Source organism: Hevea brasiliensis, chromosome 12 (genome assembly GCF_030052815.1).
Source record: "Hevea brasiliensis isolate MT/VB/25A 57/8 chromosome 12, ASM3005281v1, whole genome shotgun sequence".
NCBI classification, from domain to species: domain Eukaryota; kingdom Viridiplantae; phylum Streptophyta; class Magnoliopsida; order Malpighiales; family Euphorbiaceae; genus Hevea; species Hevea brasiliensis.
Genome location: NC_079504.1, coordinates 68,337,048 through 68,409,136, shown reverse-complemented (window position 1 = coordinate 68,409,136; position 72,089 = coordinate 68,337,048). Strand labels below are relative to the sequence as shown.

Below are 72,089 nucleotides of genomic sequence, written 5' to 3'. Positions count from 1 at the left end.
ACTATTTACATTAATACCAAAATATATTACATAAGTCTCAATTATACATGAGAAAATAAAAGTTATTTACAAAATACCCAAAATGAAACCTAGTGTCCTACCAATGCACTGAAGTCAGTGAGGTGACACGGATACTATGCAGAGCTGTAGATGGTCTCACTCAATCTGTGGTCTACTGGGCTCTCTGTCGGTCCTCCAGAACCTATGCGTAGCAAAAAGCAACGTGCTAAGCAATAATGCTTAGTGGTGCCAATAATAAAATAAAAAGAAATAACAGGAAATAAATATGCAATGAATGTATTGATGTCTCATGCAGACAAATTTTCAATAATTATTTATAGTCTTATTTATTTTATACTTGTTATATTCATTATTTCATTAAATTTATCCACTTTCATTTTTAGTTGCCCAAGTAACCTATACTGGATGACTGGACTGGATAAACGGGTAAACTGGCACTGGGTATCAAGTACCTCGGGCCGTCACACCATCGGTCATGTATGTATCTCCCGGTGTACAACAGAACAGCTAATAAGCTGTAATAAATATTAGGCACAAGGCCAAGTATCATCACAATGTCAGAATGGCTAAAAGCCATAAAATCACAGAATGGCATAATGTCATGTGCAGTACTGCTAACTGAACCCTATTGGCATGCCAACCTATCCAAACCAATCTTACTAGGTGTACTAGGGCATGTTACACTTTTAGATTTACAATTCTTGAAATTGAAGTTTAAGTGTTACTATTCATTTCATTAGTCAACTAAAATGTTGACTTTAGCATAGACAATAGGTACATTGGTTCTAATATTCCCAACATACCACATTTTACATTCTAAAGTTGTTGGTATTGGTTGCCAATACCATTTATAAGTTTAGTGTTAGTTATTCACAATTTTTAGATTTCAAGCATTAAGTTTACTGTTCCATTGGTCATTTGTATAGTAGGAATTTGGCAAAGTTGTCTTTATGAAATTTGTTCCTTATTGTTTCTAGTTACATTTTTTTTTTTTTGGAATCACTCCATTTGGAGTTTTGTAGCTCAAGTTATGGCCTAAACACCATAACTGGCCGGATGGCAAACTTTCCAGATTTTCTGGACATAACCAAATCTACAGTGTTTTGTACACTGAATGCAGGTCAGTTTTTCAACATTTTATGATCAAACTTTGGGTTTGGTTTCTTCATGAAAGTTGTAGGTCTATGTCTCAGCTTTCTTCTGGTAAAATTTCAGGTCAATTGGATCTTTCTACACTGAGTTATGAACAAATGAATAAATACTGTTCATTTGGTCATTTTGCCCAGGCAGAATGCAGGTCACCCGGATTAGGGCAATTCTTAGGTCAACTTGGTTTAGTTTTCTGGGCAGGGTTTCTTCACCAAAGTTGTGCCATTATATGTCTAGTTTCATATCCAATTGGCTTTGCACCAATTGAACCTCTACAACTCCATTTATAGCTGCCCAAACCTACTGGACTCACACCCTGTCTTGTAGGTCACCAAGGGCAACACTCCTAATTTCAACTCCAACATCCTTACTCACTTCAATTCCTTCTCACACACATTCAAATAGTCACTAATTGACCATTACAAAGTTAACATACCATTACATGATCAAACCCTAATGTTGTTCAAGTGTCTACATTTTTCAAGTTCTTTCATGCATTCCACTTGCATTTAATTTACACAAACCTATTTAATCACTCATCTCATACCAAGGACAACTCATAACCACTTTGCTATCAAGCAAAATCACCAAACCCTAACCAACCCTAGCTGCCGAAATTTTTAGGGTGCACACACACACACACATTTTTATTTTGTTTTCTTATACTTCCTACTGATTTCATGCTATTAAACATGAACTAAACCAAAAGTAGTAAGAGTTGGACACTAACCACTTGGAGCAGAATTTCTCCCTTCACAAAACTTCCTCTTTCCTTCCTCTTCTTGCTACCTAGTAGTGATTTAAGGTGTGAGGATCAAGTTTAGTATAGGGCTTGAGTGATTTTATGGTGAGGTTTGGTGTGGAGTGAAGCTTTAGTGGAGCTTCAATGGTGGAATGGGTGGAAGGGAGTGTTTCGGCTGGTTGATTAGGGAGAAGATGGCTGATGACTTTTATTTATTTTTATCTCTTTTTATTTGTTTTAAGTGAGCTTGGTTAATTGTAATTGGTGGTAATGGTTTAATGACATCATGGTGATGTCATAATTGGCCTTTTATCTCATTTTCTCTTCTTTTCTTCTCTACTCATTTTCAATTTACTTTTTAGAAATATTTATTCACATTTTATGTCATAATAATTATTTACTCAACTGGACAAGTCGGCCAAAAATCATCTCTGAAGACGAAATGATCAAAATGCCCTCCGTTTGGCTTAACAGACCAAAATTGTCTGTATCGATTGAAAATTTTTTCTAAGCATTTTCTTGGCATTCTAATGCCTTAAAAACCTCAATGACCCTTCTCTGAAGTCCCAAAAATTATTTTATAAATTTTTCTCCCTGGTCTAGGGCTCCTAGTTGCGAGAACCACAACTTCCCACTAGGTTACCCATTGCTAGGGCACCGGCTCATTTAACTTGGTTGTATTTTATTTATGAAATTTTTTCTAAATTTTTGTTATTAATAGTTGAGTTAATTATGGTTCCTCACTTTAGTTTAAATATTTTTCTAGACGTTCTAGCTGTCCGGACCGACACTGGTCACCAAAACAGTAGGGTGTTACATAATAAATTAGATAAGGAATTAGAAAGGAAAAATAGATGATATAATTGATAAATTGTGAATTATATAAATGATATTCATGAATATATGCATTAGATGAAAATGAGTCTAGATATTATACTTTCACTAGGAAATAAAGTTTAGAATGTTACAACAAATATATATAATGGAATATATAATGAAATAATTATTATAAATTGTGATCATATAAATGACATAATAAATGAATCATGTTAATGTACGAATGAGACATTAGTTCTCATTATTGTAGAAAGGAAAAGTACTTTGAGTGCAATGATTTATGAGAACCATTGTTGTGAATTGTGATCGACACAAAGAATATAATGAATAAATATATGAATTATGATGAAGGTAAAATTTATGTAGAAATGTACTTTAAAAATTTATACTTCTGTTAGGAATAAAATTGAAATGTTATAAATTATAATTGAAATTTGTCATGAAATAATAAAGTCATAAAACACAATATATTAACATTTAATGGTACTAATGTGCCCATGTATTGCCTAAACACATGTGTCAGATTGGATAGATTGGTATGTCAACAGCGTATTGTTTTAACAGTACTGTATAAGGCTTTATGCCTGTATTCATGGCTTTATACCCGTATTCATGGCTTTTTGCCCACACTCATAGCTTTATGCCTACACTCATGGCTTTTATGCCCGATTATATGTTATCATGGCTTTTTAACCATACTGACTACATACGTGGTTGACGTTCTGCATACCATGGTATAACAGCATGAGGCACCGTGGTGCCCAGTGCTAATGACCCGTTATCTAGTTTGGTCAGCTTGTCATAGGTTACCTAGGCAGTGTAAATTATTGAAATTATTTAAGAACATTGGTATTGAATGAAATGAGGAAAAAGATTAGCAAGGGAAACATAACTGAATCAAGTAGTACAAATGAAATTTTTAGAATTGTAAGAACCGAAAATACAATACTCCTAGAATTAATCTGTATATCGAATATTATTACTGTATAAACTCAACACTTCTAAAGAGGGACAAAATAAAATATAAGATAGTTGATATTAGAAAAATCATACCAAATTTAATTGATACCCGATGATCTAAATTATACTTTAGAATGATACTTTAGTCTTTCTTATTTGTATATATTATTTTTGTGACACCCCTTACCCGTGTACAGTATATCCGAGTAAGCAATGTCACACGGTGTACCGGCACACTCTATTTTACCTTAATTAATTTTTATCATGGTTTTGAATATAACTTGTGAAATATTATTTATTTAAGTCATTTATTGAAATTATAATTTATTTGGGGTTCCGAAAATTTTATAGAAAATCCGGCAGAGTACTGGCTAAAAATGGAGAAAACAGTTCTTCGGAACCTGTGAAAAACACTTCCAAAATCATTTCCAAATAATCCCAACTCCATTTATCAACAAAGTCTCATAATGATTTCATCAACCTTTCCATTACTCAAACATTCATTTCTCATGATGCTCATATACAAGCAATAAATAAATGCTCAATTTTTACATCCATAACCACAATTTTTACTATTTACATGAACATCAAAATACATTACATAAGTTCAAATACATATGAGAAAATAAAAATTTTTTACAAGATATCAAAATGAAACCTAGTGTCCTACCAATGCACTGTAGAAGGTGAGGTGACACGGACACTATGCAGAGCTGCAGGAGGTCTCACCCAATCTGCAGTCTACTGGGCTCTCAATCAGTATCTCCAGAACCTACGCATGGCAAAAGCAACGCGCTAAGCAATAATGCTTAGTGGTGCAATAATAAAATAAAAGAAAATAGTAGAAATTAAATATGTATTGAATGTATATGTCTTATTCGTTTTGTATTTGTTATATTCATTTATTTCGTTAACTTTGTCCACTTTCATTCATTTGGTTGCCCAAGTAACCTATACTGGACGACTGGACTGGATAAACGGGTAAACTGGCACTGGGTATCTAGTACCTCGGGCCGTCACACCATCAGTCACATGTGCATCTCCCGGTGTGCAACAGAACAGCTAATAAACTGTAATGACAATGGGCACAAGGCCAAATATCAACACAAGGTCAGAATGGCTAAAAGCCATGAAATCACAGAATGGCATAGTGCCATGTGCGATCGCTAACTGAACCCTATTGGCATGCCAAACTATCCAAACCAATCTTGTTAGGTATACTAGGGCATTTGATACTTTTGAATTCTTCAATTTTTGAATTTCAAGTTTTGGTGTCACTATTCACTTCATTAGTCAACAAAAATGTTGACTTTTGGATAGAAAATAGGTGCATTGGTTTTAACACTCCCAATGTACCACATTTTGCATTTAAAACTTGTTGGAATTAATCACCAATACCATTTCTAAGCTTAGCACCAAGGGAGCAGAATTTTCAGTTTTTGTACCTCAACTTTACTGTTCTATTAGTGACTGTTACAGTGGGAATTTGAGGAAATGGTAAACATGAAAGTTGTTCCTTATTTTGTCTAGTTGAATTTCTTTTTTTGAATCACTCCATTTGGAGTTTTGTAGCTCCAGATATGGTCCAAAAACCACAGCTGGCCGGATTGCAAAACTGCAGAATTGACCATATCTACAGTGCAGTGAACAGTGACTGCCACTGCCTTGTTGGATAGGTTCTGGTCATAATTTGGGGTAGGTTTCTTCATGAAAGTTGTTTGTATATATCTTATCTTGTTTTTGTAAAAATTTCAGGTCAATTGGACCATTCTACAGTGAGTTATGGCCAAATGAACAGTTACTGTTCATTTGGTCATTCTGCAGAATCTGATTGCAGGGTATCCGGATTGGGGCCAATTTTTGGTCCACTTGCTTTGGTCTTTTGGGCATGGTTTCTTCAGAAAAATTGTGCCATTATATGTCTAGTTTCATGTCCAATTGGCCAAACACCAATTGAACCTACACAGCCAAAGTTATGGCTGTCTAAGTGGGCTGGAATCACAGCCACCCTGCTGCACTCACTAGGCAGCATACCCATTTCAGTTTGTAACACTCTAGTTCACTTCAAATTATGGTCAACTTACCTCAAATGGTCACTAATTGACCATTAGAATGTTCACTCATCATTTCATAAGCCAAGTCCAAATTTCACTCCCAAACCCTAGCTCATATTCAAGGTTTACACAAATTACCTTAGTTAACTAACTAATTCATTATCCTTATGTTTATATACTTTAAACATGATTTCTAGTTCACTCCAAGTCCATCAAAAACACTCAAGCTTGTTCCTTCCTTAGGGCTGCCGAATTCCATGGGGTATATACACATAAATTTCATTCATTTGATTCACAAATTCTTACTTATTTTAAGTCTTTAACATGGAATAAAAGAGGTATAAGTGTAAATAGGCACTAACCTCTTGTAGGGCAGAATTTTCCCAAGCTTGACTTCACTTTCTTTCCTTTTTTTAGCTGCCTAGAGCTTCCTTAGAGTGTATGGATAAATTTTAGTGAAGGTGACTTAGGGTTTTGGGGTGAGGTTTGAGAGATTTGCAAGCTTGAATGGAGAAGAAAAATGGAGGGTTTTTCCTTGGCTATGGTGCGGCTGGAATGGGGAAGGAGATGGCTATTTGCTTTTTAATTTCTTTGGTCTTTTTTTGTCTCTTTTATTAATTAATTAAATGGTTGTTTACATGTGATTGGTGGAAACTTCAAATGACATCATAATGATGTCATAAATTGCATTATATTGTATTTTTCTTTTCTTTTCTTTTCTACTAACTTTAAATTAATTTTTCATCAACATTAATTCATATTTTATGTCATAATAATTATTTACTCAACTGGACAAGTCGGCCAAAAATCGTCTCTGAAAGCGAAATGACCAAAATGCCCTCCGTTTGGCTTAACGGGTCAAAATTGTCTGTACCGATTGAAAAATTTTTCTAAATATTTTCTTGGCATTCTAATGCCATAGGAACCTCAATGACCATTCTCTGGAGTCCCAAAAATTATTTTATGAATTTTTCCCCGGGTCTAGGGCTCCTAGTTGCGAGAACCGCAACTTCCCTCTGGTTACCCATCGCTTGGGCACCGGCTCATTTGACTTGGTTGTATTTTATTTCTAAAATTTTTCCTAAATTTTTCTTATTAATATTTGAGTTAATTATGGTTCCTTACTTTAGTTTAAATATTTTTCCGAACATTCTAGCTGTCCGGACCGACACTGGTCACCGGAACAGTAGAATGTACGGAATTGCTACCTGGAGGGTGTTACAACTCTTCCCCTCTAATTTAAATTTCGTCCTCGAAATTTACCTGATGCAAAAAGTTGAGGGAACTGTTGCCTCATCGTCTCTTCACTTTCCCAAGTTGCCTCCTCGGTGTTGTGGTGCCTCCAAAGCACTTTCACCAGTGGAATCTGTTTATTTCTCAACTCTTTTATTTCCCGAGCCAGGATCTGTAAAGGTTCTTCTTCATATGTCAAATCCGGTTGTATTTCAATTTCTTCCCTGGAGATGACATGTGAAGGATCTGAGCGGTATCTTCTTAGTATAGACACGTGGAACACATTGTGGATCTTGTCCAGCTCTGGTTGTAAAGCTAGCCTATAGGCCACTGGACCCACACGTTCCATGACTTCATATGGGCCAATGAACCTAGGGCTCAACTTACCTTTTCTTCTAAACCTCAATACCTTTTTCCACAGTGACACCTTGAGGAACACCTTGTCGCCAACCACATATTCTATTTCTTTTCTCTTCAGGTCGGCATAAGATTTCTGTCTGTCTGAGGCAACCTTCAGATTGGCTTTGATTAGTTTCACTTTCTCCTCGATCAGATCACCAAGTCCGCCCCACCGTTTGTCTTCGCCTAATTCAGTCCAAAGACACTGGAGTTCTACATTTTCTCCCATACAGTGCTTCATACGGGGCCATTTGGATGCTAGCTTGGTAGCTATTGTTGTATGCAAATTCTGCCAGTAGGAGGTATCTATCCCAACTTCCCTCAAACTCAATGACACAACCCCTCAGCATATCCTCAAGGACCTGATATATATATCATGTTATTATTATCATTTTAGTTCAATATTTGTATCAATTCCATTGGTTTCAATTGTTTACCTGGATTACTCTTTCTGATTGCCCATCCGTTTGAGGATGGAAAGCTGTGCTAAAATGGAGTTGTGTACCCAAGGACTCATGCAACTTCTTCCAAAATCTCGATGTAAACCTTGGGTCTCGATCAGATATGATGGAAAGTGGAATTCCATGTAGTCTAACTATCTCACTGATATACAATTCTGCTAACTTCTCCAGTGAGTAGTCAGTCCTAACTGGCAGAAAGTGTGCTGACTTTGTCAATCTATCTACTATCACCCATACTGCATCATGTTTCTTCTGGGTGAGAGGTAGACCACTTACAAAATCCATGGTAACCCGATCCCATTTCCATTCAGGTATGCGTATAGGCTGTAGCAAACCTGATGGAACTTGATGTTCTGCCTTGACTTGCTGACATGTCAAGCATTTAGTCACATAGTCAGCTATGTCCCTCTTCATACCAGGCCACTAATACTGAAGCTTCAGATCATGATACATCTTTGTACTTCCTGGGTGCATAGCATATACACTAGTGTGTGCCTCTTTTAGAATACTGGCCTTCAATTCCCCATCATCTAGTACACACAGTCTTCCTTTGTAATACAGACACCCATCTGCTTTCACCCCATAGTCAGTTGCTTTTCCTTCTGAGATTTTGCTCATAATAGCCATTAGCTTCTCATCTACCTTCTGCCCATCTAAAATCTGCTGTAACAGGTTTGGCCTCACTTGCAACTCAGCCAAAATAGCTCCATCTCGAACCAAAGATAGACGGGCATTCAATGATCTCAAAGTTGTCATGGATTTTCTGCTCAAAGCATCAGTAACTACATTTGCCTTCCCAGGATGGTAGTCAATTACACAATCATAATCCTTCAGGAACTCAATCCATCGCCTCTGTCTAAGGTTGAGCTCCTTCTGAGTTGGCAAGTATTTCAGACTCTTATGGTCTGTGTAAATATAGCACTTTTCACCATACAAGTAATGCCTCCATATCTTCAGTGCGAAGATAATTGCTGCAAGCTCTAGATCATGGGTAGGGTAATTCTGTTCATGTGGCCTTAGCTGTCTAGAAGCATAAGCGACCACCTTCCCCTCTTGCATCAATACACACCCCAACCCATTGTGAGAGGCATCACTGTAAACCACAAAGTCCTTTCCTGACACTGGCTGTGTTAATACTGGTGCCTCTATCAACATAGCCTTCAACTTCTCAAAACTGGTCTGACACTTGTCATTCCAGTCAAATCTGACATTCTTGTGTAACAACTTGGTCATTGGAGCAACTATTAAGGAAAATCCCTTCACAAATCTCCTGTAATACCCAGCTAGCCCCAAGAAGCTTCTGACCTCAGTTGTATTTCTGGGAGGCTTCCATTCCATCATCGCTTCTATTTTCTTGTGATCCACCTAATCCCATCAGTGACACTATGTGTCCAAGGAATGCAATCTCATTCAACCAAGTCACACTTGGACAACTTAGCATACGACTTCTTTTCTCTCAGGGTTTGCAGAACAATCCTCAAATGTTCATCATGTTCTTCCCTGGTCTTGGAATACACCAAAATATCATCAATAAAGACCACTACGAACCGATCTAAGTGTGGATGGAAGATACGGTTCATAAGGTCCATGAATGCCGCTGGTGCATTTGTTAGGCCAAAGGGCATCACTAGAAACTCATAATGCCCATATCGGGTCCTGAATGCAGTCTTTGGCACATCTGCATCCTTCACCCTCAACTGATGATACCCTGATCTGAGATCAATCTTAGAAAATACTCCTGCTCCCTTCAACTGATCAAACAGATCATCAATTCTAGGCAACGGATATTTGTTCTTCACAGTCACTTTATTCAATCACAGAATCAATGCAAAGCCTCAAAGTCCCATCCTTCTTCTTTACAAACGACCTGGAGCTCCCCATGGTGACACATCAGCGTATGAACCCCTTATCAAGCAACTCTTGCAATCGAAGTTTTTAACTCCCTCAATTCGATGGGTGCCATCCTATAAGGAGCAATGGAAATGGGTGCTTTGTGCAGTTGTCTCAATAGCAAATTCAACTTCCCTTTCTAGTGGCAAACTGTAATTCTTCAGAAATACCTGCAGGAAGTCTCTTCTGTGGGTATATCACTCGATTTTGGCTTAGCTCGCCTAGTATCCACCACATGTGCTAGGTAGGCTTCACAGCCTTTTCTCATCATTCTTCTTGCAACTGTGGCTGAGATAACATTGGACAGGAAATTTGTCCTTTCCCCCACAACTGTGATCTCATTACCCTCAGAAGTTTTCAAAGAAATTCTCTTCAATTTGCAATCAACTATTGCCTGATGACGTGACAACCAGTCCATTCCCAAAATCACGTCAAACTCATGGAAAGGCAACTCAATCAGGTCTGCCAAGAATTCATACCCCTGAATCCTTAACTGTCAACCCTTGTACACTTTGTTCACTACTACACTGTGGCCCAATGGATTAGTGACCAGAATGTCTTGGTCACTCTCCCCTACTAGTATCCCCCTTTCTACGGGTAAGTTGATGCAGATGTGTGACACCCCTTGCCCGACTACAGTGTAGCCGAGCAAGTTATGCCACTCAGTGTGCCGGAGCACTCTATTTTATCTTAATTCATTTTTATCGTACTTTTGAATATAACTTGTGAAATATAATTTATTTATTGAAATTGTAATTTATTTGAGGTTCCGAAAATTTTAAAGAAAATCAGGCGGAGTACCGGCTAAAAATGGAGAAAACAGTTCTTCGGAACCTGTGAAAAACACTTCTAATAATCATATTCATCCATTCACAAACTCCAATATCAAAATCTCAATATTTTTCAACCATTCGTTTCTCAATCATTCATCACATTTGATAGTCATGTAACAGTCACAGATCAATATTCACTTTTCCATTTACAAACACAATTTTGCATTATTTACATGAAAATCAAAATACATTACATAAGTTTCATTTACACAAAGGAAAAATAAAAATCAATTACAAAATACCAAAATGAAGCCTAGTGTCCTACCAATGCATCAGACGGTGAGGTGACACGGACACTATGCGTAATCGTGAACTGCCTTACCGAATCTGTGGTCTACTGGGCCCTCTGTCCAAATCTTCAGTACCTACGCGTTGCAAAAGCGACGCGCTAAGCATAAAGCTTAGTGGTGCCAATAATACAAGAAAATATAATATGCAAATAAAAATAATAATTTCCTTGCTATTGTGTTCATAAGAAATGAGTAATTACTAACTTATTGTTTAGTCGAGGGCTAATCATGTTTTATGATATTAACTTCTTCATGCATTTCGTTAATTATTTTTTTTTTCATGATCTTGAGCTTCTTTGTATTTTTGTAATCATTCCTGATACTTAATTTTCGTATTTTCTTTAACAATCAGTTCACAGTTATACTTTTCCATTCATTTGGTTGCCCAAGTAACCTATACTGGATGACTGGACTGGATAACGGGTCGTTGGCACTGGGCACCGTGGTGCCTCGGGCCGTCATACCATGGGACGCAGAACGTCAACCACGTATGCAGTCAATATAGCTAAAAGCTATGATATCACATAATCGGGCATAAAAGCCATGAATACGGGCATAAAAGCCATGGATACGGGCATAAAGCCATGAATACGGGCACAAAGCCTTTCCTTTCGCAGTACTGCTAAAACAATACCCTATTGGCATGCCAATCTATCCAAACCAATCTTGTTAGGTATACTAGGGCACATAATATCATTAAATGTTCATAAGTTTTATTATTTCATTTTATGTTCCAATTATCGTTCATAGTATTTTAATTTTATTTATAGTAGAAGCATAAATCTTCAAATCTCATTTTTATATAATTTATGCATTCATCATACCATTCACGTTAATTGAAATTTACATCAATCGATTTTCATGTACCATTTGTACATCGAAATATTTCCATTTCTCTCATGATGAGAGCAATTAACCCATTTACACATCCATGTGATTCATCTAATCGTTACAATATTTATATGAATTAGTATTCACATTATTACCTCTCATGTACCAATTTTTGTACAAGGTATTATAATCCTATTTGAAACAAAGACGTAAATCCTAATGATAACTTTATCTCATTTATACTCTAAACAATCCATTTGTGTTAATTACATTTTATATTTCAAGTTGTATTACTTATGTAATATGTGTCATTTTGTTTACTATTCACCTTACTAGTCAACCAAAATGTTGACTTTTTCATACAAAATAAATTTATTGAACCTAAGTTCTCAAAGATACCACATTTTGCATTTAAAATTTGTTGGAATAAGTCACAAATACCATTTCCAAACTTAAAACCAAGAGGGCAGAATTTTCAGTTTTTGTGACCCAAATTTACTGTTCCATTAAGCCCTGTTGTATTGGGAATTTGAGGAAATGGTAAACATGAAAGTTTTTCCTTATTTTGTCTAGTTGAATTTCCTTTTTTGAATCACTCCATTTGGAGTTTTGTAGCTCCAGATATGGTCCAAAAACCACAACTGGCCGGATTTCCATTCTGTAGAAATTACCATATCTGCAGTAACATGAACAGTGACTGCCACTGCCATTTGGGTTAGGTTATGGTCATAATTTGGGGTAGGTTTCTTCATGAAAGTTGTTTTTCTATGTCTTAACTTATTGCTGTAAAAATTTCAGGTCAATTGACCTTATCTACAGTGAGTTATGGCCAAATGAACAGTTACTGTTCATTTAGTCATTTCTGCAGGTGCTGTTGCAGGGTATCCGGATTGGGGCCAACTTTTGGTCCACTTGCTTTGGTCTTTTGGGCATGGTTTCTTCAGCAAAAATGTGCCATTATAAGCCTAGTTTCATGTCCAATTGGCCAAACACCAATTGGACCAACACAGCCAAGGATATGGCAGTCCAAGTGGACTAAAATTTCAGTCACCCTGCTGCACTCACAAGGCAGCATACTCATTCACTTTGCCATGCTACATTTCAGTCCAAATTATGGTCAAATTACCTAAAATGGTCACTAATTGACCATTAACATGTTCTCTAACAATTTCCTAAGCCAAGTCAAATTTTCACTTCTCAAAACCCTAGCATCCATTTCAATTTACCCATACACCTTAGCTAGCACACTAGTTCATTATCCATGCATATATATATACCTTAAATATCATTTCTAGCCCACTCTAAGTCCAACAAAACACTCATTCCTATCCCTACAATAGGGCTGCCAAAATCCATGGGCTGCTCACACATGAGTTTAGTCCATTTAATTTACAATTCCTTACTAAATTCAAGTCCCTAATCATGAAATTAAAGAGTTTTAGGTGTATAGATGCACTAACCTCACTTTAACCTCTTCTTGCACTTGTAGAAATTTTGGAATTTCCTCACTTTTTGATAATCAAAATATTCCTCTTGATGTGGGGATAAATTTTTGTAAAGGGGCTTAGGGATTTTGGTGGATAGATAAAGAGAAAATGCAAGCTTAAAGCTTGAAAATTTGATGAAGAAAATGGCCATGGAGATTCGGGGAAGAAGGTGAAGGTGAGCAGATTGTTTTTCCCTATTTTGTAACACCCCTAAGTTCGGTAGTGCGTTCTGCTGTACCGGTGACCAGTGTTGTCCGGACAGCTAGGATGTTTAGAACTACACTTCAATATGAGTGAGGAGACATAAAATAATGAAATACAAGAAAAGAAAGTACAAGAAAAACAAAGGAAAAATCATAGCAAAGAAATGTAACCGAGTAAGTAAGCCGGGAAACCTAGCGATGGGTGACCGCACCGGGAAGTCACGGCGTGGACCGTTGACTGGCCCTGGACTGCGGGGAACCCTGGAAAACATTTTTAGGACATAAATAGACCCTTATTGAAGTATAAATCTCATTAGAAAGATTAAAGAAAAATTAAATAATTAGTACAAAGAAAAGTGAGAAATCGAAAAACAGACAAAATACGGTGTTCCGAAAAATCGAACGTAACTTAACAGGGCATTATGGTCATTTGACATCCCGAAATGTCTTTTGACCTAAATTTCCATTAAAAATAAATAATATTACACTTAGAAAATAAAATGAAAAATTAAATTGGTGGTACCTAAAATAAATAGTGGAAATCATGGGTTAAATGTGGAATAAGTGGGAAGTTAGATTAAAATATGATTTAATTTTTTTGTGGACCACTAAGGGGATTAATTAAATACATAGTGGGACATGTGTACACTTAAAATGCAGCTGAATAATTCATCTTCCTCATTTTCATTCAACTTGCCGAAATGAAGAACCTTGAAACCTCCATGGACGTGTTGTGTAAAGCTTGATTTCCTCTCTCCATTTCAACTCCAATCCCTTAAGTAGCTTTATGAAAAATGGTCTACACATCACAAGGAAGATATTGATACCAATTTTGAGAAGTTTGGTGAAGGTTTAGCAAGTTACAATTAAAGGTAAGTTTGCATTTTTGAGAATTTCTTTGTTAAAGTTTATGTTCATGTTATGGGTGTTGGTTTGGTGAAGGAAAATTTTGAGTTTGAAGGGTTATTGTTGTTTTCATTTTGGACAGCCATGAGTCACGTTTTTGATGAGATATTTGTGCATATAATTGATGAGAAATGGTGTTGATCATGATGAATTAGTAACCTAGTGAATTATTTCATGTTTATATGGTGATTTATGCACTTGGATGGGAATTGGTAAATTGGATGGCACTTTGATGTTGAAGAATGGTTTGCGGCAGCTTGGGGACACTTGAGTAATGGTATATATTGAAGGAAGTGTGGGCAGAATATTGACCTAGAAGGTTGATGAGAGGTATGTAGATTGATATTGTAAAGTGTATGTAAAATTTGTAATGGTTAGGTGTGTTTGTAATGGTAATTAGAAATTGTAAATGTGAATTATATTTGGTGTGTTGAGGGTAATGGTAATCTGCCCAAAGTAATGTTAATGTAATGTAGAAAGTGCTTTTGGTAATGTACCAAAACAGATTGGTAGGGAAGTAAACAAAATTGCAAAGGTAAATGTGTGTTTGAAGTGGGGTGTGAAAGACATATTGAGGGCAGTGTACATTTTAGCCTATAACCTTAAATGTGTAACCTCAATTGGTATGAGACCAATTTGAGGTGAAACTAGGCACAAAATGTGCCAACTTTCATTGAGAAACCATACCAAAATTATGCTTGCAAGGTGACCTAAGAAAATGACCAATTCGGATTAGGTGCAATTAGGACCTGAAAAATGACCAATTGGGCAGCAGTGAGTAATTAGGCCATAACTCACTCAAACCAGGTCCAATTGACCTGAAATTTTGACCAAGAATAGTTAAGACCCATACCTACAAGTCTTATGAAGACACCAAAGCCCAGAAATGACCATAAGCAAGTCAAACAACTTGCACAAGTTCGGGTCCAAAAACTGGCCGAACCAGAATTGACCAATTTGACCTAAAATTGACCTAAAATGGTACCATTTGACCAGCAATAGTATAATGACCATAACTCGGTCTACTTAACTCGGATTGACCTGAAATTTTGCCCCGCGTGCAATAAGACCTAGATCTACAAGTTTGTAGTTTTGACCGAGACCCGAAAATCGAGGGAACTAGATCGTCCGGTTAGGTCAAACCAGTGTCCCGGAATCCAGCAATTTGCATTAAAATGCACTAAACAAGGAAATGACTTTGGTAAAACGTACCAAACCTAAAACCCTATCAAATGTGACATATTAACGACACTAAAACCTAATTTACCTAAAACGCAATGAGGGTCGGTATATTAGGTGATTAAGTGAATAATTGAGTTCAGTGCATTATTTACCAAACACCATCGTTAGAGGCAAATTAAATTAGCACTGAAACACTTCAAATTGTATTTCTCAGTTACTAAAGACTCAGGGAAAGGGAAGGAAATACTGAGTCAGACCAGGGAGACAGTCATCAGAGGTTTGTGCACAACGGCTATTGCTTTTGAATTTTTCAATTGAAATAAATATTGAATATTTGTATATTATTGTTTTAAATTGTGTTTGTGCACAACAAGCTTTCTTTAGAATTATTGTCAATGGAAATAAATATTGACTATTTGCATATCATTGTTTTAAATTGTGGAAATGTGTTTGGTGGACACTTATTGATTGAAAAACATTGTGAATGGTTTGAAACTATGAAAAATTGTTTGAATGATATTGATGGAAACTTATTGATTGAAAAGCACGTAAATAGTTTTGTGGAAATTGAAGTTAATTATGAATTGGGTTGCCATTTTATGAATGAAACTATGAGTTTGGAAATTTATTGGATTCTCACGAATCATTTGAATAAAATGTTTGGAATTGATTTTGTGTTCACACTTAGCATGACAGTATCGTATCATTCCTTCTCCATTTATGGGGTTGTGATCGTTTATTTTCCTTCTCCATTTATGGAGTCGTGATAGTTTATTTTTCCCTCTCTGGTTTACCAGTTGAGGTGATCGGATGAGTACTCATTATATAGCTAGCTCCCCTTCCTCATTGATTTCGATTAGTGAGGTTGTGATTGCTTTGTCGTGGTGTACAACACGGCATTGATCGGAAATTTGTGTCATGGCTTAAGTTGTGAATGAATTGGCAACACTGTATTCTTAAATTATTCGACTAAATTGCATTATTATGTATTGTGAGATTGTGAAATTGATTTAAACTCTCATTGACATATACTGTCTTTTGAATTCAAACATGATCTGACTTATGGAAAATTATTGTGATATTGACAAATGGAGTTTAAATTCTTGTTGACATTTATTGTCTTGAATTTAACTATGATTTTAAGTATCCACTATTTACATGACTTATGAATTGTGATTAAATTGTATTTGGTTAATGTTGTGCACCACTGAGACATTGTCTCAGCGATAGCTTTTTAATTGCTGTCGCAGGTAGAGAGACAGACAGGGCAGCAGACTAGGCTGCATATACCTCCAGCGAGAGATTTTTTGGGTATAATGAGTATACCAATATTTTGCATTTTTGTACTGTAATGTATGACACGTATGTACATATTGTTTTTGGTTTTGAGATTGTAAATTCAAATTGTACCTTGAAGTTGTAAAATAATTACGAGCTGTTTTGACTTGTAAAAGCTGTATTATATTTCCTTATCTCAGACTTTGAAAAATTTCTATGGAATTGAGTTGATAAATTGTTGTGTTGAGAAATGTATTGGAGTTGAGATTTGGAAAATTATTGAAGTACTTTTTACAGGTTTTCTGAAGAACTGTTTTATCCAAAATACAGATGGCACTCTGCCAAAATTTTTACAGAAATTCCAAATAAACCAATTGAGTTAGTTATTTCACTCAGTTCACCAAAGTCTTTAACACTTGTAAATAGTGCTCACCACTGTAAAAGAAGTAAGAAAAGTTTTTAAAATCCCTTGTAGTGTATTTAATGGGTTATCAGTAGACGGAGTTGGTAATTCATTAGGTATACTACGGGATCATGTTATGCCTTACTGAGGGGTAGGGTGTGACATATTTTGACTTATTTTCTCTTATTTAATGTCTTATAAATGTATTTGTTAAGTTTTGATTGGCTAAGGGGTTCTAATTACATCAAGCTTATGTCATAAATGCCTTTTTATTTGATTTTTCTTTCTTCTTTCTTTAACTCATTTCTAATTAAATTTTTACTAATATTTATTCATATTTTAGATCATAATAATTATTTACTTAACTGGACAAGTCGATCCAAAATCGTTTCTGAAGGCGAAATGACCAAAATGCCCTCCGTTTGGCTTAACGGGTCAAAATTGTCTGTACCGATTGAAAAATTTTTCTAAATATTTTCTTGGCATTCTAATGCCATAGGAACCTCAATGGCCCTTCTCTGGAGTCCCAAAAATTATTTTATAATTTTTCCCCGGATCTAGGGCTCCTAGTTGCAAGAACCGCAACTTCCCTCTGGGTTACCCATCGCTTGGGCACCGGCTCATTTGACTTAGTTGTATTTCATTTCTAAAATTTTTACTAAATTTCTCTTATTAATATTTGAGTTAATTTTGGTTCCTGACTTTAGTTTAAATATTTTTTCGGACGTTCTAGCTGTCCGGACCGACACCGGTCACCGGAACAGTAGAATATACGGAGTTGCTACCGGGAGGATGTTACAAGATGTATGAATGAGTGGATCCTGGATCCACTAATGCATGCACAGGTGTATTGTAGAGGGATAACGTACCCCTGATGACATCCGGGGCATCTTGCTCCTCCTGAGCTCTCATGGCATAAGCTCGCGGTGGTACATTATCGAGCCTCTTTCTTTGGCTCAGTCTGCAGCCTCGAGATGATCCCACCGCTCATTTGCCGATTTCCTACCCTCTGTAGTGCGATGGCAGTGCATGCGCTTGTGTTGGAGCAGCTGTAGTAGTTCTGCGTGGACAGTTCTTCAACTGATGCTCTGTTGACCCACACCTTAAGCAGGCACCAGTCACTCTCCAACACTCCCCCTTATGCCATTTCAAATAGTGTGGACATGCAGAAGATGCTGGGGCTGGTCCCCTGAACCCCATCCCTAGAGAGCTGCCCACTGATGGTGTGGACTGACCTCTCCTAGGGGTAAAGCGTGGCACAGGCCCCCGAGACCCTGACCTTGTGGCTGACCTGAACTCTGTACAGGTGGACTCTTGAACTTCTTCCCAGATGCAGGAGCTGAACTAGACTGACCCGGGCCCCTCTTCTGCTGTCTCTCTCTTCTAGTCTGCTCACTTATTCTAACCTTTTTGACCTTTATTGCAGCTTCCACTAACTTGGTGAAGTCTGTGATTCCCAAGGCAGTGATCATGATCTTTATATTATCATTCAATCCCTCTTCAAATCTCTTACATCTTTCAGCTTCGTTAGGGACTATCTCCCTTCCGTAGCGGCTCAATCTGACGAATTCCTTCTCATACTCGGCCACTGACAGCTGTCTCTGCCTCAGATTAATGAACTCTCTTCTTCTCTCTTCCAGGTACACACTACCCACATATTTCTTCTTAAATTCGGAGAGGAAGAAGTCCCAAGTTACTATTTCTGGCTGTACTTCACTGGACACAGTATCCCACCATTCATATGCATCATCTTGTAACAGAGATATGGCAGCTTCCAAGTTTTGCTCTGGAGTGCAGTGGAGTTGTTTTAAAACTCTGCCTGTTCTGTTCAACCAATTTTCGGCTGCAACAGAATCATCTTCTCTCTTGCCAAAGAAGTCCACTGCTCCAAACTTTCTCAATTTTTCCAAGTGTGATTTTGGTTGTGGAGGTGGTGGTGGTGGTGGCATTACCCCAGCCATTTGTTTAAAGAATTTGGCCATTTGTTGAAACACGGCCTGTGGAGGCTGAGCAGGCTCTGCTTGAGCTGGCGGAGCAGGTTCTCCCATACCCCCAGTCTCAGCTGCTGCAGGTGGAGCATGACTCTCCACTTCCTCCTCAACTGCCCTCTGAGATGTAGGGTCCATATCCTATTAAAAATAAGAAAGACAAACAGATCTGCATTAGTTTCACCTCGACTCTTACAAATGCAATGCATGGTATGGACTCAATTTAGGCCCAGAAATGCCTAAACCGTGCTCTGATACCACTAAATGTGACACCCCTTACCTGCAGGTATGCAGATATCCGAGTAAGCAATGTCACATGGTGTCAAGACACTCTATTTTACCTTAATTAATTTTTATCATGGTTTTGAATATAACTTGTGAAATATTATTTATTTAAGTCATTTATTGAAATTATAATTTATTTGGGGTTCCGAAAATTTTATAGAAAATCCGGTAGAGTAACGGCTAAAAATGGAGAAAACAGTTCTTCGGAACCTGTGAAAAACACTTCCAAAATCATTTCCAAATAATCCCAACTCCATTTATCAACAAAGTCTCAGAATGATTTCATCAACCTTTCCATTACTCAAACATTCATTTCTCATGATGCTCATATGCAAGCAATAAATAAATGCTCAATTTTTACATCCATAACCACAATTTTTACTATTTACATGAACATCAAAATACATTACATAAGTTCAAATACATATGAGAAAATAAAAATTAGTTACAAAATACCAAAATGAAACCTAGTGTCCTACCAATGCACTGTAGAAGGTGAGGTGACACGGACACTATGCAGAGCTGCAGGAGGTCTCACCCAGTCTGCGATCTACTAGGCTCTCGATCAGTATCTCCAGAACCTACGCGTGGTAAAAGCAACGCGCTAAGCAATAATGCTTAGTGGTGCAATAATAAAATAAAAGAAAATAGCAGAAAATAAATATGTATTGAATGTATATGTCTTATTCGTTTTGTATTTGTTATATTCATTTATTTCGTTAACTTTGTCCACTTTCATTCATTTGGTTGCCCAAGTAACCTATACTGGACGACTGGACTGGATAAACGGGTAAACTGGCACTGGGTATCTAGTACCTCGGGCCGTCACACCATCGGTCACATGTGCATCTCCCGGTGTGCAACAGAACAGCTAATAAGCTGTAATGACAATGGGCACAAGGCCAAATATCAACACAAGGTCAGAATGGCTAAAAGCCATGAAATCACAGAATGGCATAGTGCCATGTGCAGTACTGCTAACTGAACCCTATTGGCATGCCAAACTATCCAAACCAATCTTGTTAGGTATACTAGGGCATTTGATACTTTTGAATTCTTCAATTTTTGAATTTCAAGTTTTGGTGTCACTATTCACTTCATTAGTCAACAAAAATGTTGACTTTTGGATAAAAAAATAGGTGCATTGGTTTTAACACTCCCAATGTACCACATTTTGCATTTAAAACTTGTTGGAATTAATCACCAATACCATTTCTAAGCTTAGCACCAAGGGAGCAGAATTTTCAGTTTTTGTACCTCAACTTTATTGTTCTATTAGTGACTGTTACAGTGGGAATTTGAGGAAATGGTAAACATGAAAGTTGTTCCTTATTTTGTCTAGTTGAATTTATTTTTTTGAATCACTCCATTTGGAGTTTTGTAGCTCCAGATATGGTCCAAAAACCACAGCTGGCCGGATTACAAAACTGCAGAATTGACCATATCTACAGTGCAGTGAACAGTGACTGCCACTGCCTTTTTGGATAGGTTCTGGTCATAATTTGGGGTAGGTTTCTTCATGAAAGTTGTTTGTATATATCTTATCTTGTTGTTGTAAAAATTTCAGGTCAATTGGACCATTCTACAGTGAGTTGTGGCCAAATGAACAGTTACTGTTCATTTGGTCATTCTGCAGAATCTGATTGCAGGGTATCCGGATTGGGGCCAATTTTTGGTCCACTTGCTTTGGTCTTTTGGGCATGGTTTCTTCAGCAAAATTGTGCCATTATATGTCTAGTTTCATGTCCAATTGGCCAAACACCAATTGAACCTACACAGCCAAAGTTATGGCTGTCTAAGTGGGCTAGAATCACAGCCACCCTGCTGCACTCACTAGGCAGCATACCCATTTCAGTTTGTAACACTCTAGTTCACTTCAAATTATGGTCAACTTACCTCAAATGGTCACTAATTGACCATTAGAATGTTCACTCATCATTTCATAAGCCAAGTCCAAATTTCACTCCCAAACCCTAGCTCATATTCAAGGTTCACACAAATTACCTTAGTTAACTAACTAATTCATTATCCTTATGTTTATATACTTTAAACATGATTTCTAGTTCACTCCAAGTCTATCAAAAACACTCAAGCTTGTTCCTTCCTTAGGGCTGCCGAATTCCATGGGGTATATACACATAAATTTCATTCATTTGATTCACAAATTCTTACTTATTTTAAGTCTTTAACATGGAATAAAAGAGGTATAAGTGTAAATAGGCACTAACCTCTTGTAGGGCAGAATTTTCCCAAGCTTGACTTCACTTTCTTTCCTTTTTTTGGCTGCCTAGAGCTTCCTTAGAGTGTATAGATAAATTTTAGTGAAGGTGACTTAAGGTTTTGGGGTGAGGTTTGAGAGATTTGCAAGCTTGAATGGAGAAGAAAAATGGAGGGTTTTTCCTTGGCTATGGTGCGGCTGGAATGGGGAAGGAGATGGCTGTTTGCTTTTTAATTTCTTTGGTCTTTTTTTGTCTCTTTTATTAGTTAATTAAATGGTTGTTTACATGTGATTGGTGGAAACTTCAAATGACATCATAATGATGTCATAAATTGCATTATATTGTATTTTTCTTTTCTTTTCTTTTCTACTAACTTTAAATTAATTTTTCATCAACATTAATTCATATTTTATGTCATAATAATTATTTACTCAACTGGACAAGTCGGCCAAAAATCATCTCTGAAGGCGAAATGACCAAAATGCCCTCCGTTTGGCTTAACGGGTCAAAATTGTCTTTACCGATTGAAAAATTTTTCTAAATATTTTCTTGGCATTCTAATACCATAGGAACCTCAATGACCCTTCTCTGGAGTCCCAAAAATTATTTTATGAATTTTTCCCCGGGTCTAGGGCTCCTAGTTGCGAGAACCGCAACTTCCCTCTGGTTACCCATCGCTTGGGAATCGGCTCATTTGACTTGGTTGTATTTTATTTCTAAAATTTTTTCTAAATTTTTCTTATTAATATTTGAGTTAATTATGGTTCCTTACTTTAGTTCAAATATTTTTCCGGACGTTCTAGCTGTCCGGACTGACACCGATCACCGAAACAGTAGAATGTACGGAATTGCTACCGGGAGGGTGTTACAATTTTCTTGTTATATTATTGCATCACTAAGCAAAAATGCTTAGCGTGATGGATTTTTTTTTCCTTCGCGCAGGTACTGAAGCTAAAACCCGGTGAACATTTGACTGGAATTTTTGGAGTCCAGATCTGTAGAAGCGTCAGAAGTGTTCAAGTTGTCACCTCCTCAACAATGCATGTAGATAGGGCTCACAAAAGTTACTTTATATATTTATAATTAGTTATTAATTGCAATGTAAATTATGGTATTGTAATTAATTTGTACATCATGTAAATTGTGAATTTATGAAATTAGCTTGTAAATCATGTAAATTATAAAGTTTGAGAATTTTGATACATAAATTGAGTATGAATGGATATGTATGCAAATGAGTTGCAAAAATTGAATATGTGATGAGATGATTATGAAAATAACTGATGAGATTTTATTGTGAAAATATTGTTGAAATTTCAAGTAGGTGAATAGTGAAATACACCAAATGGTAAAAGAAACAGGGGAAACTCCGCTGGTTTTCCATAAAAAAATAATTAATATTAAAAAATAATGAGAAAAAAATTTTTAAATAAATAAAGTAAGATAAAATAGGGTACTCTGACACCAAGTGTGACACGCCTTAGTCGGCTACACTGTAGTCCAGTGAAGAGTGTTACATTTATTGGTATCAGAGCACGGTTTAGGCGTTCCTAAGCATAGATAGATAGAAAGAGATAGTGTGCATAACATGCATTGTATTCATATGAGTCAAGGTGACACTAATGCAGACCCATTTTCTCTGATAAGGTGAAGAAATAAGGAAGTAGCAGCTCCTCGACTATTTACACCGGGCAAATTTCGAGGACGAAATTTAAATTAGAGGCTTCCCCTCTAATTTAAATTTCGAGACAAAATTTAAATTAGAGGGGAAGAGTTGTAACACCCTCACTGTAGCAATTCCGTACATTCTACTGTTCCGGTGACCAGTGTCGGTATGGACAGCTAGAACATTTAGAAAAATATTTAGACTAGAGTGAGGAGTCATAAATAACTCAAACAATGGTAAGAAAAATTTAAGAAAAATTTTAGAAATAAAATACAACCAAGTTAAATAAGCTGGTGCCCTAGCGATGGATAACCCAGTGGGAAGTTGTGGTCCTCACAGTTAAGAGCCCTAAACCCGAGAGAAAATTCATGAAATAATTTTTGGGACTCCAGAGAAGAGTCATTGAGGTTTCGATGGCATTAGAATGCCATGAAAATCCTTAAAAAAATTTTTAGAACGGTACTGACGATTTTGGCTCAATAAGACAAACGGAGGGCATTTGGGTCATTTCGTCTTCAAAGATGATTTTTGATCGACTTGTCCAATTAAGTAAATAAATATTATAACATAAAATATGAATAAATATTACTAAAGATTTAATTAAAAATGAATAGAAAAGAAAGAGAAAGAAAATGAATTAAATACCTAATTATGACATCATAATGATGTCATTTAAAAAGCTCCCACCAATCACAATGCAATAAGCTTTCTTAAAACAATTAAAAAAGATAAAAATCAAAGAAAAAAAAAATCAGATTTTCCTTCTCCTTCTTCAGCTTGTCGAGACACTTCCATGAGCATTCCACCATTGATGAATTTTTTAGCTTTATTTCCTTCCTTATCTCACCCCAAACCTACTAGTTGTCTTCACAAAAATTAATCCTAGTATCTTGAACAACCCCTAGGCAGCAAAAAGGAAGGGAAACCAAGAAGTTTATCAAGCTTGGGGTTAGCTCTCAAAGAGGTTAGTGCTATTTCTCTTTACTTTCTCTTTAGATTTCATGTTGGGAGCATGAATTGAGTTAGAAATTTAAGGAATTAAAAGAAAATAATCAAGTACGGACCAACTTCAATTTTTGGCAGCCTTGATGATTGAAGTGTTTGATGAGTTTTGAATGAGTTAAAATTGTTTATGGGTGGCTTTGAATGTGAATATGAGACTTATAACGTCATTAAGTATGTTGAATTGATGTATGTGCATGAATGGATACTTGAGAATTAGGGTTTGAGGCATGAAGTAGGGTTTTGTTCATGTGTTGGTGAATGAAAGTCCTAATGGTCAATTAGTGACCATTTGGCTGTGTTTGATGAGGAATTGAAGTGAATTAAGACTTTGGATTTGAGGTTGGGTATGTTGCCTCATAGGACCTGCAGGGCTGGATATGAGTCCAGCAAGTTTGGGCAGTTGTAACTTGAGTGGTGTAGGTTCAATTGGTGCAAGGCCAATTGGAAATGAAACTAGACACGTAATGGCACAACTTTGATGGAGAACCTTTGCCCAAAAAAAAAACTTAGGATACCCTAAAAATTGACCAAATTTGGATAACCAACCTGCTGGTCCTGGAAATTGATCAAATAAACAGTGTTTATTCATTTGGCCATAACTCAGTGTAGAAATATTCAAATGACTTGAATCTTATATTAATGAAAAGATTAGATAATTTAGAACAACTTTCGTGAAGAACACAAACTCAAATTCTGAATCTAACCAATTCAAATTGCTAGTCCAAATTAGGACACCAAATCTGGTAGAACCAAATTTGCCTAGAAAATCTGGGTAAAGTCCAATCCGGTCAGTTATGGTAAATTGACCATAACTTGAGCTACAAAACTCCAAATAGAGTGATTCAAAAAGGAAATTAAAGAAAACACATAAAGGAACAACTTTGATGAAGAAAATTTGCCAACTTTCCACTGTAACAATGACCAATGGAATAGTAAACTTAAGGTATGAAATCTGAAAATTTTGAATAACATAAAATAAGCTTTAAAATGGTATTGTCAATCAATGCCAACAAAAATAAAATGTAAAATTTGGTATCTTGGTGAACTTAGGCTTAACAAATCTATTATAAATTAAAAAGTCAACTTTTGTGTAGGAATGGCCAAGTCAATAGTAACAATCAAAATTAATGGAGTGAAAAGTACCTCACTTAAATTATTTAATGAGTATTTAAATTATGTAAATGTGTAGATAAGGTTTGTATTCTCATCACAAATAGAACTTGGGAGACATTGTTAATATATTATGAAATGTGGTTTGGAAATCAATATAAATGAAAATGTTGAACCTAGGGACATGTAAAATGTTGTAATAAATTAGATAAGGAATTAGAAAGGAAAAATAGATGATATAATTGATAAATTGTGAATTATATAAATGATATTCATGAATATATGGATTAGATGAAAATGAGTCTAGATATTGTACTTTCACTAGGAAATAAAGTTTAGAATGTTACAACAACTATATATAATGAAATAATTGTTATAAATTGTGATAATATAAATGACATAATAAATGAATCATGTTAATGTATGAATGAGACATTAATTCTCATTATTGTAGAAAGGAAAATTATTTTGAGTACAATAGTTTATGAGAACCATTGTTGTGAATTGTGATCAACACAAAAAATATAATGAATAAATATATGAATTATGATGAAGGTAAAATTTATGTAGAAATGTACTTTAAAAATTTATACTTCTGTTAAGAATAGAATTGAAATGTTATAAATTATAATTGAAATTTGTCATGAAATAATGAAGATAAAACACAATATATTAACATTTAATGGTACTAATGTGCCCATGTATTGCCTAAACATGTGTGTCAGATTGGATAGATTGGCATACCAATAGGGTATTATTTTAGCAGTACTGTATAAGGCTTTATGCCTGTATTCACGGCTTTATGCCTGTATTCATAGCTTTATGCCCGAATATATTATCATGGCTTTTTAGCCATACTGACTGTATACGTGATTGATGTTGGCACCGCAGTGTCCAATGCTAATGACTCGCTATTCAGTTTAGTCAGCCTGTCATAGGTTACCTGGGCAGTGTAAATTATTGAAATTATTTAAGAACATTGGTATTGAATGAAATGAGGAAAAAGATTAGCAATGGAAACATAACTGAATCAAGTAGTACAAATGAAATTTTCAGAATTGTAGGAACCGAAAATACAATACTCCTAGAATTAATCTGTTTATCGAATATTATTACTGTATAAACTCAGCACTTCTAAAGATGGACAAAATAGAATATAAGATAGTTGATATTAGAAATATCATACCAAATTTAATTGATACCCGAGGATCTAAATTATACTTTAGAATTATACTTCAGTCTTTCTTATTTGTATATATTATTTTCTTGTTATATTATTGCACCACTAAGCAGAAATGCTTAGCGCGATGGATTTTTTTCCTTCGCGCAGGTACTGAAGCTAAAACCCAGTGAACATTTGACTGGGATTTTTGGAGTCTAGATCTGTAGAAGCGTCAGAAGTGTTCAAGTTGTCACCTCCTCAACAATGCATGTAGATAGGGCTCACAAAAGTTACTTATATATTTATAATTAGTTATTAATTGCAATGTAAATTATGGTATTGTAATTAATTTATAAATCATGTAAATTATGAATTTATGAAATTAGCTTGTAAATCATGTAAATTATAAAGTTTGAGAATTTTGATACATAAATTGAGTATGAATGGATATGTATGCAAATGAGTTGCAAGAATTGAATGTGTGATGAGATGATTATGAAAATAATTGATGAGATTTTATTGTGAAAATATTATTGAAATTTCAAGTAGGTGAATAGTGAAATACGCCAAATGGTAAAAGAAACAGAGGAAACTCCGCTGGTTTCTCCATAGAAAAATAATTAATATTAAAAAATAATGAGAACAAAATATTTAAAGGAATAAAGTAAGATAAAATAGGGTGCTTCGGCACCGAGTGTGACACGTCTTGCTTGGCTACACTGTAGTCGGGTGAGGGGTGTTACAAACCCCACATCGAAGGCCATATGGTCTCACTCTATGGGTGTTACTTTTACTTTGCAACTACATTGAAATCTCTAATCTTATGGTAACTCCTGATATAACTCTAGCTCATGCTAGGTAATCGAGTCAACGACTCTAGTTACCGCCCAACTGTGACCTTCAATATTCTAGTACAAGGGTTTTAAACCCCTAACTAGGAGTTCTTAACTCCTTTACAGATATAAAACTCTATTTTCACTTAATTGTACCAAAATAGAGGCTGTCTGTAACACCCTTAGGATACACATTGGGAATGCATGCAATTCTACACAATAATCCCATATCGGTACTGTAATCTATAGCTTACAGCACAAACACTAAGAACATTGCATAGTTACTACAGTACGTCCCAACAGACCGATTTTCCCACCTCTTATCTCTCTGTAACCACTGATACCATAACTTGCCATGACTAGGCTATCCACTAATAACTGCTAGCAGTGGTACCTTTACCCCTATATAGGGTAGCTACATTGCTATAACCCACCTTTATGTACTCATGCCTTACACTAGATAAGCACACCAATTAGCCCTATTCTAACAGAAACATGACATCTTGGAGTACGTATCCCTATGGCAAAAAACATGCTTGCTAACTCAAGTTCACATCACCATGTACTTCATGAAAACTGAGACGCTAAATTGAAGCACTCCTACACTACCCAAGGAATAATGTAGAATTTAGAAATACGAAATTACAAAAAAAGACAAAACAGGAACTTATACTCCGCATGTGACAACTCCAGGTACACACTTTCCCATGAACCAAGAGCCTAAGCTCTGATATTAACATTGTCATGACCCGATTCTATGGGCCAGATCGGCACTAGGATCTGGGCCAGTATAAAGCTCCTGAGGCCGGTAGTAAGTCTCACTATTCCCAAACTCATAACCAGGACCAAAATCGAGGCCCAACATGCAAACAAAAATAAAATAAAATAAAATAAAATGTTATAGATTTATTTTGGGCCAACTCAACCCGATTTCTATTAGAAAACCAAAATTAGGAGAGTCCAGCTCACTAATGATACCCATCATGTATAAACTATTTAATATTATAAAATTTTTTCATTCATTAATATAATATATACACAAACCAACATCATAGCCGAGCTCTAGTTATTAAACAAATAAACAAATAAATAAATCAATAAACACAATAACTATTAAACTAAGAAGCACAACCTGCGAAGGAAAATGCAAGTTAAACTCGAAGAAATAAACTTGTTCCTCTTACAACCTGGGTAAAATATTTGAACAGGAATGAGTGTTCGACTTAAAGAGTTTAGATATTGATTATAAGTACAATTTTTATAATTATCTAAAACTAGTGCAATCCTACCATGAAATGCACATCCATCACATATAACAATAATTCATCTAATAGTCACACGAGAAGTTAATTTGGAGCTACTCACACAGCCAGTATATCACATCAATATATATATGGGAGTTGATCCCCTATACAGTTATCTTAATGCAATACCTACTAGCGAGGTCAACTTAAGCCAGACTTTTGCTTAATAATCCAAGTGTGGGGGTCAGCGAGATCAACTCAAAGCCGTACTCACCATGACTTATCCATATATGTAAGGATTAGGTCCCAGTGAGTCAAGCTCAAGCAGCGCCTACCCATCCTACCCAAATCCATATCCACACCATACTCACGCCAACGCACACACACAGCTCCAAATTATCCTTAAGGCGGCAATCACAAATAAATAACAATAATTAAATATGCAGCAACCAAAATGCCCCTAATAATTAACTATTTATGTGCATAATAAATTATTTATAGAATGCATGAGCATGCCAGGTATATAATTAATATTAAAATTACAAAAATAATCAATATCCAACTCATAGACTGATCGACTTGACTGCAGCTAGTCTGGCTGGAAGGAGAAGATGGTCAGCACTGATCACCTAAATATACACACTGACCTCTATCAAAAGATTAACAAAATTAATCAATTAATTTAGTTAAAGAAGCAAGAATAATTCCTAAAGTCATGCTAAAATTTCGTTAGAGTCTCCCCATAATTGAACCTAACCCCCTAGCAAGAAAAATGCAACAATAGTAACAAACAAGGCCTCAGGCCCACAACAATAATTATAATGCCCATCCGGGGCCTACAAGGATCCGAATTTAGGTCTAAGCCTCCAAACTCCAGCTCGAGTCCCTTACTTCTTTACAGTCAAAATAATTATTTTTAATATTTTAAAAATTACAAAAATATTCTTGGAGGTCCTCTACATTATCCTTGTATTAATTAAAGTCATTTAACCTAATTTTACTAAGCTATGAATATTTTATAGATTTTATCAGCTAGCTTAAATAAAGAAAAAACTACACAATTTGAGTTAGGGACTACCTTTGTAAATTCTAATACCTAAAACTCATCCGGAAATCTGAAAACACTAGGAACGGCTATAAACATGACTCCTTTTTTAGGATAGCCAGCTGGACACCCAGACCAGGCCAGAAACTCGATTCCAAGTGTCGATGAGCTATCACTGATCTGATTGCACCTAAACGAGGCCCAAAAATTATTAACAATTATCATATAATTATATTTAATTTTTAGGCATAAAAAAAAAGTTAAAAATCTCACCAAGGGATCTAGATCATCCGATGATCACATTTTTCAAATAATGTCCGATCAGAGTTAGGCCAATCTCATCTCAAAAGTCTCGATGCGCTGAGTTCATCAATGGTCTTGGATAGCTGATCCAACGATCAGATTGCTAATCCAACGGTCAAATTGGTTGAAATTAGCCCCAGAAGTTTCGAATTCTCTCTCATAGATTCGCCAAATTCTAGAGATGATAAGGGGTAGGGTTAGTCGGATCTGGTGGCCCAGAGGAAGAGAAGTTAAACTCTAGTGGTTTGGGTCCGATCTACCGTCAAAATCTCCGAAAAATGGAGAAAGACCGTTTGCCTTCCTCCTTGCGTGCTTCACCAGAAAATCACGCTATCCACCGTTGTTCGTCGTCCATGGAGGGTCGCCAATGCAGCTGAGGCCCGCTAGAGGTCCGCCGGAGCTTTGCCGGTCGTCGCCCACTACTGGTTTGGCCGAAGGTGCAACGAACAGAGAGGGAGAGGGAGAGATGCAGGAGAAAGAGAGAGAGGTTTGGGGGGTGGTCTCTTTGCAGATTAAAATTTTTGGACTTTTTTTTAACTATTAATTACACTTTCAATCCTTGAACTTTTTGGGTATGTTCAAATGGGTCTAAAATCCTTTTCAATTGGGTCCCCAAAATACAAATATAGATATACTTAAATAATAATAATAATAATAATAATAATAATAATAATAATAATAATAATAATAATAATAATAATAATAATAATAATAATAATCACATTAATAACAATTAAATTAAATCTTGGAACCAAGGTTAACAATAACGTAATAATATATTTTGTTAATTGATTTAATATTAATATTTAAAATTAATCATTTCAATTAAAATTGGACTATTAAATAATTTATAAAATATATTTAAAAATAACATTAAAAATATATAAATGAAAATTTTAACAAAATTATAAATTAGTTGGATAATATTAAAATAATATTTAAATACCATATATAAAAATATAAAATATCTATTTTTAAAATACAGGTTATTACACTTTATTCAAAAAATAATTTAAATTTTATGAAATTTTTATATTTTATCTCATAATTTACACAAGTCGATATTTTTTTTTTTAGATTACAGCAAATATAGTAGATTAATGAGAAAATAATTTTATTTTAAAAATATATAAATATAATATTTTTACTATTAATATAATAAAAAATATATTAAATTACTAATAATGAATTGAATTATTTAGTTTTAAAAATAATGAAAATATATAACATTATTATTAATTAAAAATAACATTTTATTATATTGTTTTTTAAAAATACTATATGTCAAATTTTTATAAAGTATAAATTTTTTTTTATTAATCTGATAAATTTTTTATAAATAATTCTTTCACAAAAATGGTTATCATTTCATATAAATTTATAATACAAAATAAATATATTTTATAAAATTAAAATATCATCATTTTCTATTAATATGATAAATGTTAAAAATACATACTATTTTTTAAAAGAAAGATCTCATAATTTTGAGTTGTAACTTTACTTTTTTTAATCATCTTTACTTATAACTAAATTTTCGATATAATTATATTTGTAATGTATCTTTGAAATTCTACTTCTGTATAAAAATATAATTGAGAGATAATTTATAGAAAAAAATTTAGATATTTAATTAAAATTTGAAAATAATCTGTTAAAAATTAATGTTAATAAAATATAGATAATTAAAATATTAGTTATAATTGCATTCGCTATATAATTATAAAGAAATAAAAATTTAAAAAGTTTAAGAAGTATTAAATAAGGAATTTATAAAAAAAAAATTAGTAGTTAAATAAATATTAATTAAATATATTTAAATAAATAAATTTTGAAAATGATAATTAATAATGTTTTGAAAGAAATAATAAAAACAAAGAGCAAATACAAAAAATTTTGAAAGCACTTAGGTGAAATAAAAATGCTTAGTGAGAGAAGAGTGGTTAATGTGTATCAAATGTCTGATATGACATAATATATAGATAAATAAATGAAAACTATTTAAATAAAAATTTAATTTTATAATTAAATATTATTTAATTGAAAAATAATAGCAAAAGCTTTTAAATTCAATTTTTATAACAGTGAAATATTTTCCATTTATTTGTCTGTTTTAATTCAATTCAATGGCTATAAGTTAGTAATAATGATAATAATTAGGAAACTAAAATAAAAAAAAATATTAAATTATCAACATAAAAAATAATACATATTAATTATAAATAAGTTAAATCTCTATATTTTATTTTTATACTTTTTATGTAGACTACACTTTTTATCTTTAAAATTTTTTGACAAAAATTTTATAATAAAAATAATAGAAAATGTAACAATATAATAAAAAATATTTATTAAAAATATAAAATAATTTAAAATTAATTAAATTATATGATAATTGATTGTGAGATCAAAAATTAAAAGCCAATTTTTTTAAATTAATGACCATCAATGATCTTTTATTATTATTATTATTATTATTATTATTATTATTATTATTGAGGATGACATGTGATAAATATATTTTTACATAAATAAATTTATAAAAAAATAATAAAAATAATTTTTAAATATTATATTTAATTATAAAATGTCATAATTTTTAAAAATCGAATTAAAAAAAATAATTTAAATCATAAATATTAAAATAGCATCATAAATAATAATAATAATAATAATAATTATTAAAAAAATAATTAAATAATAATTAATATAAAAGAAATTTATTAATAAAATGTAACACGTGGCAAGCTCTTAAATAAAATTCTTAAAGAAAAATATCACAGGCATTCTCTTGGAAATACCTTTCTAGTTTATATTATATATATATAAAAATTGAGAGGTTAAAAGAAGCTAAAAAAATACACAAAAATTACTTTTTGTTTAGAGCCTCTAAGAGCTTTCAAGCGACTGTTATGTGAAAAATAATTTATATATAAAAAAATATTTTTCATAAAAATTATTTTTTAATAAGTTGTTTTCCATAAAAATATTTTTTATAATTTAGTTGTAATATTAAATTAATAATATATGTTTAGTTATATATATGTAAGTATTTTTATATTTTAAAAATATTATTAAAGTCCAAAAAATGACTTATTTTCTTTAATTAGAAAAATATTTTTTATTAATTTATTTTCTAAAATTTTCAAATATTAAAAAATATAAAAAATATTTATAAAAAAATATTTTATGTAAAACAAACAGAAGCTAAAACTCACATTTTCTATAAGATTGTTGACGGAAATAATTTATGATTCAACTTAACATTTTAGAAAAATGGAAATAAATTAGTGCTTTACTAACCTCAAAAGTACTTTCAAAATTTAAATTATTATAGAAGACCAACAAAATTAGGGAAAAAAATGATTAGGCACAATAAAATTTTGCATCATTAAATATCAATTAAAAGAATGATAAAGAAAAAAAATAAATTAATTGAAATTACGTTTGTAAAATTAAGATAGAACATTAGCAGTTGACAATAAAAGATTTAGATTATGCTAAGTATTTTATTAGCCTTGAAATTGCCAAATCTTCTTAGGGTACCCATCTCAATCAAAGAAAGTATGTGTTGCATATCTCTATATGCTACGACAAAAATTTTTACAGACTGCAATTCAAGATGAAATTTTAGAGTCTAAATTATTGGTTCATTGATTTTTTGTATATATACTTATGGTTAGAGGTATTCTTGAATAAATTTTTATGCATTAAAATTAAGTCTCTTTTTCAAACGGTTTTAACACTATATTTTGGTGAATGTTTTTGTTAGAGGTAAGGTATAGGTTTTTAAAGCAGTGAATTTGTTTGAGAGGAAGGTTTATAAAGGAAGTAAGGCTTTTAGAGCACCTCACTTTTTTAACCCATCAAATTAGTGAGTTTGGGAGTTTTATACCTTCACTTACATTTTTATCCAAACATATTATAAAAGACTTGCTCCTCTACATGGATTAATATATTCAAGATAAATAATTTTAAAGTATTATCTTATAGTTTTAAACCTTGATTAACGAGTAAACCTTGATTAATGAGTGAGAAGAGCTTTCATCAAACTTGATAAATAGGAAGACCTATCATTAAAACCAAAGATTCTAACTTTTGAGGCTCATTCCTCCTCTTAGAAGCATGCCAAATTTTGAAGAAATAAAGCAAATATTAGGTTTCAACACTTAAATATGAAGAAATGAGGAGGTATTCTATAAGCACAAGTAGTCAAATGCTAAAGCGTATGTTACAAGCAAAATTTGTGCAAGGCATATTAGGCAGAATTTGACTATTAAATCAAGAAGAGAATAAGAAATAATTATGAGCCTATGCTTGGTTAACATTTGAAGTTGGGTTGAATGATAAGTTGGAAGCACTTAATAAGGAATAATTATATAACACAGCATTGATTCCATGTAGATAATCTTATATAAAATGACAAATCAATAATAAATAAATAAGTATGAGGAATGGGTTTTAAAAATTTATAATTACTAAACAATTATTTTTTTTTTAGTAAATCATAGGTATCTATCTTCTCTAACCCACTGAGTTAAATTTAATTTTACTCGCACCGGAAATGTTTATTATAAGGTAAAGCGCTCTTAATGGAGATTTCTTCCATTCACAATAGATTGAATATGATTTTATTTAAGAAATATAGAACCTTTTACCAATCATACCAACTCTGTTGGTAAACAATTATTTTGTTTTTTAAAAAATTAAGAACTACATTTATGTATGTATCAATCTATGATTTGTTTGTCATTTCACGTCACATGTCACATGCTCACGTAGAATAAGAAGTTCACTTTAAAATTTCTCAGAGAATGAAATAGTTAAGTTTTTTTTTTTTCTTTAATGCATGTGATCCATTAATTTGATCTAGACACATTTTATTTAAAAGAACTTGTAAGACAATTTAATTTTTATAAAATTTAAAAGCATTTAAATATAAATGATTTGGAGATTCAAGAGTTCAATTGATAGATAACTCAACGAATTGATCCAGATATAACTAACCTATTTGAATTGACCCTATCAATTTAAATTCTAATATAAAAATTTAAACTAATTAAAATTAATTTTTCTAAATAAATTAATATTTTGATCTGTAATAGCATAAAAACTTGCGAATTGTCCTGAATCTCATTCGATATTAATTCTTTATGTGCAGCGACCATATATGGATAACCCAAATTAATCTGCAACTAGCAATTGTATGCAATGTTCAATATGCAAATTAATTGAGAGGAATCCTTTGCGTATACACTACATATGCAATGTTCCATCAGAAACTTCAACCAAAAGGACTATATCAGCAAGTAGTATTGAAAGGAAACATATCTGAAGTCTGATTTGTAGCCATAATATTCAACCTGTAAAGGGTATGAAATTAGGCCTAAGTCATATTATCCCCAATAAAGCCTCCTGAAATCAAGCAAATATTAGGCAGACTAAAGAAATATAGAAGGACAAAGATGAACCAAGAAATATGGGAAATATTCAAAAGTTGGCACAGCAACTCAGGCTGTGTTTTTTATTGTGCTTATAAAATTTTTGTAATGTTCTTAAACTAGGTTTCTAGTCTTTTTGTTGTAATGTTGGATTTTAGCGGATCCTTTAATATGTATTGGGCAAAGACCTTATCTGCAATGAAATACTACCTATTGAGAAAAAAAAAATTGAAATAGCAAAATTTACAATAAAGTGGGGCATAATAAACAAGATGCCTAAATAGGAAAATTTTTTTTGGTAAAATCGATATATATATATACAATAACTTTAATATAACTGTTCATCATGATAGGACCTATATGAGATCTATTACAATCAATTATTAGAGTGAAATCGTTGTACATTTCATGGTATAATTTTTCATAAATAGGACATGGTATTTTGCAATAATATGTCTTAATTGTTAATTAAGCAAGCTTGCAATTCATTGTATATATTATTAATTCACTTTAGTGTTTATTAGTGATAAATATAAATTCAAATGAATACACATGCCAAATACATAAAATTCACAAAACTGATATGCAAAAAATTGATAACTCAATTCCATTTCATATTAATTTATATGAGAAATTATAATGGCAGTACATTTTGTCTAGCTAAATTAAAAATAACAAAAGGAAACCTAATAATAGGGCTTGCATTCTCAACCTTGAACACATCATATGCACATTACCATTCTTAAACATCTAAACATATCCACAACATCAAATTTCTTCTATAGCTTTCTTCCTTCCACTAAAAGACTATAACAGATTTACCATCATGGCAACCACAGTAACAGGGAACCAGCCACCATCTCTTCCTTGAATCTTGCTTTTTTACTTTCAGCTTCAAATTCCCTTACTCTGTTCAACAATCCCAAAATTGCATACCATCATGGTCATGCATTGGGGGATTGCACCACCTAAATGCCTGCAAGCTCCAACATTTTGCACATCAAAATTACAACTTAATCATCCACAAACTGGAGAAAATAACAAGAAACTTCAAGCAATAAATAGAATCCAACTCATCCATATAATGCTTAATTGCTTATATTTATAAAACCTTGTGCAAAAGCATTCTAACTCTTAAACTCTTAAATTTTACATGAAAAGTCACTTGACGTCGTCACATTTAGTTACATACTATTATATTTTAATACTTGAATTTTATAAAAGTGTAAATATTAAACTTCTAAACTTATAAAAATATAACTATTAAACTACTAAAATTTATAATGGTGTAATGAAAAGTCAAAACGCACGTAAATCACATTTGCACATTCACTGATTACAAGGGTTAATTACTTGCACTTTGTGAAGTTTAAATGTCAAACAAGATGCAATTAAAGATGGGGCAAGGTAAAATTTAAGAGAGCAGCTTAACTTATTAAAATCTATTAACTTGATTTCATAAGCATTTAAAATTTTAAATAGTTATGTACTTAGTTAGAATGTTTATAATTGACTAATAAGAAGTCAATGTATTTTATGAAAAATAATTTATAAACACATTTATTATTAAAATTACTAAAATTACTATTAAAAAAAATTTATGATGAAATTATAAAAATTAAATGATCATAATATAGGAAAATATTTAATCAAACTAGCTTATTAACTCAACTTAAAACCCAAAAATTATTATAAATAAATAGATTAACTTATTTTTAGAGCTTCATCAGCTTATAAACTAAGACAAGCATCCTCTTCCTCTAAATGTGAAAAAGATGCTTTCAGCCTCACTTCCTTGATTAACAGATTCATTTGATAATAAAGACAACAAGATTAGAAAGAAAATTAAAATCAATGTACTGCGCATTTATGAGAGACATCAAAACAGAATGTAGTCAAGGGCAAGAAGCCTTCATTCTTCACAGATTGGCAGGAATACAAACAGAAAGAACATTAATGGAATTCTTTTTTTCTAGTATTGGGGAACAAAAGTATACATTTAACAAGTCAAATTCCGGTATCATCCCATTGCCATTTCTGATTCATGCAAAACTAAAAACCAAAAATGCTATATAAAAGGACAATTTCCTTCAACTCAGTCTAATATAATAGAGGAAATGATCTCAGAATACGCCAACTGCGATATATGAAGACCCTTGCCAGCAACATCTTCATCGCTGAAAAAGTTTCACCTACTAATATTGATCTAGGGTGAATGAATTTATAAAATTTGAGGTTTATGCATGAAGATCCTTGTTTGAATTCCACACGGGAGCTTTTGGGACTACATCGGCTCCAGTTTCTACACCAACCAGAGGATCAGATTCACTTTCCTTAACCTAAAACCAAGAAAAATGAAAGCATGAAATGTTTGAAGAAAGAATGTGAAATATAGTGATAAAGATGAAAAACCATGTATACGCAACACGTGAATTACCTCAGGCAATTTTGCTGATGCTTCACTGGCCTTCTGCTGATTCTCCGTGGTGCAATAGTAAGAATACAATACCATCCCAATTACTGCAATAAGGATCCCTAAAATGTTGCGCCAGCTAAAAGGATCGCGAAGTAGAACATAACCAAAGGCCAAAACTAGGCATGTTTTCAGATGCCCTAGGACCTGATAGGTGACGGGGGATGTTTTCCCAATTACCAGAAAAGTACTGAAGTTCACAGAGACGGATATCAGGCAGGACAGAACTATGAAGAACTGCCACCAAATAATGCATATTGCAGAAATATTAGAAAAGAAATGATAGAAAGAGAAAGAGAGAGAGAGAGAGAGAGAGAGAGAGAGAGAGAGAACAGGGGTGTGGCGGGGTGAAGTCCAGGAATCTTGAATTCTTACCAGAACTTGAGGGGTGTACTTGAAAGCAAAAACATTTTGATTAGTCAGTAGGCCATCTAGAAATGGACCAATAATGAACAAAGTTAATGCTTGATAGGGGCAAGACTGATATAAAAGTTGGGTGGAAGAGACTTTGAACTTCTTCTGGATAGTATTGGTCATCTGAAATAAACTGGTTAAGATTTACAACTTCAAAAGAAGCAGAAGAAAGAGAAAGAAAAAGTAAATAAACAAAAAAACTGTAATATGCATGAGAGAACTGTACTTTTTTTTTTTTGCTTTGTTTTTGACAGAAACTGACATGTAAAAATGCATAGAAACAAGAAATAAAATAGCAAGTAACAAAAGGTGCCTTCACCAAGGATACAATCTGAGCAATACAAGTTGTAATAACTGCAAGTACAGACAAGACAGAACCAAGGACATTGAGTTGAAGATCAGTCACAGTTGCAATTCCAACACCCACAAGAAGGATCGCCAGTGAAAGCTGGATATTCCGGCTGCAATAGTGCAAGTATAAGCAAATAAATATAACTAGAAAAACAACTTTGACAACAGCTAAATGAAAATTGAATATCTTTTTTTTTCTCCCCAATTGGCCAACAAAACTACTGTATGGCATGGTAGATTCTATGACCTAAAAAGCATCAGATTTGGATTAACTGGAACACATTTTACAGTCAAAAGTTCTATAAAACTTTGATAAAATGAATATGATGCATGTATGAAAGTATTAAGTAGGTCTCTAACTGAGACATGAAAAGGTTACAGGATTAACATTCGTTCCAAATTGAAGAGATGAGCAAACAGAGATCAAAAGCATGCCCAAGAAAAATGGGTTAAATAAAATTATGCAATAAACTATGAAAAAAAATATTATAAATATATGATAAAAATAGCACTTTTCAACTGAGAGACTGTTTCTAATAAAACTATCACATAAAGAATCATTAAATGATGTCATCTAAGTAAGTCAGAGACAGCAAATTTTCGAGATGTTTCCACTTTCTAGGGAACAAAATAGTGGGACAAATTAACTAAAGGTTCCTTATCAGCTGCACATGCCTTCAAGTAATCTGGTTCTTTTCTTATTTGTTTTCTTTTTCCAGTTAAGTATTAACAACCATTTTAAACCTCAATACAAAAATAAAGTCCACTCCAAATAGCTGTGGATGTAAACGACACACAGATCACAGAAGCACAATTAAGACGGACCTGAATCTCTTCCTGAAGAAAAGTGTCTCCAAAAGAACCGTACATGGGATGATTGCCAATTTTGTCATCTTAAAACAAGATCAGAAATAAAGCTCAGAATGAGATACTAAAAATTTTAAAACAAAATATCATGATGTTGGATTATTCAGCAACACAAGTGCAAGCATTTTCTTAAAAAAAAAAAAAAAGATCAAGAGGAGAAGGGGGAAGAAGGGGGGGTTGTTGTGGGGGGTCGAGCAGGGGTTGGATGAACTTTGATGTCAACCTGAAGACTTCCAGAAAGCATGGTTTTACTCAGTACCAATATTTAAAGAAATTGCAAATGTTAAACTGAGACTCTTTATTTTATATCCATTAATACATTATGATCAAACAGAATTTAAGATCCAACCAACCTCATTTTTCTTTTGCAGTTTCACTAAACACAAGTAACATGTTTACTGAGAGACAAACAGGACATCCTTCTCAATTCTTCTCTATCATAATGCAGTTATCATAGAAAAATTAAAACAAAGTACATAATAATTAATTGATAATGGCAGTATGCTAGTTGAGAAACAAAATTCAGCATCATGTTTGTGGCCAAAAGATGAAACTTACCTGATAGAAACCAACAGAGTTGAAACCCAAGCTAAGATTCAAAAGCCCAATGGATATCCCATTTAATATGCCAAATCCCATTACAGCTCTTGCATCAAAAGGCTTGTGTTCAAACAATTTCATCCATAAAGCCACATGAAGAGAACAAAATGTGACCAGAAGATGCCAGCTTGTTAATGTTGTGGCTGTTGTTCCCCCCATAACACCCATAATATCAGTTAGAATAAATGATAGGTCAAATTAAAAACTACATGCTAAGCATAAATTATCAAAGATTTTTATTCAAATCAAACATATGGACGGAAAAATAAGAAGCTGCTAGCTTCCTTCTTCTATGATAAGAAAACATATGCATTCAGAGCATTAACCCATTTCCTACGACTGCCACCAAGTTCCGCCGGAAATTGCATGCAACATCCATGATAGTACAAGAGAAAAGGAATATTAGATGTCCACTCATAAGCCATAGTTTTGGAATCTAATATATATACTTTTTTTTTTTGAAATTACATCCGCTTAACAAATTAGCATGTGATAGGCTTTGAAAATCATGAAAAAAAGGCTAAGTTGCTTTTCTTTTGCATAAAATGAGACATGTACCACTAGCAGCTTCCATATTTGGGCAATAAACAAGCGTTTTTAAAGAATCAATGCAGGAAATGAAATTGGAAAAAAATTACAAAGAAATAACAGCAGTATTCTACCATATGTAATTATTAGTGCAACATTCACATTAGATCTAAGAAGAATTAAGCAAAAACAAAATTACACAGTATATCAATTGATCTTAAACCCACACCTGCATCACAATTGACTGATCTAATAATAAATCTACTCCGAGCTCGAAATAATTTTTTTTAATAAGAAGAAGAAGAAGTAGAAGAAGAAATAAAGAGCACAAATATCAAACGCATCTCGTAATGAAATTACTCACCAAAAGTGAAACCGAGAGTACTAATGAGAGCCTTGTTGCATATCACAATCGAAACCGACGATACAACTGATAAACTCAGAGCACCCAGAGTCCCCAGCTGGAACCTCTGGCTCTCACTCATCTTCACTTTCTCTCTGTCTGTATGTGGCTATTCCCTTCTATTTACTCCCTCCTCGATCCGGATCTATCAATCCCAAATTCAAACATTATACACACAGAAACCAAAAGAAAAATCTTCTAACAAATATCAGATAGAGATAGAGATAGAAATCAGTACCTAATTCAGGTCATGATATTGTTGGATGGTGATGAAGAAATGATGAATTTTAATATGAAGAGAAATGAGAAAGAAATAGAAAGAAAAGAGAAAATAAATGGTGTTTGGTTGCGGGGATTTTTGACTCCTAGAAGAAGGCCTAGTCGGGCCCACCGTTTGTTGCGGGGATGAAAATGAAATTAATATACAAATTATGGATTTGGCCAGAAATAAGTCAAATCACATCACATGCACTCGGGGGGTTTTTTTTTAAAAAAATTTATTTTAATTAAATTTACCTAATTTGATAATAATCCTAACGAAACATTGTTTATTTATTTATTAATTAATACAGATTAATTAATTAGGTGGTCGGTGAAGAGTAACTTTGTAGAAATAAACAGATTTAACCGTCAGTGAAAAACAGTAAAACATATCAGGTGGATTGTTTGCGTGTTCATTAATCACGCTCATGTTTATAGAGTCGTCATTTTCAAATTATTCAACTTGTGAGTCTTTTCATTATCTTAATGTGCCAGGTGTCAGTAAAGGATGTCTGGTATTACATTCTCTCAAAAATCTTTTTATGATAGAATTAATTCTATTAAAAAAAATTAAATTTAAAAAAGTTTGCAAGAACGTTTATATAATAAAAAAAATATATGTATATATTTTTTAAAAGTATATTGATTGAAAAAATCAAATCTAATAACATTCTAATAATTTTATTCAATCATTTCATTCTTGTTATAATTGATGAAATTTTCAAAATTTTTAAAATTTTTATTCACATTTTAAATTGGATCTAGAGGGAGTGTAGCTAGTCCTACGTGGCACTCCACTTAGATTTTTTTATTATAGAATTGTAGGACCCATTTATCACATGGGACAAACCTACCAGATGGGACTAATTCTAGATAAATAGATTGACCTAGCATTTTTATTAATTAGACTTAATTAAGTTAGCTAACATGAGTTAAGTATAGTAATTAAACAAAACAAATTGTTGAACAATCAAATCCCTAACTATTAAAAAAAAAAAAAAAAAAAAAACCTAATTCTCTATGACTTTTGTGAATAAGGAGAGAATGAGAGAGAGGTGAAGGGTGCGACATAAAGTGTGATTCTCGACTGAGCCCATCACTGAAGGAATCTTCGTTGGTTGATACACCAAAACATCTACATTAATTAGAGCCATGTCAGAGGAAGCTTGAGGGAGACATTGGCAAACTTTGGAAGGTTGTGCAAGGTGGTCCACACAACAGAGAGAAAAGGTGAAAAACAAAGGTGACCCTAAACTTTTCATGCAAAATGAAATACAAACGAGGTGATTGGAGGAAACTTTTGCAAAAATACCAAAAAAGTATTTGATTTATTAATTTGAAAGGAGAACATTTTGGTTTCTGTGACTTAATAATATCATTTGTGAATTGGGGTTCACTATATAGAATATTAAATATGTATATTGCTATGTTGACCTGCATGGATTTAATGCAAAAATAATAGGTTTTCGACTATTTGTATGCTACTGTTAGGGTTTTAATAAGTGTTTAGTGTTTTGGGTTTATTATCTGAAAGATAATGTAATACCCTCATTTTAGATAGTCCATGTATTCGACTGTTCCGGTGATTAATGCCGGTCTGGACAGTCGAAATGTCTGGAACTATATGTAAACTAGAGTGATGAGTCATAAATAACCCAAATAATGGTAAGAAAAAATTTAGAAAAAATTTTAGAAATGAAATACAACAAATTTAAATGAGTCGGTGCCCCGGCGATGGGTAAACTAACGGGAAGTTGCTGTCTTCACAACTAGTAGCCCTAAACCTGAGGAAAATTCCATGAAATAATTTTTGGGACTCTAGAGAAGAATCATTGAGGTTTCGATGGCATTAGAATAACAAGAAAATGCTTAGAAAAATTTTTAGATCAGTACAGACAATTTTAGCTCATTAAGCTAAACGAAGGGCATTTTGGTCATTTGGCTTTCAGAGATGATTTTTGACCGACTTATCCATTTAAGTCGGTGAATTATATGACATAAAATATGAATTAATATTGGTGAGAAAATAATTAAAAATGAGTAAAATAAATAAGAAAAGAAATTGAATTTAAATTAGACTTATGACATAAGCATGACGTCATAAATGAATAAAATAAAAATTGTTAACCAATGGGAACATAACAAGCCTTGTAAAAAGGGATAAAGACACATAAATTAGGACAAAAATGAAAAAAAAATTCTGCTCATCTCCTCAACATTTTCGGCAGCCCTCTCTTCCTCTCAACCTCCATTAAAATTTTCTCATCTCTCTCTCTTCTAAATCTTAATTTCTCAAGATAAAACCCTAAGTTTTCTTCATTAAACCTTGATAACTCCTCTTGGGAAGGTGTTTGGAAGCCAAGAAAACTAAGGAAAGTGAACTTTGGAGTGTTGGGAAAAGTCTCCACATAAGGTTAGTGCTATCTTCTTCCCTTTCTCTTCTTATAAACTTGAAATTGAATAAGAATATGGAAAGAATTTCAAGAGAAATTAAGAAATTATTCATGTTTAATTCAAGAGGAATTTTGGCTAGCTTATGAGTTAAGAGAATTGATGAATTTGAATGAAATAAATTGTGATTATTGGAGTTGTTTAGTGTGTATATATGATTAGAATGTTAGTTTTGCATGGGTTGTATGAAATGGACATTTGAGAATTAGGGTTTGAGACATGAAGTTAGGGTTTTGCTCATGTGTTGGTGAATGGAAGTCCTAATGGTCAATTAGTGACCATTTGGCTATCTTTGATGAAGAATTGAAGTGATTTATGCCAATGGAATTGAGGTTAGGTATGCTGCCTTAGGTGACCTGAAGGGCTGGATGTGAGTCCAGCAAGTTTGGATAACTGTAACTTGAGAGGTGTAGGTTCAATTGGTGTAAGGCCAATTGGATATGAAACTAAACACATAATGGCACAAATTTAATGAAGAAACCTTGCCTAGAAAACAAACTTAAAATACCTTAAAAATTGACCAAATCTGGGTAACTAATTCTAGACCTGGTAAAAGTGACCAAATGAACAGTATTTGTTCATTTGGCCATAACTCAGTGTAGAAATATCCAATTGACCTAAATTTTATATCAATAGAAAGCTTAGACAATCTAGAACAACTTTCATGAAGAACACCAACTCAGATTCTAAACTTAACCCATCCAAAATGCTAGTCAAAGTCAGGATACCCAATTTGCCCGAACCAGTTTTGCCCAGAATTCTGGGTACAGGTCAATCCGGCTAGTTATAGTAAAATGGCCTTAACTTGAGCTACAAAACTCCAAATATAGTGATTCAAAAAGAGAATTAAAGAAGAAACATAAAGGAATAACTTTCATGAAGAAATTTTTGTCAAATTTTTACTGTAGCCAGGTCCAATGGAACAGTGAATTTGGACCTCAAATTCTAAAAATTTAAAATAAAACCTAGGAGGCTAGGAATTGAGTTTGGCAATCAATGCCAACAAAAATAAAATGCAAAATGTGGTATCTTAGTGAACTTAGGCTTAACAAATCTATTATGAATTAAAAAGTCAACATTTGAAGAGAAATTGTCAAGTGAATAGTAACCCCAAAGACATAAGAAATAATAATAGAAATTAATATTTTGCATAATAAATGGCATATAAGAAACAAAAAGAATGTTTTAAGTATAATGATTTATGAAAACCATTACTGCGAATTGTGATGAATACGGGTGATATAATGAATGTATAAATTATGAAGAATGCATAATTTATGTAGGATTGTATTTAGAAATTTATACTTCTGCTAGTAATAAAAATTAAAATGTTATAAATTATAATTAGAACATATAATGAAATAATGATACTTATGAGCCCTTAAAGATACTAATGTGCCCATGTATTGCCTAGAAATATGTGTCTGATTGGATAGATTAGCATGCCAATAGGGTATTATTTTAGCAGTATTGCGTAAGGTTTTATGCATGTATTTATGGCTTTATGCCCGCACTCATGGCCTTTATGCCCGATTACTTGTTATCATGGCTTTTATCTCAGTTCCTTCACTTCCCAAGCTAGGATTTGTATAGGTTCTTCTGTGTATGTCAAGTCCAGTCGGATTTCAATCTCTTCCATGAAAATGACATGTGAAGGGTCTGAGCGATATCTTCTCAGCATGGAAACATGGAATACATTATGAATTTTATTCAGTTCTGGTGGTAAAGCTAGCCGATAGGCCACTGATCCCACACGTTCAATGACTTCATATGGGCTAATGAACCTAGGGCTTAACTTACCCTTTCTTCCAAATCTCAGTACTTTCTTCTATGGTGAGACTTTGAGAAACACTTTATCACCAACTGCATACTCTATCTCTTTTCTCTTCAGGTCAGCATAAGACTTCTGTCTATCTGAGGCAACCTTCAAGTTAGCTTTGATTATTTTCACCTTCTCCTCAGTCTGTTTTACCAGGTCTGGTCCTACCAGCTTATCTTCACCCAATTCAGTCTAGCACACTGGGGTTCTACATTTCCTCCCATACAGTGCTTCATACAGAGCCATTTGAATGCTAGCTTGGTAGCTATTATTATATGCGAATTCTGCCAGTGGGAGGTATCTATCCCAACTCCTCTCAAACTCAATGATACAACTCCTTAGCATATCTTCTAGGATCTATCACATAATTCACAGTATTACTATCATTTCAATTTATTAATTGCAAAAATTCAATTAGGTCTTAGGTTTACCTAGATTACTCGTTCTGACTATCCATCCGTCTGAGGATGAAAAGTCGTGCTAAAACGGAGTTGTGTGCCCAAGGCTTTTTGCAACTTTTTTCAGAATCTCGATATAAATCTTGGGTCTCAGTCAGATATGATGGAAAGTGGGATTCCATGCAGTCTAACTATCTCACTGATACATAATTCTGCTAGCTTCTCTAGTGAGTAGTCAGTCCTAACTGGCAGAAAATGTGCTGACTTCGTCAATCTATCCACTATCACCCACACTGCATCATGCTTCCTTTGGGTGAGAGGTAGACCACTAACAAAATTCATAATGACCCAGTCCCATTTCCATTCAGGTATGCTTATAGGCTGTAGCAATCCTGATGGAACTTGATGTTCTACTTTGACTTGCTAACATGTCAAACACTTAGTCACATAGTTAGCTATATCCCTCTTCATACCAGGCCACCAATAATGAGCTTCAAATCATTATACATTTTTGTGCTCCCCGGGTGCATAGCATAAATACTAGTGTGTGCTTCTTTCAGAATATTAGTCTTCAGTTCCCATTATCTGGTACACACACTCTTCCTCTGTAATACAGACACCCATCTGCTTTCACCTCATATTCAGTTTCCTTCCCCTCAAGAATTTTTCCCACAATGGCTAATAGTTTTTCATCTACCCTCTGCCCATCTTGTATCTGCTGTAGCAGGGTTGGCCTTACTTGTAACTCAGCCAAAATAGCTCTATCTTGAGCTAAGGACAGACAGGCATTTAGTGATCTTAAAGCTGTGATTGACTTCCTGCTTAAAGCATCAGCAACTACATTTGCCTTCCCAGGATGATAATCAATCACACAATCATAGTCCTTCAGGAACTCAATCCATCGCCTCTGCTTGAGGTTGAGCTCCTTCTGGGTTGGCAAGTATTTTAGGCTCTTGTGGTCCATACAGATGTAGCATTTTTCACCATATAAATAATGCCTCCATATCTTCAGTGCGAAGATAATTGCTGCTAACTCCAGGTCATGAGTAGGGTAGTTCTGTTCATGTGGCCTTAACTGCTTGGAAGCATAGGCGACCACTTTCCCCTCTTGTATCAATACACACCCTAGCCCATTATGTGAGGCATCACTGTAGACCACAAAGTCTTTTTCCAACATTGGCTGTGTTAACACTGGTGCTTCTGTCAACATAGCCTTTAGCCTTTCAAAACTGGCTTAGCACTTGTCGTTCCAGCTAAATTTCACATTCTTGTGCAATAACTCAGTCATTGGAGCAGCTATAAGAGAGAACCCCTTCACAAATCTTCTGTAATACCCAGCTAGCCCCAAGAAACTTTTGACCTTAGTTGTATTTCTGGGAGACTTCCATTCCATCACTGCTTCTATTTTTTTGGGATCCACTCTAATCCCCTCAGCTGATACTATGTGTCCAAGGAAAGAGATTTCACTCATCCAGAAGTCACACTTGGACAGCTTAGCATACAGCTTTTTTTCTCGCAGGGTTTGCAGAACAATCCTCAAATGTTCATCATGTTCTTCCCTAGTCTTGGAATACACTAGAATATCATCAATGAAGACCACTACAAACCGATCTAAGTATGGATAGAAGATACGGTTCATAAGGTCCATAAATGCTGCTGGTGCATTTGTCAAACCAAACGGCATCACTAAAAATTCATAGTGTCCATACCGGGTTCTGAATATAGTTTTTGACACATCTGTATCCTTTACCCTTAACTGATGATACCCTGATCTGAGATCAATTTTTGAAAATACACCAGCTCCCTTCAACTGATCAAACAGATCATCGATTCTGGGCAATGGATATTTGTTCTTCACAGTTACTTTGTTCAACTGCCGGTAATCAATACACAATCTCAAGGTTCCATCCTTCTTTTTCACAAACAGCACCGGAGCTCCCCATGGTGACACACTGGGGCGTATGAACCCCTTATCAAGCAACTCTTGCAACTGAGTTTTCAACTCCCTCAATTCAGTGGGTGCCATCCTATAAGGAGCAATGGAAATGGGTGTTGTACCCGGCATTACCTCAATAGCAAACTCGACTTCCCTTTCTGGTGGTAAACCAGGCAACTCTTCAGGAAATACATCTGGGAAGTCTCTTACTGTGGGTATATTACACAGGTTTAGCTTAGCTTGCCTAGTATCAACCACGTGTGCTAGGTAAGCTTCACAGCCTTTTCTCATCAATCTTCTTGCAACTGTGGCTGAGATAACATTGGACAGGAAATCTGTCCTTTCACCCACAATAGTGATCTCATTACCCTCAGAAGTTTTTAGAGAAATCCTCTTCAATTTGCAATCAACTATTGCCTGATGACGTGACAACCAGTCCATACCCAAAATCACGTCAAACTCGTGGAAGGGCAACTCAATTAGGTCTGCCGAGAATTCATACCCCTGAATCCTCAACGGGCAACCTTTATACACCTTATTCACTACCACACTGTGGCCTAGTGGGTTTGTGACCAGAATATCTTGATCACACTCCTCTACTGGAACTCCCCTCTCTATGAGTAGTTTGATGCAAATGTAGGAATGAGTGGATCCTGGATCCACTAATGCATGCACAAAAGTGTTGTAGAGGGAAAACATACCCCTGATGACATCTGGGGCATCTTGCTCCTCCTGAGCTCTGATGGCATAGGCCCTGGCTGGTATTCTAGTGTCTGGCCTCTTAGCTGACTCAGATGCAGGCCTCAGTGATGGACCAACTGCCTTAGGTTTACCGAGCTTCCTACCCCTTTGTGGTACAGGAGCAGGTCTGTCAGTTTGCGTTGGAGCAATAGTAGTAATCCTCTTCAGACAATTCTTGATCTGGTATTCCGTCGATCCACACCGTAAGCATGCACCGGTCACTCGCCAACATTCCCCCTTATGCCACTTCTGATAGTATTGACAAGCAGAAGATGCAGGGGCTGGTCCCCTAAACACCGTCCCTGGAGAGCTGCCCATTGATAGTGTGGACTGGCCTCTCCTAGGTGTGAACTGTGGTCTGGGCCCCTGAGACTGACCCTGACCCTGTGGTGGTCCTGAACTCTGAGCAGGAGGACCCTTACTCTTCTTACTGGGAGCAGAAAATGTACTGTACTAACCTGGTCCACTCTTCTTCTGTCTTTCCCTTATATTTTGTTCATTGATTCTGACCCTTTCCACTTTTGATGCTGCATCTACTAGTTTAGAAAAATCCGTGATCTCCAGTGCTGTGATCATGACTTTGATATTGTCATTGAGCTCTTCTTTAAACCGTCTGCACCTCTCTGCCTCTGTAGGGACTATCTCCCTCCCATACCGGCTCAGTCTGACAAACTCACGCTCATACTCACCATCGACAACCGCTCTCGTCTCAAACTGATAAATTCCCTTCTTCGCTCTTCTAAATACACTTTGCTAATATATTTCTTCCTGAACTCGGTGAGGAAGAATTCCCAGGTGATCCGTTCTGGTTGCACCTCACTAGTTACTGTGTCCCACCACTGATATGCATCATCCTAAAGTAGGGACACAACACCCACCAGGTTCTGCTCGGGGGTGCAATTTAGCTGTTTCAGCACTCTGATGGTTCTATCCAACCAGTTTTCTGCGGCCATGGGATCATCTTCCCTCTTTCCAAAGAAATTCACAGCCCCATGCTTTCTCAATTTCTCCAGATGAGATTTCTGTGGTGCTGGTGGAGGTTGTGGCTGTGGTTGTGGTGGTGGAATTGCCCCCATCATTTGCCAGTAAAACTCGGTCATTTGTTGAAATAGTGCAAACTGAGGTTGGGCAGGTGCCTCAGCTGCTGGTGGAGCAGATTCTACCCTGCCCCCAGATTCAGCCCTTGGTGGAGCACGACTCTCCACCTCTTCCTCAACTGCTCTTTGCGAAGCAGGATCCATATCCTATTCAAAATAAGAAAACAAACAGATCTGCATCAGCGTCACCTCAACACTTACAAATGCAATGCAATGGTATGCACTCTATCTAGGCCCAGAAACGCCTAAACCGATGCTCTGATACCACTAAATGTAACACCCCTTACCCATCTACAGTGTAGCCGAGCAAGTTATGTCACTCTGTAACACCCTCCCGATAACCACTCCGTATATCCTACTGTTCCGGTGACCGGTGTCGGTCCGGACAGCTAGAATGTCCGGAAAAATATTTAAACTAAAGTCAGGAACCATAATTAACTCAAATATTAATAAGAAAAATTTAGTAAAAATTTTAGAAATAAAATACAACCGAGTTAAATGAGCCGGTGCCCTAGCGATGGGTAACCGGAGGGAAGTTGCGGTTCTCGCAACGAGGAGCCCTAGACCCAGGGGAAAAATTGTAAAATAAATTTTGGGACTCCAGAGAAGGGTTACTGAGGTTTCTATGGCATTAGAATGCCAAGAAAATACCTAGAAAAAATTTTCAATCGGTACAGACAATTTTGACCCGTTAAGCCAAACGGAGGGCATTTTGGTCATTTCGCCTTCAGAGGTGATTTTTGGCCGACTTGTCCAGTTGAGTAAATAATTATTATGACATAAAATATGAATTAATATTTATGAGAAAGTGATTAAAAATGATTGAAAGAAACAAAGAAAAAAAAAAGAAAATAAATAAGATTTATATATATGATGTCTTGATGACCTCAATTAAAAATTTCTAAACCAATGGGGGATTAACAAATTTTACTAAGGCATAAGAGGGATATAAAATAAGACCAAATTAAAAAAAAAAAAACTTACATCTTCTTCTTCAACTCCTATGGCCGAAACCCTTCCCATACCCTTTCCTCCATTGATTCTCAAATTTAGCTTTAAATCTTCCAACATCCAACCTTAAAACCTTAAGTTATCTTCACAAAAATTAATCTACACATCTTAAGCAAGCTCTAGGCAGCCACAAAGAGGAGAAAATCTAGAGTTTCACAAGCTCAATAAGTTGAGCAAAGAGGTTAGTGCTACAAATTTCATTCTTTTTCTTTTAATTTTAGTTAGAACATCATTTGAGCTAAGAAACTTTTAAGAAATTAAAGTAAATTGCATGTGTCATGGTACCTTCAATTTTCAGCAGCCCTATGAAAGTATGAGGTTGATTGTTTTAATAAATTTAGAGTGGCTAGAAATAATGGTTAAGGTATTAATATACATGGACATTAAACTAAGTATGCTAATTAAGGTTATGAGTAAATTGATTTGGATATTAGGGTTTGGAAAGGTGAAAATGTGACTTGGTTTATTAAACTGTTAAAGAACAATCTAATGGTCAATAAGTGACCATTTGAGGTATGTTGAACACAATTTGGACTGAAAAATGGTATGGCAAAGCCAAGGTATAAACTGCCCTAGGACAGCAGCATAGGGACTGAAAATTCAGTCCCTTTGCACTGCCATAACTTGGGCTGTGTTAGTCCAATTGAAGTTTGGCCAATTGTACATGAAACTAGGCTTATAATGGCACATTTTTGCTGAAGAAACTATGCCCAAAAGACCAAAGCAAGAGGACCAAAACTTGGCCCCAATCCGGATACCCTGCAGCTGGTTCTGCAGAATTGACCAAATGAACAGTAACTGTTCATTTGGCCATAACTCACTGTAGATTTGGTCAATTGACCTGAAATTTTTACAGCAAAAAGTTAAGACATAGACAAACAACTTTCATGAAGGAACCTACCCAAAATTATGGCCAGAACCTAACCCAAATGGCTATGGCAGTCACTGTTCATGCTACTGTAGATATGGTATTTTCTGCAGAATGCAAATCCGGCCAGCCTGGGTTTTTGGGTCATATCTGGAGCTACAAAACTCCAAATGGAGTGATTCAAAAAAGGAAATTCAACTAGACAAAATAAGGAACAACTTTTATGTTTTACATTTCTTCAAATTCCCACAGTAACAATGTCCAATGGAACAGTGAAGTTGACTCACCAAAACTGAAAATTCTGCTTGTGTTGAGTTACACTTTGAAATGGTATTAACACTTAATGCCAACAAGTTTTAAACACCAAATGTGGTATGTTGGGAGTGCCAAAGTCAATGTACACATTTTTATTCTAAAAGTCAACATTTTTGTTGACCAATGATGAATAGTGACACCAAAAATTTGAAATTCACAAATTGAAGAATTTAAAAGTTTCAAATGCCCTAGTATACCTAACAAGATTGGTTTGGATAGTTTGGCATGCCAATAGGGTTCAGTTAGCAGTACTGCACATGGCAATATGCCATTCCGTGATTTCATGGCTTTTAGCCATTCTGACTTTATATTGAGACTTGGCCTTGTGCCTGATATTATTTACAGCTTGTTAGCTGTTCTGTTGCACACCGGGAGATGCACATGTGACCGATGGTGTGACGGCCCGAGGTACTAGGTACCCAGTGCCAGTTTACCCGTTATCCAGTCCAGTCGTCTAGTGTAGGTTACTTGGGGCAACCAAATGAATAAAAGTGAACAACGTTAACGAAATAATGGATATACCAATACCAAACAAAGAAAGCATACACATTCTATACACATTCATTTTCTTGCTATTTTCTTCTATTATATTATTGCACCACTAAGCATTATTGCTTAGCGCGTTGCTTTTGCCACGCCAGAGGTACCGAGATCCCGATCGTGAGCCCAAAGAGACCGCAGATCGGGTGAGTTCATACTGTAGATATGGACAGTGTCAGTGTCACCTCACTACCTTCAGTGCATTGGTAGGGCACTAGGTGTCATTTTGTCATTTTGATATTTTGTAGCAGATTTTTACTTTCTCATATGTATTTGAACTCATGTAATATATTTTGATGTTCATGTAAATAATGAAAGTTATGACTATGAATGCAAAAATTTGAGCATGTATTTATCGCTTGTATATGAGAAATGGATGTTTGAGAAATGAAAAGATTATTGAGAATTGAAATTGAGAAATATTGTTGAAATTTTGGATATTGGAGTTTGAGATGATGAAATACAAATATTGGAAGTGTTTTTAACAGGTTCCGAAGAACTGTTTTCTCCATTTTTAGCCGGTACTCCGCCGGATTTTCTTTAAAATCTTCGGAACCTCAAATGAATAATGCTTTTGATAAATGGTTAAAATAAATCATATTTCATAAATTAACTTCAAAAGCATGATATAAATGAATTGAGGAATATTAGAGTGTGCCAGTACACCGTGTGGCATTACTTACTCGGGTATACTGTACACGGGTAAGGGGTGTCACACACTCAGTGTGCTGGAGCACCAATTTATGTTTCTATTACAATTTATTCCTTTATAATTCATTTATTTTTCAATTTTGATAAATATGAATTTATCCGCAATTTTATAGAAAATCCGGCAGAGTGCCGACTGTAAATTGGAAAAACAGTTCTTCTAAACCTGTTTAAAAACACTTCCAAAATAATTTCCAAATCCAAACTCCATTATACACATTCAAGTCAATCTCAAAATCACAATATTATTTTCAAAACTTTTCTGTTCACTTCATCACTTGAAGCATATTCACAAATAATTCTCAACATTTCTTTTATCAACGTACATTATGCAGAAAATCTCAATAATATGAAATTTCATATATTTACATTAATACATAATTACAGGAGTTTATAGTTACAATCCAAACTAATACAAAATGCAAAAATATAAAAGGGCCACCTATAGTCCTAATGTCCTACCATATGCAGTGCAGATGTGAGGTGACTCTGGACCCCGGATGCAGCTCTAAAGGCTCACCCCGTCTGATGTCTACTGGGCTCCCCAGCTAGGTCTCAGACTGCAAGTGGCAAAGCTACGCGCTAAGCAATTCTGCTTAGTGGTGACAATATAAAATAAAATAAAATAGAATAAAATAATTATGCAGAATGTATGATTTCATTTTTGGGAAGACTTAATTTATGGCATTGTTTGTAGTATTATTTACTTAAAATTTGATAAGGTTTATTATCATTGCTCGAGTAACCCATACTAGTTGACTGGACTGGATAAACGGGTATACTAGCACTGGGTAATAAGTACCTCGGACCATCACACCATCGGTCACACTGTGTCTCCCGGTGTGCAATAGAACAGCTAATAAGCTGTAATAATTATCAGGGTTAAAACCCAAGTATATCAACTCAAATAACTTAGCCAAAGGCTATTATATCACAGAATGGCATGGGAAAGCCATGAAACACAGAATGGCATGAAGCCATATGCATACTGCTAACAGAACCCTATTGGCATGCCAAGCTGTCCAAACCAATCTTGCTAGGTATACTAGGGCATATTACATTTTTAAGTTTACAATTTTTGAATTTCAAGTTTTGGTGTTACTATTCACTTCATTAGTCAACCAAAATGTTGACTTTTGCATAGACAATAGGTACATTGATTTTAATACTCCCAACATACCACATTTTGCATTTAAAATTTGTTGGTATTGGTTGCCAATACCATTTCTAAGTTTAAAGTTAATTGAGCAGAATTTTCAGTTTTCATACCTTATATTTACTGTTCCATTAGTCATTTTTGCAGTGGGAATTTGGCAAAATAATCAACATGAAAGTTGTTCCTTATTTTGTCTAGTTGAATTTCATTTTTTGAATCACTCCATTTGGAGTTTTGTAGCTTAAGTTATGGTCTAAAAACCACAACTGGCCAGATTGAAATTTTTCTGGGTTGACCATATCTATAGTGCAGTGAACAGTGACTGCAACTCACTTGTTGGATAGGTTCTGGTCATAATTTGGTATAGGTTTATTCATGAAAGTTGTTGGTCTATATCTCAGCTTGTTGCTGGTAAAATCTCAGATCAATCGGACCTTTCTACATTGAGTTATGGCCAAATGAACAATCACTATTCATTTGGTTATTCTGCAGAATTAGACTGCAGGTCACCCAGATTAAGGTGAGCTTTTGGTCCACTTGGTTTGGTTTTATGGGCATGGTTTCTTCACCAAAGTTGTGCCATTATGTGTCTAGTTTCATGTCCAATTGGCCTTGCACCAATTGAACCTCTACAATTTAAGTTATGACTGCCCAAACCTGCTGGACCCATGTCTAATTCTGCAGGTCACCATGGGCAGCCACACCAACTGCGATTCCCACTAATAAAACCACCTCATTTCTTGTTTACACATAACCAAATGGTCACTAATTGACCATTAAAACTCACTTTCATCATTACATGATCAAGGTCCCATTTTTCCACCCCAAACTCTAACCCTAACATCTGAAACATTACCCCACATGCATTTTCACTTCATTTCATTAATCCACTTAGTAAATACATGTTGTGGGCAGCCATGATAGTCTTTTAATTTCATTAAACTCAACACAATCAAACCTTAACTATGGCTACCAAAAATCTAGGGTTTTTATCCAAATGGTATTCAACAATTTTTTTTCTTTGCAATTTACACATATTTAAAGTTCTTAACATGAATTTAAAGAAAAATTCATGGTTAGGTCACTAACCTTAAAGGAGTGAGCTTTCCGATTTGCTAAAGTTCTTCCTTTCCTTTTCTTTTTGCTCCCAAAAGGATCACCAAGGTGTAGGAGCAAGTTTTTGTGTTGAGAAATTTAAGTTTTAATGGATGAAAACCCAAGAAATCAAGCTTGGGTAAAGCTTGGCTATGGAGGGCTATGGTGGGAGAGGTTTTACGTTAAGGAGAAGAAGAGAAGAAGGGAGTTCTGATTTTTTTTCTTTCTTTTTCCAGCCCATTTACCTCTTTTATATACCTTGGTGACATGTGTCAACACTTGATTGGGTTGGAGACTTTTAATGACATCCTTATGATGTCATAATTTCAATTTCTTTCATTTTTCCATCCTTTTCTTGTCCAATTAATTTCAATTAAATTTTTAACAAAATTTAATCATATTTTATGTTATATAAATTATTTATTTAACTGGACAAGTTGGCCCAAAAATCATCTCTGAAGACGAAATGACCAAAATGCCCTCCGTTTAGCTTAAACGGGCCAAAATTGTCTGTACCGATTGAAAAATTTTTCTAATTATTTTCTTGGCATTCTAATGCCATATGAACCTTAATGACCCTTTTCTGGAGTCCCAAAAATTATTTTATAATTTTTCCTAAATTTTTTTCTTATTAATATTTGAGTTAATTTTTTTTTGGTTCCTTATTTTAGTTTAAATATATTTTTTTTTCCGAACATTCTAGCTATCCGGACCGACACTTGTCACCGGAATAGTAGACTGTATGGACTAACTAAAATGAGGATGTTACATTAGACACTAAGCATTTTCAAAGAAGGACAAATTAGGATAATCAATAGTTAATATTAGTAATTTCACATGAAATTAAATTAATTCTTGAGCATCCAAATAGTGCTTCTATTTTATCTTTATTGTATATTATTTTCTTTTTTATATTATCGTACCACTAAGCAGCAATGCTTAGCATGATGGATTTGTTTCCTCACGCAGGTACTGAAGATAAAGCCCAGTGGATATTAGACTGAGATTTTGGAGTTCTGATCTGCAGAATGTTTAAGGTTGTCACCTCCTCAGCAATGCATATAGATAGGGCTCACATTAGTCATGTTATGTATTTTGTGTATTATAATTATTTCATATGTTGTAATATAATCGAGGAAATTGTATTTAATATGTATAGGATGTAAATTAATGAATATGTATGGAAATGAATGGATTTATACAAATGAGTATGTGAATTGCAAGAATTGAATGTGAGATGGTTATGATGAGTATGAATGATATTTTCATTGTAAATTATTATTAAAAATTTCAAACAGGTGATTAGTGAAATGCCCCAAACGATTATATAATAGGGGAAACTCCATCAGTTTATCTGTCGAAAAATAATTAATATTAAATTAAATGAATTCAAAATTCCTAAAATAATAAAGTAAGATAAGTTATGGTGCTCCAACACCAAGTGTGACATGTCTTGCTTGGCTACATTGTAGACGGGTAAGGGGTGTCACAGATAATGAATTTCATTTATGTTTTATAAACTATTTTTATGTCTAAATTGTGATTAATTATGTGTTTATTATGGTTGTCCTATTGAGGTGCATGTTGGGGGGAAATTTACTAAAGGACCTTTGTTGATGTTTGTGTGAGGGCATGTGATTTTAGGCAGTTGGGAGGGTTTCCATGAAATGAATTATGGGGATATTATCAATAGGTGCAAGAAGGAAGGGTAGGGTGAGGTGGGTGAAATAGGATATTTCAAAACTAAGGGGCTTGAAACTTCCAAACACTGATATTTAATAATAATGAGGTAAAGCAAATGTTGGAAGAAGGGAATGAATTTGGGCATCTTAAAGATTTTTATTATGTTGAATGAAGATAATAGTGAGCAAAGAAAGAGTGACCATAACTAGGATAAGGATACTGCAATATATTATGAGAATCATTATGTAAGCCAAACATGGAAAGGGAATAGTCATATGAGTGCAGACCTTGAAAATAATTCACCTGATATGGCTGAACCCCAAATAAAATTCCCAATACTTGATGCAACTGATATTGATGCAAGTAAGGATGAAGATTTTAACACACCTAGTCAAAGTGTGGATGATAACTCTAAAGATGAGAGTTTAATGGATGAGATGGAAAATGATGATGATGAAGTTATAATTGCTCTCTCTCTCTCTCTCTCTCTCTCTCTCTCTCTCTCTCTCTCTATATATATATATATATATATATATATATATATATATATATATGTTATATTTGTGGCTTTGAATTTTGGATATATTTTTCATAAACCCGAATTATGACCCGACCCAAAAGTTTTGCACTGCGACCCGATTGGGATAAAAAGTGACTAGTATAAATATTATAATATTCTACCCTTTGCGGTAGAGTTGTGAAATATTCGCGAAACACACTGGAGTTAGGATTTGAGAAATCTAATAGATTGTATCTTGCTCTTTTCATCATAGTGAAACTTTTTCTCTTATCTTGCCTGTGGACATAGATCTTACGGTTGAACCACGTTAAATCCTGTGTTATTCTTCTTCTCTTTTCAATATTATGTGATTATGCAATTTGTGTGTGTGCCTTAGATTCCTGTGCTTGTTATAACAAACTGGTATAAGAGCTTTGTGCGCAAAACCTAGGGTTTATAGATGGCGTCGTCTTCAACGAAGTATGAGATGGAGAAGTTTAATAGTGGATCAAGTTTCAGTCTGTGGAAGATTAAAATTAAATCTTCCTTGATCCTATAAGGTCTACAGAAGGCAATCGAGTATAACTTTCCAGAAGGAATGAAAGAGGCGAAGAAGGCTGATCTAAAGGAGAGAGCCTTGAATGTGATTTTCATGAGCATAACTGATAATGTCCTATGCGAGATTGCTGGTGAAAGCTCAGCATCTGTGATATGGAAGAAATTAGAGGAGTTGTACTCTGCCAAATCGCTAACGAACTGCCTGTATCTGAAGAAAAGGCTTTACAATCTGAGAATGAGCGAAGGTATGCCCATTAAAGAACATCTGGATGAATTCAATTCAATCATTATGGACCTGAAGAATATTGATATTGAGATTGATAGTGAGGATCGAGCCCTTATTATGTTATGTTCTTTGCCACCCTCCTATGAAACTTTTATTGATACTCTGTTGTATGGGAAAGACAGTATTTCACTAGACGATGTTAGTAATTCTCTAAAATCGAAGGAATTGAAAAAGAAATTTCTAGATAATAGAGAAAGATTTGAGGGGGAAGGTTTGGTGAGCAAGGGAAGAACACATTCAAGGGAGGGTTCTTCCAGCAGGAAGAAATCTAAGGCCAGATCTAAGTCAAGAATGAAAAAGGCCAATTGTTTTGAGTGCGGGGAGCAAGGTCACTACAGGAGAGACTGTCCCAAGTTGAAAAATAAAAAGGGAAAGCAACCAGAAAGTTTTACGAATGTGGTTAATAGTTTTATTGATTCTGATGGTGATAACAGTGTTGGAGAAATTTTATATGTGAGTTTAGATCATGGACAAAATTCCTGAATTCTTGATACTGCTGCTACTTATAACATGTGTCCACATAGAAACTGGTTTGTCACTTACAAACAGATGAGTGGCAAGGTGTTTCTGGGCAATGATCGTGCATTATCTGTTGAAGGAATTGGTAACATCAGATTAAGGATGTTTGATGGCGTTGTCAGAACTATAGAGTGTTGGCATGTTCCAGGACTAAAGAGGAACCTGATTTCTCTTGAGACACTTGACTCTCATGGATTTAGATACCATGCAGAGAATGAAGTTCTCAAAGTGTGTAAGGGCTCTATGTACTCATGAAGAGCAGTTTTGTTTCAGGATTGTATTTTCTTTAGGGTAGTACAGTTTCAGGAGAAGCTGCAGTAACATCCGGAAGCAATAATCAGAATCAGACTCAATTGTGGCATATGTGTCTTGGTCATATGAGTGAAAGAGGATTATCTGTGTTAAGCAAGCGGGATTTGTTAGACGGGCAGAAAATAAAATCTATGGACTTTTGTGAACACTGTGTGTTTGGCAAACAGACCAGGGTGAAGTTCGATAAAAGAGCAGTGCGCAAAACCAGAGGAACGATGGATTATATATACTCAGATCTATGGGGTCCTAATAGAATTCCTTCTAAGAGCGGTGCTAGGTACTTCATGACCTTGATTGATGATTACTCTTGGATGGTGTGGGTGTATTTTTTGAAAACAAAAAATGAGGCATTTTTAACCTTTGTAAAGTGGAAGACGATGATTGAGAAGCACACAGAAAAGAAGGTCAAGCATTTTGAAACTGATAACGGGTTAGAATTTTACAATCGTGAGTTCAATGCATTCTACAGCAATGAAGGTATAGTGAGACATCGCACTTGTACAAGGACACCACAATAGAATGGTATTGCAGAACGCATGAAAAGAACGCTTTGTGACAAAGCATGAAGCATGCTCTCACATTCAGGATTGGGAAAGGATTTATGGGCTAAAGCAATTAATACAACCTATTTCTTGATTAATAGATCCCCATCTACAGCTATTGAGTGCAAAACTCCTTTTGAGATCTAGTCCGATTCACCTGCTGATTACTCTCAGCCGAGAGTATTTGGTTGCCCTGCTTATGCTCATGTGAGAGATGGTAAGCTTAAGCTGAGGGTAAGAAAATGTATATTTCTAGGGTATGCATCTGGAGTGAAAGGCTACAGGTTGTGGTGCAATAATCCAAAGTCTCCAAGATTAATTATCAGCAGGGATGTGACATTTAATGAGTCTGCTTCATTGGATAATAAGAGGGAGAAGTCAATAGCAGAATCAGATCACGGTATCAGAAAACAGGTGGAGCTTGATATTGATACTTCAGCAGTTTGGTCCAGTGATTCAGAGGATGAGGTGCAAGATCCTGATCAACAAGAGGATGCACCTGAGCAACAGCAATAGGAACCATATAGCATTGCAACTGGTAGAGAGAGAAAATAGATTAGACCACCCCAGAGATGTGCATATGCAGATCTAGTTGCATTTGCCTTGTTAGTTGCTAAAACAGTTGATGTGCATGAACCTAACAATTATAGAGAAGCTATTTCTTGTTCAGATGCAGATTAGTGGGTCGATGCTATAAGTGAAGAAATTGAATCTCTTCATAAGAATTAGACTTGGGAGCTTGTAAAATTGCTTAAGGGACAAAAGGTTGTAGGTTGCAAATGGGTGTTCAAGAAAAAGGAAGGCACTCCAGGGGTTAAAGCACCTCAATATAAGGCACGGTTGGTAGCAAAAAGCTTTACTCAGAGGGAGGGGATTGACTTTAATGAAGTATTTTCTCCAGTTGTGAAGCACAGTTCTATCAGAGTCTTACTTGCTATGGTTGCTCTTTATAATCTAGAGCTTGAGCAACTAGATGTGAAGACAACATTTTTGCATGGTGAGTTGGAGGAGCAAATTTATATGAGTCAGCCTGAGGGATTTGTCATTCCAGGTATGGAAAACTATGTTGCTTGCTTAAGAAATCTTTATATGGTCTAAAACAGTCTCCTAGGCAGTGGTACAAAAGATTGATATATTCATGGTTTGTAATGGCTTTAATCGTAGTTCATATGATAGTTGTGTGTATCATAAGAAGCTTTTCAGATGATTCCTTTATTTATTTACTGTTGTATATGGATAACATGCTTATTGTTGCTAAAAGCATGTCACAAATTAACATTCTGAAAAAGCAATTGAGTGATGAGTTTGAGATAAAGGATTTGGGTGCTACAAAGAAGATATTGGGAATGAAAATTACCAGGGATAGAAGTGTTGGGAAGCTTTTCTTATCTCAATTGGCCTATGTTGAGAAAGTGCTTAAGCGTTTCAACATGAATAATGCTAAGCCTATGATTGTTCCATTTGCTGCCCATTTCAAATTATTTGTAGACATGTCACCAAAAACAGATGAGGAGATGGAGCACATGTCTGGTGTTGCCTATTCGAGTGCTGTTGGTAGCATTATGTATGCTATAGTATGCACCCGACTTGACATTTCACATGCAGTTAGTGTTGTGAATAGATACATGATGTGTTCTGGGAAAGAGCATTGGCATGCAGTGAAATGGATTTTGAGGTATTTAAAGGGTACTACAGATGTTGGTTTGACATTTAACAGGGCTAAGATCAGTGATTCAGTTGTTGGCTATGTGGATTCAGATTTTGTAGGGGATTTAGACAAGAGGAGATCTTTGACAAGTTATTTGTTTACTCTTTCTGGAAGTGCTATTAGTAGGAAGGTAACATTGAAAGCTACAGTTGATTTGTCTACCACAGAGGCTGAATATATGGCCTTAGCAGAGGCAGTAAAGAAAGTTTTATGGTTACAAGGTTTGGTAGGTGATTTTGGCTTGATACAGAACAAGGCAACAGTGTTTTGTGACAGCCAGAGTGTAATACTTCTCACAAAGAATCAGATATACCATAAGCGAACTCAGCACATTGATGTCAGATATCACTTTATTCGGGATATTGTATCTCAGGGGACTGTAGTTGTGCAGAAAGTATCTGCTCATGATAATCCAACAGATATGATAACCAAGGGAGTCCCAGTCAGCAAGTTTAGGCATTGCCTAGACTTGGTTTGTGTTTATAGTGCTCAGTAATGCCCTTGCGAGGGCATATTACAAAACGGAGTGTTTGTGGTTATTTTTGTTTATGATAGAGGAAATTCAAGTCAAGGGAAGGAATTGTTATATTTGTGGCTTTGAATTTTGGATATGTTTTTCATGGACCCAAATTGTGACCCGACCCGAAAGTTTCGCACTGCAACCTGATTGGGATAAAAAATGACTAGTATAAATATTGTAATATTCTACCCTTTACGATAGAGTTATGAGATATTCGAGAAATACACTGGGGTTAGGGTTTGAGAGTTCTGATTGATTGTATCTTGCTCTTTTCATCATAGTGAAACTTTTTCTCTTGTCTTGCCTGTGGACGTAGATCTTACAATTAAACCACGTTAAATCCTGTGTTATTCTTCTTCTCTTTTCAATACTATGTAATTGTGAAATTTGTGTGTGTGCCTTAGATTTGCGTGCTTATTATAACAATATATATATATATATATATATATATATATATATATATATATATATATATATATATATAGAGAGAGAGAGAGAGAGAGAGAGAGAGAGAGAGAGAGAGAGAGAGAGAGAGAGAGAGAGAGAGAGAGGAAAGCATTTAGGTCAAATGCACAAGAAAATGCTGATGGTGATAAAGGTATTCTAGGCTAAATGATGTCAATGAAAATGTGTAAGCAGCAAATGAATTTGGGAGATGCAAGTACTATAGTTAGTGATTATAAAGATTTTGAAGATGATGGATAATCTGTGAGGAATAAAAGGAGGAGGTATGTTGTATATAATCCAGGATATTATCACGCTACATTTGATTTTGTAATTGGGATGATATTTGAGACTGGAACGTAGTTTAGGAAATGTGTTCAAAAGTGTGGTTTTGCTAATGGGTATAACATTGGTTGGAAAAGGAGTTATGAGTTAAGGATGGAAGCCAAATATTTTGAAAATTGCAAATGGATCATTTATGCAGTGAAAAGTAAGGAAAAAGGGCATTTCAAGTGAAAAGATATAATGGGGTTCACAGTTGTCAAAGGAGTTTGACTAATAGACAAACTAATGTAAAATGGTGTGCAAAGGAGTTTTTGGATAGATTTAAGAGAAATCCATATTATAGGGTTGATGAAATGCTATATGACACGCGTGAAAAATATAGGCTAACCTTATCAAAGTGGATATGTTATAGGGCTAGGTCAAAAGCCTTAAAGTTATTAAGAGGGACTTTAAAGTCTCATTATGCTAAGTTAAGGTCATACAAATCTGAGTTACAAGCTATTAATAGGGAAGGGAAGTTTAGTTGCTAACTGAGGCTATTGGAGCAAATGGGCCTGGTTTCAAAAGATTCTATGTTGGATTTAGTGCTTTGAGGAAGAGTTATGTAAAAGGTTACAGACCATGTATTTGCTTAGATGGATGTTTTCTGAAGACTATTATTGGGGGCATTACTAAGTGTAGTTTAGATAGATGGAAACAATCAAATGTTAATCTTTTGGTGTGTGGTTAAAGGTGAGAATGAAAAGGTTGGAGCTGATTTCTAGAAAGGTTTGAAGGCTTAGATGTCATTGATGGCCTTGGCTTGACATTGGTTAGTGATCAATAAAATGTAATAAATTTATTTATTTTTAATTTTTTCTACGTACTTTTTATTGATTGAAAACATTACTTGTTTTTAATTTTTTATTGCATTTTATATTGTACTGCAGGGACTTGCAAAAGCAATAAGGGAGTTAGTTCTATATGCTGAACACAGAAATTGTGCAAGTATATTTATAGCAACTGGAAGAAAGTTCATATGGGTCAGGAATTTAAGTCAATCTTTTGGAAGGTTGTAAATGCAACCCATAAGGTTGCATTGGATAAGCATATGGAGAAGCTGAAGGAGATATCTAAACTAGCACAACAAGATTTAATAAAGCAAGATCCCAAGGTATTTTGCAAAGCTTTCATTAATACTTGGCCTAAATGTGATGTCATTACATCTAACCCTGCTAAAACATTCAATTCTTGCACCTGTAAGGCTAGGACTAAGCTTATCATTAATATGTTAGAGGAAATCAGAACATGTTTGATGGAAAGAATGTTTACTAAAAATGAGTTAATGAAAAAGTGTGAAGATACTATTTATCCTAGGATAAGGAATGTTATTAAAGAAGCAAAAAAGGGAACAAAGTATTGTGTTGTTAAGCCTGCAATAGGCAATAAATTTTAGGGGGTGTTTGGTTTACCTGTTGGGTACAACTGATAGCTGATAGACACCCAAACAGGTGAACTAGAGTGTTTGCCAAGCTTAAAAAAATAAAGCTGATAGCTGATGGGCAACTGATATGGTAATCACCAGCTGTAGTTTGTATCAGTTCTATTTTTAGAGCTATTTCTCATCAGCTGATAGCTTATTTAGTTTTATTTTTTATTTTAACCATATTATCCTTTTTCATTTAACTTGAAAATTAATGTTATTAATACTTTTATCTCTTTTATTTATAATTTTAACATTTTAATTAACGTATTTCAACATTGTTAAAATATTTTTTTATTAATAACATAAAATATAAAATATTTATTTATATCTAAAAACTTAAAATTAATTATAAATTTTTTTTATTAACAATAATAATTACTTTATTATTTTATCTATATTTTTAAAGTTATTTAATTTTTTTAAAAAAATAATTATTTTCTAATTTCAATAATAAAAGAAATGATATAATACGATAGATAATAATTATATATTTATTTTAATAATATAATAAATGATCTAATATATTAATTTAATAATTATATATTTAATTTAATAATAAAATAAATAATATAATATAATAAATTTATAATTTTATATTTATTTAAATAATAAAATAAATTATATGATATATATCCCTATTAGTCATTTCATATGTCAACAGCAACAGCTAAATATAGTTTTACCCAACACTTCACATAAATCAGCTATCATCAGCTATCAGCTATCAGCTATCAGCTAACAGTAACAGCTATCAGTTGTATTCAACAGTTAAGCCAAATAGGCTCTTAGTTTCTATAGGATGGGTGATAGAAAATCATGCACATGTAGGGCATGGGATCTTTCTAGGGTCCCTTGCTCACATGTATTAACATATATTTTCTATATGAAGCATCAGTTAGAGGATTATGTAGATCCTTATTTTACCAAGTCACAGTACCTTTCTATGTACAAATATGCATTACACCCCTTGAATGCTCCAAACATGTGGCCCCAAGTTAATGGAACACTATATTGTCACCTGAGTATTAGAAGGCACCTGGCAGACAAGAGAGAGAGAGAGAGAGAGAGAAAGAGATAAGTTTGAAGATGAAGGCACTTCTCAACACAAGGTTAGTAGAATAGGAACAGAAATGACTTGCTAATACTGCTTGCAAACTAGACATAACACAAAAGGATGTTCAAATCCCAACTACAAAACCACCCAAGGTGAAGTCAATTTATTCAATTAATATATGTTATTTTTACTTCATTTATTAAATTTAATGAATTATTCTTATTACTTTTTGCATGTATAATATAACAAAAGAAGTAGACTTAGAAAGCAACCAATTAAAGACAACCCATTTAAGCTAGTAGGTGGAAGTGGATTAAAAAATCCACCAGTTATTGTTTCTAATCTAGGACTTGTGAATGTGTCCAAACAAAATATGAAATAACTAAGAGACTTACTAGGAAGGACAGGAAAATGATAATGGTGTTATACACATGATACTGATATTTATTGCATTTTTTTTCTTTTAAATAATATAATTAGTGCATTTATGGTTTCTTTAATTAGGCAAGTTCTAAATATGATATATTAATATCTGAGGCAATAGGAAATGTTTATGCAAGGGTAAAATACTAAAATTATTGAATGACTTAATTTACTTTTCTACTCTACTTTAAATAACTTTTTTGCAAGTTTATGTAAGTAGATGCTAGGTGAAAGGAGTATTGAGTATTTTAGTGGACCACATTCAATAGCCCAAGTTGCAAAGAGAGTGCCATCCAAGAAGCAAACCAAGAAGAAACAGTCAAAATAGCAAATTGGTTTAGAGGAACAACCTTCATCATATCCAATTGATTCACAAGTTTGTGCAAATCCAATACCATCCCAGATGTTAAGGGAGACTCATATTCCACAAAGAAAGAGCAAATCAACAAAAAGGAAAGGGAAAGTAACAAAATAAGAAAGTATCTATATTTATTAAGTATTTTGTTGGGATATTAACATGACTTTTGTAGTATGCATCATGGTTTTACAGTTATGGCTATGTTATTTTGGTTTTCTTTTAGACATATTGGCTTATGCTAATGGTATGAGATAAGTTTGATGTAAATAGGTAACACATGGCCATTATCTTATTTTGTTATTCTTTTGGACACATGTAGACAACAACTTAAATTTAATATATGTTGCATTTCTATTGTCTTAAACAGACAAGTCTGTGATTCTTTATTAGTATATACACTATGTAGTTTACATTTATAGATGGATTAAATGCACATATAGGCACTACTTTTGTTTGTGCAATATCAATATTTGATCAATTACTTTCTCATTATGACAAATACATTAACATCATAATTGAATTTTGTCAATCAAATATCATTGCACATACACAAGAGATAAATAATAAAATGTTTATTTCAATGTTGGAAGGTTGCTTCGAGGTACACCTTCCTTACATTAAGAAAGATATAACTTGCTTCTCTTTTCTTTCATTATAATAAAGAGTAGAAAGCACATGCAGAGTACGGTAGCAATATATACCAACCTCATTTTCCAATTAGCAGCTTGCATTTTTTGCATTATCGGATGCAACAATATCCTCTCTTCTTCCAGTTTCTTCACTTTTTCTGTCCTCTTCAATAGTTATGTCTTAGCAACCTTCAAATTCCTTTCCAGCTCCACTTCATTATACTCTTTTGTTGAAATTATACCTTGTAGCATATCCATTCTGTCAAATATAACATCAAACACATGTCTTTCTCTTGAATTAGAAATAAGCTCATCATCATACCAAAGAAAGAAATCACATTCATTAACCTCATATTATGATACAATAGACGTCAATAAATAAGCATTTTACCCAGTAATCAACTAAATTGAACAAAAATCCTACAAAAACTAACCCTCTTTAAAGGACAAACATAGAACCTCTTTCTTGGGTTCCTTCGAATGAATGAAGTTAGCAATGGTGCAATCTCATTGTGCATAGGACCAAAAACACAAGGAGCTCTTGCTATTGAAGAAGAAGTTTTGTTGGCTACCATGGTTAGCTAATAACGGACACACAAATAAGATATAATAAATGTCCGTGAAGGATAAAAAGAAAAGACAAGGGAAGAAGAGGGACAACTCACTATCATGAAAAGGGCATGAAGAACACCTAAGGAATAGGGTAACGCAGCTAAAACTATTCTCAATTTTATATTAGGGTTCTAAATGTGAAATTTACATTTTGATCATTGAGTTAGGTAGTTAATTGATTATATATGGAGCAGTCCGATTCAGTTTAGTTTGAAAATATGAAAAACCAAATAAACTGAATTTGATAATTTTTCCAAACCAAAACGAATTGAATAAAGGGAAAATCGAACTAATCAAATAAAAAGTTTGGTTTGGTTCTCTTCAATTTGATTCTTTAGTTTTCAATTAGAGGAATTTTTTAGATGAATAGAAATTTCTTCTCACTTTTGTGTGGAAATGTTAAATAAATCTCAATATTAGCGGTGCAATATTCATTCACAATGCAATATGCATGAAACCTCATTAGCTCAAGATCAAATCAACAAGAAACGCAACATAAAAGCTATTATAATCTATAAGAACCCATATACAAAAATTAGTTGTCAAATCTCATTGATTTTCCAAATTTCTTCTATGAAAAAGGAATAATAACACAAAAAAAATTGTAAATAAATATACATTTAGTTTAAAAGGAATTGAAATAGATGGCATCGACTTCAATTTGTTGCTGCTTAGAACTATGGGCTTCAATTTCACGGTACATGTGTTGTCAGTGCTTGGCTCTGTTAATAAGAAAGGAAGCCCCTTTACAATCATCTTGAAAAGTAGACCAAAATAATCAACTTGAAGTGGTGAAGGAAAACGGAAAAGAATAAGAAGAAGAAGATGAGGACTCATGATTTTGAAGAAAGAAATGAGTTAAAGCCTAAAGAGAAAAGAAATCAATTAAAAAAGAATTGAGATAGAGGGAGGAAAATGTGAAGAGGGTATACACACACACACACACACACATATGTAATTAGATCAAGTGGACGATTAAGATTGATTATTTAAAATATGTAAAAGAAAAAAAGGAATTGTAAGGATTGAACTCATAATCTATTTGGGCCAAAATAAAAACTTTACAACTATGCTAAAGGTGGTTACTATACAACATATGTATGTTAATTAATTTTATATCAATTCAATTCGATTTTATCAATTTTTTTTTAAAAGCCAAAATGAACCCAAAAAACTAAAATATCTATAAATTAAAACTGAACCAAATAAAAAAAAACTAAAATATCTATAAAATAAAATCGAATTGAACTGAAAAACTGAAATTAATCTATTCGGTTGAATTTTTCGGTTTGAACCAAATTATGCTCACCCTATACGGAGGTTAGACTTTATCCCATGTGGAATTGTGTCCCACAGTTCTATAATAAAAAAAATCTAGGAGTGGAGTGCCACGTAGGATGAGGCCACACTGTCTTCAAATCCAATTTGAAATGTGTACAGAACTTTTAGAAATTTTGAAATTTTGGTGATTGTGATGGAACGGAAGCGTGAAAAACACAAGTTTATACTATTGAATTAAAAAATTTTCACCTAGGGTCACATGCATCATGCAAGATTTATTTTTTATCTATTTGATTTCAATGATAAACAACATATTAAAACTCTTTTAATATGTTTTTGGATCTGTATTTGCCATTTAAGATTTTAAAATTAATCAGATTAATTTTAGAACCCTAGATTAAATCAAGAATGATTACACTAACCTCGTGATGCACTGCAGCGTGTTCCGCGCTTTAAGATTCGCCTTCGTGACACCAGAAGTTGTCCCTCTAGCTTGTCCGCACCAAGAACACCAATGGCAGCCCTTGAACAGCATCTAAAGCCTTTTCTCTGAATTAGAAATTGAAGTTCTGCCTTTTAAGAGATTAGAGATGTAAACAGGACACTAGAAACAATTCCTAGTGTTCTTAATTCAAGAGATTGATGGCTAATCTCTTTGAATTGATAAGAGATGAAGAAGAAGAGGTAAAAACCCTCAAAGTGGCGTGACAAAGGAGTGTGGCTGCTGGTTATGTTTTATTTTCTCATAACAACACTTAAATAGCTAGGTTAACACATTAAACCCTTGCCACATGTCACCCTTTGATTAGCTCTAGGTTTAAGTGACCCAATCACATTGTGCCAAGTGTCAAACCTATATTTAATCTTGATTTTAATCATCTTACATGATTAAAAAAAAACATTTGGCAAGCTTATGTGTTATGCCATGTGTCACCATCTCATGGTGCCACGTGTCACACTGCAAAATTATCAAAATGCCCCTGTGTCTTAATTTTGAGTTCTTAACCCAAAATAATTATTTTCTTCTTCTAATTAATTTATATCAAATATAAATTAATTAATTAATCTCTATTAATTAATTTCTCATTAATTAAATTAATATTTAAACACTTTAAATATAAATTTAACTTATATTATACATCCAATAATCTAGATTTGGTTTCAAGTCATGCTAGGGACTTTGCAATCTAATTGCAAACCAAACCTATTTAATTAATCAATTAAACTCTTTAATTAATTAATTAAATTATATTTAAATAGGTGATAACTTGTATATGTGTGTAACTTACTAGGCTCATCACTAATTGGCAATGAGACATGATATCAACTCTTAATATCATCAGAACTCTTTCTTACCATAAATGATTTCTCTAAATCATTTTATGCACTTCATAGACCATGGTTAACACCTAGCATAGCATGCCATGGCCACCCAATTAGTAATAAGGTTTACCTTAAATGAACCTATAATCATATGTTACCATGCACTAGAATCTCTCTCATACAAAATCCCAACTCAAGCTGAGTCATGGTTTATATCAAACTCCATTTGCTATGAATATTATGTTCTCTTTTAATTCCATTCTTGATAAAAATATTTTCTCATCATAAACTCTTTTCTTATTAAATCTATCTTTCCTTTCCAGGTACTTGAAACATCAAGAACAATTAAATGAACTGAGGATTTTATCCCTATTTACTTAGAGGAACAGATTCCATCTTGATCAACACCTACCTCCATATATAACTAGTAGGAGTCAACACATGCCCATATACCCATACAGTACAAGTATGAAAGCAGATCAAACTCAAACTACCTATATACAAGATAAATGTGCTATCTCAAACTCTAAAGATTATATGCATCGATATGATTTATGACAAAACATTGACAAGAATAAACTCCATGTGCTTGTCATAAGTGTCATTGGTTCGCCTACTTATCATTTATAAGTGCCTATCATGTTTGTTATATGGCATGAGACTCACCATTCCATCTTATTTATATCTCATATAAATAACTTGGGAACAAACATGAATACAATCTTTCTGGATAAGTCATGTCCTTATTATGAAGTATCCTCGATTGTGAACCTATTTATGATACTTCGTGCTAGAAATATTGTCACTCATATTCTTAACAACTTAAGAATAATATTTCTAACAAAATATCAATGGACCTTTTCTATTACACATAAATATATTATGTAAACAGAAAAGTGGAAATGCCTTTTATTAATAAAAATATGTACAAGATACATACTAAATGATATGCTCTAGGGCATACTACTAACAATCTCCCACTAGCACTAGAGCCATTCATTACAATATCTTAGACCTATCTTCTCAAGATGTCGGTCTAACTGAGTCTGTGACATAGGCTTAGTGAATGGATCAGCTGGATTTTCAGCTGATGCTATTTTCTGTATGGCTTAATCGCCTTGCCCAACTATATCTCTGATAATGTGGTAGTGCCTTTCTATGTGTTTGGATTTCTGGTGAGACCTTGGTTCCTTAGCCTGTATGACTGCTCCATTATTGTCACAGTGTAGTGGAATCACACTCAATGGAAGGAACTACCGTAAGTTCTGGCTACGAACTTCTTTATCCAACAAACTTCCTTTGCAAAGATCTCGATGCAAGAATATACTCACTCAGAGTGGAATCTGCAATGCGTGCTCGCTTGGAACTCTTCCAACTGACTGCACCTCCATTACAAATGAATACATATCCAGAGGTAGACTTTCTATCATCGATATTTGATTGAAAATCAGAATCAGTATAACCATCCAATTGCAAGTCTCCACCTCCATAAATCAAGAATAAATCCTTAGTTCTCAAGTACTTAAGGATATTCTTGTGACAATATCCGATGTTCCAAACTCGATTGGATTGATACCGCTAGTCAAACTAACGATATGCGATATCAGGCCTAGTACACAACATTGCATACATTAAACTACCAATAGAAGCATATGGAATCTGGCCATCTTATCTCTTTCTTCGTGTGTCTTTGGAGACATCTCTTTAGAAAGATGGATACCATGTCTCACTGGTAACAATCCTCTCTTGGAATCAAGCATGTTAAACCTCTTTAACACCTTTTCCAAGTATAGACTTTGGGATAAACCAATTATTCTTTTCGCTCTATCTCTATAGATGCGAATCCCAAGAATATAGGTTGCCTCCCTAAGTCTTTCATGGAGAATGTATTTGACAACCATACCTTTATAGTCAACATACCCGTGTCAATACCCATCAACAGTATGTCATCCACATATAAGACAAGGAAAGTGATAGCACTGTCACTAACCTTCTTATATACACATGACTCATCCTCATTTTTGATAAAACCAAAGGATTTAATGGCTTCATCAAAACGAATGTTCCAACTCCTCAAGCTTGTTTCAACCCATAAA

General features: G+C 34.2%; 1 protein-coding gene across 1 annotated transcript; it reads right to left on the bottom strand.

Moving 5' to 3' along the window:
- Positions 1–37,408: 37,408 nt before the first annotated feature.
- Positions 37,409–41,492, bottom strand: LOC131171453 (UDP-xylose transporter 3-like). The gene is made up of 8 exons (XM_058131578.1): positions 41,335–41,492; positions 41,058–41,241; positions 40,124–40,308; positions 39,524–39,591; positions 38,676–38,808; positions 38,309–38,470; positions 37,898–38,170; positions 37,409–37,799 (listed from the first exon to the last, which is right to left on the bottom strand). The coding sequence occupies exons 2-8, from the start codon at positions 41,176–41,178 to the stop codon at positions 37,698–37,700; spliced, it is 1,044 nt and encodes a 347-aa protein (XP_057987561.1). The 5' UTR covers positions 41,179–41,241; positions 41,335–41,492; the 3' UTR covers positions 37,409–37,697.
- Between the last annotated feature and the right edge of the window lie 30,597 nt (positions 41,493–72,089).

Excerpts from the sequence above, each read along its gene's own strand:
- LOC131171453 (XM_058131578.1), bottom strand. The coding sequence starts at position 41,178 with ATGAGTGAGAGCCAGAGGTTCCAGCTGGGGACTCTGGGTGCTCTGAGT. Across the intron at positions 40,309-41,057 it reads TACTCTCGGTTTCACTTTTG|CCACAACATTAACAAGCTGG; the intron begins GTGAGTAATTTC and ends GGGGAACAACAG. Across the intron at positions 38,171-38,308 it reads AGTACACCCCTCAAGTTCTG|TTCTTCATAGTTCTGTCCTG; the intron begins GTAAGAATTCAA and ends ATTTGGTGGCAG.